At 58.2% G+C, this 60,561-nt stretch overlaps 2 protein-coding genes across 2 annotated transcripts; both read right to left on the reverse strand.

Annotated features, from left to right (window-relative positions):
• Positions 1 to 5,375: 5,375 nt before the first annotated feature.
• On the reverse strand, positions 5,376 to 11,855 carry SEMA4A (semaphorin 4A). The gene is given in 17 exon segments (XM_054001050.1): positions 5,376 to 6,011; positions 6,097 to 6,209; positions 6,283 to 6,446; positions 6,543 to 6,658; positions 6,746 to 6,935; positions 7,161 to 7,311; positions 7,394 to 7,563; positions 7,766 to 7,896; positions 7,986 to 8,102; positions 8,215 to 8,323; positions 8,820 to 8,918; positions 9,000 to 9,062; positions 9,175 to 9,335; positions 10,300 to 10,437; positions 10,996 to 11,137; positions 11,140 to 11,231; positions 11,789 to 11,855. Coding segments are annotated over 17 exon segments (2,604 nt in total). The 5' UTR covers positions 11,826 to 11,855; the 3' UTR covers positions 5,376 to 5,400.
• A 4,886-nt stretch (positions 11,856 to 16,741) lies between these two features.
• Positions 16,742 to 40,344, reverse strand: LMNA (lamin A/C). The gene is made up of 14 exons (XM_054001063.1): positions 40,269 to 40,344; positions 39,951 to 40,166; positions 38,781 to 39,302; positions 23,400 to 23,556; positions 23,104 to 23,229; positions 22,836 to 23,006; positions 22,609 to 22,734; positions 22,313 to 22,533; positions 22,017 to 22,221; positions 21,788 to 21,895; positions 21,493 to 21,612; positions 21,313 to 21,408; positions 18,894 to 19,145; positions 16,742 to 18,131 (listed from the first exon to the last, which is right to left on the reverse strand). The coding sequence occupies exons 3-14, from the start codon at positions 39,128 to 39,130 to the stop codon at positions 18,099 to 18,101; spliced, it is 1,965 nt and encodes a 654-aa protein (XP_053857038.1). The 5' UTR covers positions 39,131 to 39,302; positions 39,951 to 40,166; positions 40,269 to 40,344; the 3' UTR covers positions 16,742 to 18,098.
• Between the last annotated feature and the right edge of the window lie 20,217 nt (positions 40,345 to 60,561).

Genomic DNA, 60,561 nt, shown 5'->3' on the forward strand with positions numbered 1-60,561 from the left:
CACAGCTCAGAGAATCACCCAAACAAACATGGACCAGTTCACTGCTGGTAAGGACTTACTTTCACATCAAATTAAAAAAAAACCTGGGGTGTTTGGGTGGCTGAACTTTTGGGAAAGGCTTGACTGCAGCTGGATCATAACTTGTATTCCAGGCACTGGAAGTGTGTGCCAAGGCACGAGCTGGATTGCTGGAGAGCAGAGCTAGAGCAAGAAGCAGGAACAGGAACAAGGGAGCCAAAACCTTGATCTGAAAACAGATTCACCAAGTGAGAACTCAAAGGGATGGGCAGTCACCACCACACACTGATTTGGGGCACTTTACATTACCAAGCCATAACATCAGTGCCTAAAGGAGCTCCAAGGGAGAGGCACTTGGGACAAGAGCCTGGAGTGACAGGACAGATGGAATGGCTTCCCACTGACCAAGAGCAGGCTTAGATGGGATATTGGGAAGGAATTGCTCCCTGTGAGGGTGGGCAGGCCCTGGCACAGGGTGCCCAGAGAAGCTGTGGCTGCCTCTGGATCCCTGGCAGTGTCCAAGGTCAGGCTGGATGGGGCTTGGAGCAACCTGGGACAGTGGAAGGTGTCCCTGCCATGGCAGGGGGTGGGATGAGATGGGCTTTAAGGTCCCTCCAAGCCAAACCAGTCTGGGATTCTTAGGGAAATGTCTCAACACTTCAGAATTCATGAAGAACTCACACAGGCCAGAGACATTCTGTTAGAAACACAGTAACAAAACAACTGGAAGTTGTTTACCTCTGGCACAGAGAAGAAATTACAGTTATGAAATTAAGGCAGATCAGGGGTGGATGTCCCATTAAGTGACCATTTCATTGCCTGTTGACCAACAAAATATTTGCTGCACAGGAGCAAACAGCATTACAGGCTACCACAGCTCCTGCAGATGAACAGGGGAATTAAAAACACCCCAAAACCCACCTTTTTACCATTGTAAAGAGAGCTACAGCCAATTGCCTTGGCAGTTAAGGCACAACAAACACCAGAGCCTGGCTAAGCAAAGCCTGGACTGCTTTAGTTACAATTACAGCCTTACTGGGTTTGCTAATATTGACATGATTTGACACACAAAGCTTCCTGCACAGGAATTATCTGTGCATAGCACCTATGAAAACACAACTTGGCTCTTGTTAAGAGTCCCACTAGCTTAATATTTCATTTAAAAAATTAAAATAGAGTCTAGCCAATATGATTCCCTGGTGAAGCCTGAGGGTCCATACTCCAAATTCCTCTGCCACCCAGGGATGGAATCGAGCTCCCCACAAAGGAAGGGGAAGGGCTGCCTGCAAAAAACATTCTTATTACTGCAATACAGAAAACAAAACAACAACAACAATAATAATTCCTTGATCTTTATTTACTTTTATGTGCTCTAGTGCTTTGGGTTTAGAATTTCAGCCACAACTTCTCGAGGAACAGCTGTACTTCCTCTGGACTCTCACCAATAACTCTTCTCATTCAGGATCTGAATTAGACAAAGTCATTTTAACCTCACGGCTCTGAGGCACTCAAAGTCTCTCCTGTGTGGAAGAAGGAAGGGCAGCTCCAGGGATGACCAGCATGGCTGCAATTCTTACTCTGCCAGCATAAAGAGTTTTGCTCAGAGCATTTAATCTTGCAGAAATTTAGACCACGGCCTTGCTCAGGGCAGGGATCCCGTCACACTCATTAAGCAACTCTTTGATGATCTTTCAAGGAATTTTAGGGAGACTGATATAAAAGTAATCCAGCTACATCTCCTAAGAATTGACCTGCCCTCCAAAACAAGGTACAAGCACACCACAGCTCACACATCCTTAAACTCTGGAGCAGCTTCCTGCCAAAACCACCCCTCAGTGGCTCCTTCCCACCATGCACAAAACAGCATTTCTTGAACTTCTGCCTGGAAATCCAAGCAGGGGGTACCGAGCAGGGCCTGCTCCTGCTCTCTCATCTGGGCACAGCCTCAGTCTCCCACACACAGAGCTCAGTATAAACCCCCCAGTTCATGTCCTTTAATGCCACCCTGTCAGTCTGGTCCCCAAACCGCTCGTTGCTGCAGCTGGAGCTAAAGATGATTCTCTGGCAAGCACAGACAGGGCCTTTGTGTGCCCCGGGCAGGGATGTGCCCTGCCCAGCATGCTAATGCCTCAGCACCGGCCTGGGAACCAGCTGCAGTCAGCCCGAGGCTGCCTGGCACCTCCTCCAGCGTGGAATCACAGAACAGTGTGAGCTGGACAGGGCCCAGCGGGGCCGGCGGGTCCAGCTCTGGAGTGAACGGGAACGGCCCGTTCGGGGATGGAACCTTGACCTTGGTGTTACGGCACCGCGTCCATCCCAGAGAGCTGGGCTAACACCACATCCACCTCACTGAGCTGAGCTAGGGCACCAGATCCACCTCCCTGAGCTGAGCTAGGGCACCACATCCACCTCCCTGAGCTGGGCTAGGGCACCACATCCACCTCCCTGAGCTGGGCTAGGGCACCACATCCACCTCCCTGAGCTGAGCTGGGCTAGGGCACCAGATCCACCTCACTGAGCTGAGCTGAGCTAGGGCACCAGATCCACCTCACTGAGCTGAGCTGGGCTAGGGCACCACATCCACCTCACTGAGCTGAGCTAGGGCACCACATCCACCTCACCGAGCTGAGCTAGGGCACCACATCCACCTCCCTGAGCTGAGCTAGGGCACCACATCCACCTCACCGAGCTGAGCTAACGCCACATCCATCCCAGCGAGCTGGGCTAATGCCACATCCACCCCCCTGAGCTGAGCTAGGGCACCACATCCACCTCCCTGAGCTGAGCTAGGGCACCACATCCACCTCCCTGAGCTGGGCTGGGCTAGGGCACCACATCCACCTCACTGAGCTGGGCTAACGCCACATCCATCCCAGCGAGCTGGGCTAATGCCACATCCACCTCCCTGAGCTGGGCTAGGGCACCACATCCACCTCACTGAGCTGAGCTGGGCTAGGGCACCAGATCCACCTCCCTGAGCTGAGCTAGGGCACCAGATCCACCTCCCTGAGCTGAGCTAGGGCACCAGATCCACCTCCCTGAGCTGGGCTAGGGCACCACATCCACCTCCCTGAGCTGAGCTAGGGCACCACATCCACCTCCCTGAGCTGAGCTAGGGCACCACATCCACCTCCCTGAGCTGAGCTAGGGCACCACATCCACCTCCCTGAGCTGAGCTAGGGCACCACATCCATCCCAGCGAGCTGAGCTAATGCCACATCCACCTCACTGAGCTGAGCTAACGCCACATCCATCCCAGCGAGCTGAGCTAGGTGTTGCTTTTAGGGCACCACATCCACCTCACCGAGCTGAGCTAACGCCACATCCATCCCATTGAGCTGAGCTAACGCCACATCCATCCCATTGAGCTGAGCTAACGCCACATCCATCCCAGCGAGCTGAGCTAACGCCACATCCAGCTCACTGTCACTCTCACTGAGCTAACGCGCAGTTCGCTCCTTAACCTCAGCCCGCGCTGGGAGGGGATCCAAACCCGGCACAGAGAAGGAGTCCTGCTCGAAGCGCAGCCCCGCCGGCAGCCCGCAGCTCTGGGCACAGCTGGGGCTCCGCAAGCCGTGCGGCAGCGGCACTCCGAGGCCAGCACTTCCCCGCCCCGCGGGCAGGAGCCCCCCGCTGCCACCCCCGGGCCAATGCCAACCTGCCATGCCCGGCCACAGAAGCCCTGAGGCACAGAGCGGCGGGACAGCCCGCTCCGCGATCCGCTCAAGGTCACTGCCGGGCCAGAGCGTCCCCAGCCCCGCGGCCCCGCGGGCCGGGGGTGTCGCCGCTGTCCCCAAGGCAGCGTTAACCCCTGCAGCCCCGGGGGGCTCCGGCCGCGTCCCCATCCACCCCGGGGAGGGCTTCGGCCTCTGCCCTGAGGAGGGTCCCTGGACCCTCCAGCTCCTTTCCCCGCGGCCGTTCAAGCCCTGTCCCGCCTGCCCCGGCGGGCCTCGCCGAGGGGGGCTCCGGGCTCTGCGCCGGGACCCTCCGGCCCTTTCTCCCGGGGTCTTTCAATGCCAAGGGGGTCTCACACCAACCCCCTCCTCCACCCCGCCTTACGTGCACCCCTCGCCAGCCGCTCCCTCTCCCCCACCTGCCGCCCTCCCGTCCGGCCGCGCAGCCTCCACACCTGCCCGGGGACCCCGCTCAGCCGCCGCCGCCCGCACCGGCACCGCGCCGCGCCGGGCCGGGCCACCACCGTCAGGCCCTGCCGCACCGCTGCTGGCCCAGGCCAGGCCTCTCCCCGGCCCCGGCAGCCCCTCACCTGACGCCGGCGGGAGGGACCCCCGACGAGCCGCCGGCCGGGCCGGCCCCGCCGCGCCATGGCCGTTCCCCGCCGGAAGTGACCGGCGCCGTCAGCACCCGAGCGCCGCCGCCATCTTGGGACCGGGCAGAGGTCGCACCGGAAGTGCGCACGCGCTTCCGGCCCGCAGTAAAGAGGGCGGCGGGGAGGGGGGCGCCTTAAAGGGACCGCGCCGAATTACGGCTCTTAAAGGGCCAGTGACCCTCAGCGCTGCGCGCGGGTCCTGCGTGCTGGAGGGGCCGGGGCGAGGCCGGGAGGGCAAAACAGCACGGGTGCACCCACAGGAGGGGGTGATGGGCGGGCGTGAGAGGGCTGTCCCGCTCTCCGTGCCCCTCCCTGCGCGTGCACGCTGCACGGGAACGCGCGCGTCCCCGCACGCCCACGCGCGTCCCCGCACGCCCACGCGCGCACACGTGTTCCCCTGGCCCAGGCCTCGCACGTCGCCCAAAAGGCCCCCGGGGCTGCTCCACGGACGCAGCAATGTGAGGCATGGAGTTTTCCTTTTTTAATAAAAAAGCAAAGAGCAAAATGTACAGGTGGTTTGGCTTTAAAAAGGCGGACCAAAGACGCTGGAAGCGGGGTAGGGGGACAGCCAGGGGCAAGTGGGGGCTCTGCCACTCGGGGCACCCACGGGCTGGGGTCATGCAGCACTGGGGGGGTGGCAGTGCAGGGTGGGTGCCCCGCTGGCTGACGGAGCCCGTCGAGCCCAGCTTGCCCCACGTTGTGGTTTTTATGGAACCTGGGTTTCTTCCCTGGGGTAATACCGGTGTCAGCGTCCACCATTTCCAGCCATTCCCCCACCCCACGTCCTCGCCCCACGGGGACGTTTCTCCTCTGTGCCACATCTGTCCCCATGACCCTTCCTTCGCCCTCCACTCTCTCCCCATCCCACTCCCTTGCCCCATCCCATCCCTCTCGTCCCACCCCAGGGCCCATTCCACCCTCAGCCCCAGAACGTGAGCCTTAGGTTAAAACAGGTGTATTAAATAAAAACAAAACCGAAAACCCTTTCACATTCACAGCCCTCCCCACGCCCCCCCCCCCCTCCCCGGGGGTCTCCCCCTGACCCACTGCTGGTGTCACGCCCTGTCCCCTGCCGGCACGTGGAGCCGGTTGTTGTCAACGTCGATGTCCCCGTCAAGCTGGAGGCAGCAAGCGTGGGAGCCTTCATCCTCCTCCTCCTCCTCCGTGGCAGCTCCAGGAGCTGGGGGCTCTCTGGTGCCCCCATTGAGGGGCACCTTCTCCCGGGGGCGGGATGGGGGGCTGTGGGGCGTGCTGCAGCCCCGCACCTTGCTCCGAGCTCTGAGCTGGTCACGGTAGGCGAGGAGGGCCACGCAGGCAGCCACGGTCAGCGTCACCGCCAGCAGCACTGTCACCGTGACGAACTCCAACCAGTAGGACCGGGGCGTGCCAGGGCCCGAGGACCCCCGGGACAAGCCCTCCTTACCCAGCCCGTCCCCGCCGGAGTCCCTGAGCTGGTAGTGAGCCACGGTCCAGGTGTAGCCGTTCTCTGTGGCCTGGCACTTGTAGGTGCCCGCCATCCCCTGCTGCATGACGACCACCAGCGTGTGGTCTGGCTGCAGCACCGTGCGCCCCCGGGCACCGCTGGGCTGCTGCCAGCTGTAGGTGGCCAGTGCGGAGTGGCGGGGGCACGGCAGGGGGACCACGGCGTTGGGCCGGGGGCTGAGCCCTGTGGGTGCGGAGGACAGCGTGAGGCGGTGCGCCCCGCACGCCCCACGCCACGCGCCCCGTCCCGCTGCGCCCCCATACTCAACCCTGTGCAGCGGGATCCTCCGGTGCCCCCCAGGAGCGGGGCATGGCCGCGCTCCTCCCACGGTGGCACGTGGTGACCGGGCTCCCCGTCTCAACGTCCTGCAGCCACGCGCTCCTGCGGCCGGGAGAGCGGGGGTCAGCATCCCGGTGACCTCCACACCCCTTCCCGTTCCCAGCCCGCTGCTCACTCGTCCTCGGTGGCGAGGCGGGCGGGCCGGCAGGAGCCCTCGGGGCTGTGCCAGGCGCAGTAGGGGTCCCGTGCCAGCACGCACTCGGCGCAGCTCCGGTGCAGGCTGCAGTTGGCCAGCGGGACCTGCAGGACGCCTCTGGAGTAGCCCACGTAGAGGATGCCCTGGGGAGGGAGCGGTGCAGGGCTGAGCCTCCCCCCCCGGCCCCGGTGCCGGCGTTGGGTGGCTGTTGGGTGTCTGGGTGGTCACACCTGCCCTACCTTGCCTGGCGCCAGCAGCAGGTTCTTCACCGGCTCTGGCTTGGCGAAGAGCTGGATGCTCTCCACGATGTGGGCACCCCCAGGCAGCTCCACTGCCTTGTGCAGGAGACCCTCGGCTGTGGGGCACAGGGGACGTCGCTGAGGCTGTGGAGCCAAGGGGAGGGTCGGATGGGTGACCCTGCGCGCCCCCCATATCACCCCACCTGTGGCCAGGAACAGGACACGGTACGTGGTCCCTGACACGCCGCGAGTCTCGTGCACTGTGATGCGCGTGTAGGTGACATCCGACTTCACCAGGAGAGGCTGCCCCCGCATGGGTGACACCTTCCCGTCCATCAGGAAATGGTCCTTCATGAAGGAGAGGGCTTTGTCCGAGGAGGCACCCATGGAGCACTGTGGGGGGGAGAGAGGGGTCTGTGCTGGTGTGGGAAGGTGAGACGTGGGAAGGGAGGATGTGCTGCATCACCGCGCTGCCCTGGCCAGCGTCAGTGGGGTGCAGAGGGACCCTTCTCCTTTCTCACGCCGCCTGCAGTGCGAGCACACAGGGCAAACGGGGATAGACAGACCCCGTCTCTTGTCCCCTGGGAAGTGCAGTCCCCCTGAGTGGGCAGCACTCACACTGCCAGGCCGGGGACTTATGTCGGGGCCACTGTAGATGGTCCAGCGAGAGCTCTCCTTGTTCAGCTCCTTGTACTTGCCCTCGAAGACCTTCTCCAGGTCCTCCTGTCTGTAGGCACAGACGGCGGCGCTGCCCGCCCTGCCCGCCTGCCTGCAGGGAAGGACAAGGACAGCCAGGTGGGCAGCGGCAGGGCACAGGCCCCTGGACCTCCTCCACAGCCCTGGGCACTCACCACTGCGAGGTGAACACCGCGTAGAAGTCGGCGCGGCCGTCGTGGCGGAGCAGGGCAAAGGCGTGGTGGATGACGTTGAAGGGGAAGCGGCCGGCCTGGGAGCACACCAGCTGCGCCTTCAGGAAAGTTGTCCACTTCTTCTGCAGCACCTTGTCCCCCCCTACATCGCTCTGCGGGAGCCAGAGGGTGCTCATCACCAAGACCCCTTTGTCCCCTGCCATTGTCCCCTGTCATCGTTGCTGATCACAGTACAACCATCATGCCCATCGTTGTCTCCCATCATTGTCCCCATCCCGTCCCTGTCTCACCATCATCATCATCCCCCATCGCTGCACCCCCACCGTAGCCCACCATCATTCCCTGCTGTCACACCTTGCAGACACGGGCCACCCGTGGCACCAGGAGCCTCTCAAAGAAGTCGAACTCGTCCGCTGTCTCCTCGAAGAAGAAGTAGACCTTGTCGTCCTCGGGTGCGCTGAAGGAGGCCACGAAGGCGGCGTCGGCTACAGGCACAGGTGGGTGAGAAGCTGGAGCCGTGGGGGGCTGCAGGCACCTCCCCAGGAATCCTGCCCAGACGCTGCCCTCTGCTCACCCGAGAGCCAGCGGAAGAAGGCGTCTGTCTTGAGCAGGGTGCGGGTGCCCAGCGAGCGGGAGATGATGGGCTCGTTGCCCTGGAAGTTGTTCATGGTGCCAGCATAGAGCTCTCCATCTGCCCAGGGACACAGTGGGGGCTGAGCCGCGGCGAGGACCCCCCCACCCTCGCCCTCCACTCCATCCCAGGGATGGGAGCCCACCTGCGAGGCCACTGGCCCCATACTCACCCACCAGCAGGGCCGTGTAAGTGTGCTGGGGATCGAAGGGGCACTGGCCCTTCCCGTCCAGGAAGGGCTGTCCTCTGCCACTGGGCACCAGTGTGAAGTTTTCCAGGTGCTGTGGAAAAGGGGAGAAAAATCAGCCAAAGGACTGAAAACAACCCCAAATCCGTAGGGAATGACTGTGGAATACCTTGCAGACATAGGGTGGCCCATGTCTTCAAGGTGGGTGCAGGGATGATGACAGAGGATGCTGGGGGTACCCGGCTCCTGTCACCTTCCCTCATTTTCATTTTGGGGAGTGGCAGTCCCCACCACGTGCTCAGCATGGAGGAAACTGAGGCAGGGACAGAGAGCCTGGAGTCACCTGAGGGGACCCAAAACTGGGATTTCCCTGCCACAGGAAGAGTTGCTGGCAGCTGAGTGAGACTCACCAAGGGCTCCTTTAGCAGATGAGGACACAAAGATGTCCCTTGGCGGGGGGACACCCAGCACCCGCATCCTGGGGACCCCCATGATGCAACTCACTTCTGGGCCCGTATTTTGTGGGTCCTCACAGCAACACTACAGCCTGCCCAGAGACCCCAGTGCCCTGCCCTGGGGAGGACACTCACAATGTAGGTGCACGCGGGGCTGAAGGCGTAGGTCCCACAGACGTAGAGGTGGGTCTGGTTCAGGGCCACCAGGACTCGGATGAAGTTGAAGCACTCAGTCTGAGGGGGAAGGAGCAGGGTTGGGTGATGAGCACCCCAGCAGCTTTGTGGGATCCCTGAGCCCCCACAGGGCCATCTCACCTCTTGGCTCTTCTTCTTAAAAGCACATTCAGAGGTTTTCTCCTCTGTGGGTCCCCACATTATCTGCAAAGGGAATGAAGATGTGCCTGGGCTGTTGAGCCCAGCCCCACGGGGAAACTGAAACACAGCAGAGGCACCTCCCTCTCCCACCTCCCCAAAAGTGGTGGCTGCTCACCGAAGCTTTGGCACGGATGCTGCCAGGGGTGCCAACAGTGAGGGCCAGCACGGAGTCGCGTGCCCCCACGTACAGCTCCTCCTCGCTCTCATCCAGGAGGAAGATGTCGTAATGGGAGACGTTGTCCTGGCTGAAGCGCGTGAGGGTGCGCCGGGGGTCCCCTGGCAGGAGCAGAGGGGGTGAGGGGAGCCCAGGGGTCACACACACTCACCACCACCACCATCAGTCGCGTGCGGATGCGGCAGCCGCTGCCATTGTGGCTCATCCCACACAGGAAATGGGGTGCAGTTCTTCCCCTCCAGCTCCCACATCACTAGCACCCCTTCCACCCTCCAGGTGCCCACCTCCCACTGTCCCCTCCAGCTCCTCCTGCAAGAGCTGAACATCCCCAAGCTGCAGACCCCCAGAAATGGGGTGCGTTTTCCCCCCAAGCTGTGCCTGTGATGCTTTGGGGCCATGGCCAAGGGGCTCTGTTTGGGGGATGCACTGCCCCAGGGTGCCAGCCTGGAAGGATTACAAGTCCTCGAGGTCACCAGCCCCCAGGGTGCCCTTGGGCACAGCCAGGGACTGCAGATTCTCGTTCATCCCCAGCAGGCACCAAAACTGGGGGGGTTTTGCAATTTTGGGCATGGCTGCATGGGGAAAGGGAAGTGGCAGTGCAGTCAGGGCTGGAAAGGCCCGACCCTGCCATGGCACACAGACCCTCTTGCAGCCCGACTGCCACATCACAGCCCCTCCAATCTCCTGCTTCGCCACCTGCCTTCCAGCTGGACATGCCGTGCCCCGTCCCTCCCAGAGGCAGCTTTTCGTCCCCCCAGGGTGACCCTGAGCAGACCCCTGGGTGCCAGCTGGGCGACAAAACCGCTGTGGGATCTGGCCCATGGGGTGTTGGGGTGCCAAGCAGCCTCATCTACTCTCATCCCCCATCACATCACCTGCGGCCACTGGCGCTGTCTCCGACCCCACGGGAGGGTCAGTGATGGGGCAGGGAGGGGGGGGCTATGACGGGGGGCACCCCAAGGTTCCTGATGCTGGATGCTCAGCCCTGGGGACGGACAGTCTCCCACGCAGAGGCTGTGTACCCCCCTCCCCAGCTGTCCCAGCCCTTCCCGGGGCCGTACTCACCGCTGGGGAAGGCGAGGCGGGGCAGGGGCTCGGCGCAGAGCAGGGCAGCCGGCACCACCACCCCGCAGAGCAGGCGAAGGGCGGCGGGCATGGCGGGGGGCGGCGGGGATGCGCCCCAGGAGGGTCCCACCACCATCCCTGCGGAGAGGGTGAGGGTGAGGGCACACGCCGCTGGGCTGCGTGCCATTGCACCCGGCGGAAACGAGAGGGGGAAGCAGCACCCGGCAGAGGGGTGGGGGATGGGGGTGCCCTCAGCACCTCGAGCCCCACATGACCCCCCCCCCCCCCCCCCCTTCTCCCCAGTTTGGGCACGAGCTTCCCAGTGCCACACCGGCGCTCAGAGATGTCCCCTCGCCCTGCGGCGCTCCTGCACCAAAATCTCTGGCCCAGTCAGAGATTTCCCCTCACCCCTCTGGGCTCCTGCACGGGACCCTGGCACAGTGTCCAGAGGCTCCTGCCTTTGCCCCCAGAGCCTCAGAGCCCATCCCCATCAGGGATTCCTCTGGCTCCACCAGTTATCAGAGCGTCCACAAAATGGGCGGGGGGGGGGGGACGACACACACGGCAACCCCCTTCTTGCAGCTCTTTCTGCAGCTGATGCCAGAAGCACTGGGGAAAGAGCCACGTCTGCAGAACCTCACGGTCCCCCAGGACCCCTTTGCTGCTGGCCACCGTGTCCCCAGCGAGCGGCATTACCTCTCTGGCGGGCGAGGACACAGCCGCTCACCTCCCCCCCTGGAGCATGGGCACCGGGCAGGTGCCCGAGCCCCGGGGGCTGTGGCCACGAGTCTCCCGTGGGCCCATGCCCTGGATCCAGCCGCAGCGTGGCCCTGCTGCCAAGCTCCCAGCTCGGCTCGTGCTGGGCTCGCTGCAGCCCGGCCCAGCCCAGCCCTGCCTGGCTCCGCCGGGACTGCGGGAACCTGAAAGTCCTGCTGGAAGAGGACGAGCCCCGGCAGGTTGGGGCAGTGGGCGCCCGCCTTCCCTGCCTCTCACCCCCGCGGGGACAGCAGCGAAGCCTGGTGGAGGCAGCTGGGATGGGAACCAGGGAGCTCTGCTCCTCCGAGGGGTGATTTGGGGGAGAAAGATGTGCCCAGATGCCTGGCTTTGCTTGCTGGGGAAGTCTTTGGGGTGAGGAACACAATGGCATTTTCCTGTGCATTGTGCGGGCCAACAGCAGGCCTGAGTATCATCCCCAAAACCAGCCCCACGGGGACAGGCATCACCCAGAAAAGCAGCCCCCCAGGGCAGAGCGTGGCTCCCCACAAACAGCCCCGTGGGGCACCCCCACAAAGCTCCTGCAGCTGTTCCAGGAGCCCATTTCCCTGGAGATTCCATCCTTAACCCCAGGCTGCTCTGGGATGGCTGTAGGCAAGAAACCCCCCCAAAGCCAAAGCCGTGGAGTTCCTCAACATGAGAGCTATACCTGAGGTACCCCAATATCCTTCTGGACAAGGCTGAGGAGCATCCCACCCTGCTGGGGCCTCCTTACCTGCCTCTCCCATCCCCAGAGCAGCCCACCGGGACATGGAGCCCCGGGAGGGCAGCGCTGTGCTCACCACCTTGCTTGGCTGGGACAGAAGCTCCTTGTGAGCACAGAAAGTAGGTTACTCTGCCCCGGATTTCCCACTTGGCAAAGGGCTGGCTGGGGGACGGGGCCGCACGGAGCCTTGGACCGGCCGCATTGTTCTGCCCTGGGCCACAGCCACCGAGGCCACGGAGGGGGAGGCGGGATGGAAGAGGGAGCAGAGGCTCCTCGGCGAGGCTGAAGGCTTGACTGGGGCTGTGGTGGGGCTGAGGAAAACCGCCAGTGTTCCCCAGCGTGAGCCAGGGCTGACACAGGATGTGAGGTGACAGCAGCCTCGCCGCTGCTCCGGCAGCGTGGGAAGCCAGAATCCCTTCTCAGCCTTGTCTCTCCTCTTTTTTGGCTCCCCTGGTCACAGTGGTCTGGGGACATGGTGGGGGGGAATGTAATTTACAGCCTCCCTATATAGGATTTGGAACATGGGAGGGAGTCTCTCAACACTGGGGTGGGTCGGTTTCCCCTGCTGCTTTCGGGTTGACCACAGCTGTGGCTTCGTGGGTCTTGCTCCTGCTTGGATCTCCCCCTGGAGGATTCCCTCTAAGCCAGGGAATATTGTGCTGCCAATGAACACGCACACTCCCTGCACAGAGCACATCACCTGCCACAGGATGGAGCCAGGCCCAGCCCTTGCGCTCGGCAAGGTGAGCTGTGACGGCTGCAGGGCAGGTGTGGAGCTGGTGGCACTCATCTGCCAGCTGCTCAGGCATTCCCCGTGCCTCAGTTTCCCACAGCAGAGAAGAGTTTGGTCCTTCTCTGCAGCTGGACTCCAATCCCCTGCCCATGTCACATCCCAGGAGCATCCCTGTGGTGTGGGGGGTGCTCCCAACACCCAAGGGGGGCTGGGGCAGCTCGGCCTGGGGGACGCCCCGAGATCCAGAGCAGGGGGTGCATGTGGGACGTGGAAGGCGAGGGAGGAGGTGGGGGGTGGACTAAGGGCATGGGAGGATGAAGGGGAGGAATTTGGGGGGTGTACACAAGAGGAAATGGGAGACGATTGTGTCGATGGGGTTGTTCGATACAAAGGGTGGGGAGAGCTGGGGGGTGCAGGTAACAGAGAGGAGGATGCACAGGAGGGAGCTGAGGGGTGCAGGAGGTGTGGAGGGGTGCCCAGGAGATAGGGGAAAGGAGGTATTGGGAGGAATGTGAAGGCAGGGAGTGCGGGGGGTACCGGGGGGAACCGGGGGGTACCGGGGGTCTCCCCGGGGCCGGCACCTCAGCCTCTTTGTTGCTGGCTGGCAGCATCAGCGTTGGGGGTCCCCCAAGCCCAACCCCACTATGGCGACTTCCCCCTTCCCGCTCGACCTCCCGCCCCCTCGGAGCCTCCCCAGACCCCCTCGGGCCCCCCCCTCCCGGCCGCCCCCGGCCCCGGTCGCGGTGCGGCGGTACCGACCTGCGGCGGGCGGGCGGGCGGGAGCAGCATCCCCCGGCCCCGCATCCGGCTCACGTCGCCATGGCTACGGCTGTATCTCGGCCGTCCGCGGCCCCCCCCCCGCACCGACAGACCCTGACGGACGGACACGGGGCTGCGGACCCCGAGACCCCCCCCCCCCCCGCCCCGGGACACGGGCATGGCCCCGCGGCACACGAGCGGGCACTACCTCCCCTCACCCCACACACCACCGACCCCCCACACCCAGGAGGGGCAGGGACAACCCTCTGCCCCCACATGTGTTACGTCCAGCCCCTCTCCTGACACGTTCCCGTGCCCCCATAACCACATTGGGACCCTTCACCCCAGTTGTGCTCTCAGCTTTTGGCAACAAGTCCCTGCGCCTCCATCTCAACACCTCCAGATCCAGACCCCATCCCTGCATCCCATCCCTGCATCCCATCCCTACATCCCATCCCTACACCTCATCCCTGTATCCCATCCCTACACCCCATCCCTGCATCCCATCCCTGCATCCCATCCCCAAACCCCATCCCTGCGTCCCATCCCTGTATCCCATCCCTACACCCCATCCCTGCATCCCATCCCTACACCCCATCCCTGCATCCCATTCCCACACGCCATCCCTGCATCCCATCCCTGCATCCCATTCCCACACCCCATCCCTGTGTCCCATCCCTGCATCCCATCCCCACACCCAATCCCTGCATCCCATCCCTACATCCCATCCCTGCATCCCATCCCTGCATCCCATCCCTGCATCCCATCCCTGCATCCCATCCCTACATCCCATCCCCACACCCCATCCCTGTGTCCCCATCCCTGCGTCCCCATTCCTGTCTCAGCCCTCCCACTTGACCCATCCCAGATGAGTGCTCCTGGCTCTGGCTTCCCATGATGTGTGGATTTGGGGGGTCCCAGGAGGAGGCTTGGGGTGCAGCCGTGGTACCAGGCTGCACGTGTGTTCCTCTCCCCAACCCAGCTTCCACAAATGTTGGTTTATGGCATTTCCCCTTTGGAATTTCCCTTGCCAGAAAGCCTGGCCTAGCTGGTGCTCGCAGACCTCACTTCTCCTGTGGAACTTGCTCCCTTCCCCTTCCCAGCTGTGTGAGAGCCCCATGAACCCCAGAACAGGATCTCCAGCCACTACATCCTTCCCCCTCTGCAGCCACCTTCCCTGCATGACCTCAGCCTTGCTGGAGAGGTGCCAGCACTGCGCCAGCTGGGGTGCAGCCTCAGCACCCCCAAAAGCCTGCAGCAGGCCCTTTGCCTGGGGTACTGGCTCTGCCAGGGCTGGAGAGCAGAGCCAAGTGCCCCTGCAGCTCCCAGGGTTTGGGTTTACAGATCCCTTGTGCAGGGATCTGTAAAGAGATCTTGTGCCTCGTGCCCAGCTGAAGCTGAGCTGTGGAGACTCCTCGAGGCTGAGCTGCAGCCCCTCAGCCCTGCCTGGACACCCCCAGGGTGCCCTGTGGGGGTCCTACAACCTGCAGCACATCGGGGTGCAGCTTCGGGGGGTAGCAGTGGGCACAAGCTCACATCTTAACCCCCCCCTTGGGATTAGCGGGGTGGCTTGACCTTAATCTCCCTGGGCACGCAGGGGCCTGGAGGGGCTGGCGTGGGGCTGCCAGGGCCCCCAGCACCCACTGGGCCATGCCCTGGCTGGTAAACCCTGGTGGCTTGCCAGACACTGGAGTCAGTCCCAGCTCTACCCCATCCCAGTGATTGCTCCAAGGCTTCCCGTGCTAGACTTTCCCCCCAAAAAGCTGGTGGTGCCCAAACCCCGGTGCTCCAGCTACCCAGGGTGCCTCTGAAGAGACCCCAACATTCTTCAGTGTACAAGAGAGGGAGATCAGGCCATGGCCCCTGCTCTGGGATCCCATCTCCCTCCTGCCACACTCTGGGGGACCCAAAGCAGGGCTCAGATCCGTGGGACAACAGGAGGAGCGGGACAAACCTGACCTTGAGTCAGTGCTTTGGCTGGAGTAGGACTGGAGCTCTTCCAAAGGCTCTTTTGCAATGTCCCCATAGGGGTGTGTGAGGTCCCTGAGGGCCGTGGCTCCCCCAGGGCTGTGCAAGGTCCCCGTGGGCTGCACAGGGATGTGAAAGGTCCCTGGGGGGCTGTGCAAGGTCCACACCGGGGTCCCTGTGGGGAGTGCCTGGGCCCCCGTGGGGCTCTGTAAGGAGCCCACCATGTCTGTGTTGTCCTTACAGGGCTCTGCAGTGTCCCTGGGGGCTGTGCAGAGACCCCGTGGGGCTCCAGCTCAGCCTTTCCCCAGTGTGACCCAGCTCAGGAGTGCCAGGACACTGGGGCCTCGTGGGGCACATGGGGAGGATGCAGGGTGTTAGTTCCCTGTTGCATTTCCCCATGGCAGTTCCCCAGGGCAGTTCCCGTGTCCCCTGACCCGCCTCCTCCCACGAACACGTCCAGGCAGCAGCACCAGACACCAGCAGCATGGTTGGCTTCCCCTCATCACTCCAGAACCTGCTACTTTGGGCACAACCTCATGATTTTTGGGGGCTGGCAGTGCCAGGCCTGGAGTAGGGTTGAATGCCCATGGAAGGGGACAGGCTGCAGCGTTGTGGGGGTAGCTGCCCCAGCGTCGCAGCATGGGCATCCCTGAGCTGGCAGAAATGGGAGGCAAACGGCACAGAGAGGGGGTCAGTGTGTCCCCCCTCATGCTGCCTCTGACACCTCCCTGCGCTCCTCTCCTGGGAGGGGAGATGGCACCTTGCTGCTTCTTTGCAGCCTCACATGAAGCTGGGAGGTGGCAGCAATGCCCTGGACCCCCTGGCACCCCCTTGCCCCCCGAGCCTCAGCCCTGCTGCACCCAAACCTGGGGTGAAGCGGCCCCACACAGCACGGGGGGCCCAGGCATCCAAGTTCTGGGGCAGGGGTACCCCCAGACTGGGCATCCCGGGCACCTACCTGGCTGTGCCTGCGCCCCGGCCGCCCCGAGCCTGCGTGCCCTCACATCGCGGCTCCGCAGCGCTGTGCCTGGTAAAGCCGATTATGCCTCGGCTTTACAGCCCTCCTCCCCAGCGTCCCCTCCTGCCTGGCTGCAGTGCCTGGCACGGCCCGGGGGCACAGGGGGTCCCCTTGGCAGAGGGTGCGGGTCATCCCTGTGGTAGGAGCGAACCTTCGCTCAGGTTCCGCACCCCCAGCCCATCCCATCCTGGGGAGTGTTTGGTCCCCCAAACCCCCAAGAGGAATCTCTGAGTCCTTACCTCAAACTCCACCCCCTGGCCAGTCCCTCTCTGGGGGGCTCCTTGCCCAGCTGGCCCAGTTCTTAGCAACCCACCCTCGGGTGAGCCAGGGTGTAGGGGGCCACCCCGCTTTCCCCCCATCCACAGTGGGTGCTGAGCCCCAGCCCTGGCTGTGGGGTGGGAAGAGATCCCTGGGGGTCCCTTTGCTGTTGGGGGGCAGCACAGCACCCCCAAATCCCCCTGGACAGCAATGATGACAGCACACAGCATGGGAAGGGTTCAGCTGTATTTTGACTCTGGAAGAAAATACAGGCAGTAATACAGAAGCTTTGCAAGCATAGATACATACACGACCTCCCCAAAACCCACTGGAGTGGGGGGCTTGTCCTGGCACCTTCTCCAGCCCCACCCCTCTGCTGCACCTGAGGTCAGGCGGGGCTGCAGGCGTTTCCCAATCAAGGCAAAAAGGCAAGAGATCTGCCAATGGCTGGATGGACCCTTGCCAAGGGGGAAGCTGCACCTATCAGACCCCAAAATCCACCTCACTCGAACAAAAAGCCTCCCTAGGTGCTTTCCTGGCAAACCAACTCTGACCAGGACCGAGCAACTTTCTCTTAATCCCTGAAACAGCTCTGGCCACCAGAGACGAGCCCGAATAACTGAGGAAAAGTGGGGTGAACCCCTCTGGATGCAGTGGCTCTCCAAGAGGGGGCCTGGGGGGCCCCACTGGGGCTGAGCTTGTGGAACCGAGGTCCATCCCACCCCCCCCAGCTGTCAAATCCATCTGGTCCCAAAATGCAGCTCCGGTGTCTTCACCTCCCCTACTCCATCTCCACTCAGCTGGGGTCCAGTGGGGCTCCCAGCCCGGCCCCCGCCTCAGCTAAGGCACAACTCGGCTGATTAAGGAAAAGGGCAAGAGGTGCCTGGGATGGGGAATATGGGGAATACAGTACACAGAGCACGGGAGTGCAGCGGGCAGGGGGCTGGGGAGGGGGGCAATGGCCACAGAGAGACGTGGGCATCGCCCGCGAGCTGCCAGGAGCCCCCGCGCCAGCACCGCCAGGAATCACCATCCAAAAAAACAAAAAAAAAAAAGACAGAAAAAGGGGAATTTTGGCTTCAGATCCCAAGAAAAAGGGTTGTAAAGGCACTGTGCTCCACTTGAGACAGGAGAGCAGCCCCTGTGGCACGCAGTTCCAGTGGGTATGGCTGCGCTTCTCCCTGTCCTATGTAAAAAGCTTTGGCAAAAAAGGTACAATCTAAGGAGCATTTCAACTACAAACTCCTTCTGCAGGGCTGCTCTGTAAACACAGTTCTTTGCTGTCTTTGGCTGAAGTTCTAAAAAATATTTGAAGCTGAAAAGCTATTTTTGGTTTGGTTTTTTTTATATAGAAATAGATTTTTTTTCTTTACAAAAAAAAATCAAAGCATCTTTTAGCACTTTTAATATATATATATATATAAAATTCCTGCTATAGAAAACAACAAAAAAAAAAAAAAAAAAAACAACCTTGGTTTTTGATATCTTGTTTTTTTTTAAGGGAAAAAAAAATTCTGTTGCTTTGGGAAAAAAAAACAAACCTAGCTGGAGACGGGCAGGAACCACAGGAATGCGCCATGGAATTACATGATGCTGCAGTTCTGCACAGCCTGAGCCTGGGAGGGAGAAAGAAAAAGAAGAGAGTTAAGAAGACCCCAGTGTCACCATCCATTTGCTCTGACTGCAAAGTGTCCAGTGGGATCCTTTGGATCCTTTGGATGCCCACAGTGCCCCCTCCATCCTGGCCCTTGGGGTGTGATAAATAAATCCTCCCAAGCTGGGATGTTCATAGTTCCAAAATTTGAGAATTATTATATAATATCTATCTATCTATCTATCTATCTATCTATCTATCTATCTATCCATCTATCTATCTATCTATCTATCTATCTATCTATCTATCTATCTATTATATAATATAATACATTATATAATATATATATGAGGTGATATATGAGGATTATAATATCGACTAAGAGTATCAATATAGATGATATATGAGGATTATAATATCGACTAAGAGTATCAATATAGAATATACTATATATTAATCTAATATATAGATATAAAACATATATTCCAAGTGCTGAAATATTCACATTACCAGCATGAACACTTAGCTGCAGTGGAACGAGTGATGTGGAGGATGGGGAATGCTCTGGGGTGCCAAGGGGGCTGAGTGTAAGACAGAATGGGGTGGGAAGCTGCTAGGGCCACATCCCTTTCCAATCCCTCTCAGAACCCCTCACCCCTTATAAAGAGGCTCGTGCGAGGAAGAGGAAGAGCAGGGAGAAGGAGAGGTGGGAGGGGACAGGACCCCTGCAGCATTGCAGGGAAAGGACAGTGCCAGGGACTGGACACCCTGGGAATTCACTGACCTGCCTGCGGGGGCTGGAGTTCCCCAGGAGGTAGTTCCTGGACACCAGGCTGTCCCCCAGGCCGATGCCAGAGTCGCCCATGCTGCGGTAGCTGCGGGTGACGGTCACGCTGGAGGTGGACGAGCCCGAGGACATGGTGTTGATGCCGGCGTTCTGCGTGCCCGACTTGTCGGCCGGCTGGCCACACGTGCCACAGACCACGGTGCGGGAGCGCAGGTTGTATTCGCCGGGGTCCCCGGAGCCACTGCAGCCCTACACGTTGGGGGGGGACAGACAAAACGGCCTCAAGCCCCTGCCAGAGCATCCCCTGCCCTGAGGGTGGTGGCAGCAGCGGTGTGACCCAGGAGAGCTCTTCACATTAGGCCTTGAAGAGAGTCTGACTCACCTGTCCTCTCCATCACGTGGTTTAAAACGAATAAAATAGAACCCTTATTCTTGTGTTTCTAATCCCAAGTGACTGGGGCCAGCACGCTGCCAGGGGGTGACCTGCCCTGCTGCCCTGAGCTTGCACCCTGAGCTCTTGGCACATGGGAGACACCTGAACTGTGCTCCTGAAAACATCCTCTTCCTCACCACTTTGTGAGCTGGCAGCTTTCCAGTGGGAAGTTTGCTCTTGGAAAGGATTCAGCCTCCAGAGGAATGGGCAGCAGTGGCTGCAGGAGCTTGGCTCCTCCATCCAGGGATAGTCAATATAGAAGAGAATCACAGAATCGTGGAACGGTTTGGGTTGGAATGGACTTGAAAGCTCATCTCATTCCAGCTTCCTGCCATGGGCAGGACATCTTCCACTAAACCAGGTTGCTCTGGCCTTGAACACTTCTAGGATGGGGATGGGGCAGCCACAGCTTTCCTGGGTAACCCGTGCCAGGGCCTCACCTCCCTCACAGGGAACAATTTCCTTCCAGTATCCCATCTAACTCTGCCCTCTAACTGTCAGTGGGAAGCCATTCTCTCGTGTCCTGTCACTCCATGCCCTTGTCCAAAGTTCCTCTCCAGCTGTCTTGGAGTCCCTTTAGGCCTTGGAAAGAGTTCTAAGATCTCCCTGAAGTCTTCTTTTCTCCAGGCTGCTCCCAGCTCCTCCAGCCTGCTCCAGAGCAGAGAGACTCCAGACCTCAGAGCATCCTCATGGCTACTTCTGGACTTGCTCCAGCAGTTCTGGGTCCTTCTTGTGCTGGGGGCCCAAGAACTGGACCATGCACTGCAGGTGGGTCTCACAAAGGCAGAGTAGAGGAGGACAATCCACCAGCTCAACGTGCTGATATCAATCTCAGCACAATCTCTTCAGATCCAGAGAACTCAAAGGGCAATGGATGATGGATGCCCCATTTTGCTCCTGCAGAGCTGTGGAAGTGACATCCAGAAGAACTTCCACCCTCGCTGAGGCACGGCTTGGCCACGATGGCATCTCTCTGCAGCCTGGGCTGCAGCCAGGGATGCTTCTCTGGGAGAAGTGGCTGCAGCTCTGCTCCTGGCATGCTGCCTGCTCTCTGCCCACTGCCTGCTGCTCCTCCTGGTGCATATTTCAGCTCCATGTGGGGAAAGATGTGCTGAGAGGAAGGACAAAGCCACCTCTGGATTTGTTCCAGCACCCTCACGAAGCAGAGAGGACAGAGCAGCTGCTGACAAGAAGTGTCATCCATCAACTTCCCACCATCCTATCCTCCAAGCAATGCTCAGCCTCCCTCTGACTCTTCTGGCCCTTTTCATGGCACGTCAGGGTTCCTCAGGGTTGGAGACAACTTCCAGTAAGGTCTTCAGAGCTTTTTTAGTGAGCAGCCATCTCCTCCAGATGCCAGAGGTCTGTTGGCTTCTCTCACACTGTTGTTTCCACAGCAGCTTCCCCACTGCCTTCTCCTGTACGCCTGATCTTGTCTGATGCTGAGCTCCCTCCCACCCTGCCTGAAGGGTCCTCGGACCCCTGGGCATCCCCAGCGCTTGTCCAAGACTGAGCACCAAGATGTTTCCTATTACCATCCCAGTAGCAGTTGCATCTGGACAGTTTTCCTTATCTCCTGTTAATGGGCCCATCAATGTCAGAGATAACACTCCCCAAGAGCCAGTTCTGTGATTAAGAACACACCTTGTGACTCAAAATAACATCAGCCCCTTGTGAGATGCTCCGCCCAGGGGGAGAAGCTAGGCATTCCCACCTGGATAAATCCAGGGATTTCTAGACAGAAAGGCAGCCTTTCCACAGGTCTCCAAGAAGACACAGCAACCACACCTGCCACTCCAATTTGGACTGCTACCAGCACGCTGGCCAAAGGGGTGTCAGGTTGTATTCTGACTTTGCCAGTGGTCTTCCTTTTGTATCATTGTGTGTTTTTGTCTTTTGCTTTCCCTTTTCCCAATAAATTGTATTTCTGACTTGGAGTCTCTCACTGGCTTTGCTTTCAAACCAGAACAGCGCTCTACTCACATGGTGGTGGCGGTGGTGGATGCTCATTTCATCATCGTCCTCATCCTCATCATCATTGATGATCACAGTGCGGACCAGTTTCCGCATGGCCACCTCCTGCAGGGGACAGGGGGTGAGTTGGGGGGGTTCAGTGCCAGCCACCCCCCCCCTCCCCGTGCCAGAGCTGCCTTCGGCTCTCACCTCCCCGTTGGAGTTGATGAGGGCGGTGCGCAGGCTGTCCCCGGAGCCCCAGCTGCTCTGGGTTTTCCACACCAAATTACTGGGGGGGCTGTGGGTTGCTCCAGCTCCCGAGGCCCAGATCTAGGGAAAAAAAAAAAAAAAAAAAAAAAGCAGGAGAAAAGTGACTTCTCTGGTCTGCAGACTCCACAGCCCGGGGATGGGGGTCGATCACCACAAAAAAGCCACACACCAACCACGTGAGTGGCCTGGCAGGGTTTGGGATCTTGCCTGGATCCTCCACCAGGCAGGGACTCACCGTGACCACCTGGCCAGCCTTCAGGGTGAACTTTGGGGGGAAGCGGTAGGTAATGGGGGGCTCGTCCCCATTTTGCCTCTTGATCTGCCAGTTGCCCATCGCCTGGTCCTGTGAGAGAGCAGCAACCCTCAGAACCCTGCTTCCTCTCCAACTTGTCCCATTCACCTCCTGCCCGTAGGGTGAAGCAGGGCTCAACCTCACCCCAGGGACTCTCCAAAGGCAAACTCACCTCGTTGGACTTGTTCCTGAGACGGACGAACTTGCCCTCCAAGTCCACCTCCTCCACGCCAACGCGGCCACTGGTCCGGGCGTGGTGGGAGAAGCTGGTCCGGCTCTCACTGTCCTCCAGCTTCCGCTTCTTGGAGGAGCCTGGGGTGGACAGGTGGCTTCGGGATGCACCTTTGTGGGATGAAGGGCTGGGGGACAGCCTCAGCCTGGCAGGGGGAGAAGAGGAGATGAAGCCAGTGAGGACACAAGGGTTGGGACCCGCTCAGCCCAGAGCTGGGCACAGCACCCTGTGCTCACCGCTCCTCCTCGCCCTCCAGCAGCTTGCGGTAGGCGTTGATCTCCATATCCAGAGCCAGCTTGATGTCCAGCAGCTCCTGGTACTCATCCAGCTGCTGCTGCATGCGCGCCCGCATCTCGGCCATCTCCCGCTCCTTGTCGGACAGCAGGCGCCGGTTGGTCTCGCGTTCCCTGGCCAGAATATCCTCCAGATCGTGCAGCTTCGCCTCCTTGGCAGCCAGCTGTGGGGAGGGCAGGTGAGGGGTGGGCCACTCCACCCGGGAGCATCCCCAGGGCACCCTTTGGTCTCAACTCACCTGCTTCTGCAGCTGGCTGACTTCTGAGGAGAGGTTGTCAATGCGGATACGGGTCTGCTGCAGCTCCTCGTGGGCAGCACCCACCATGTTGCTGTTCCTCTCAGCTGACTGCTTGGCATTCTCCAGCTGGGGGACAGGACAAGGGGCATCAGCATCTCAGCACCCGCAGCCCACCCGTGCTCTTTGGGGCTGAAGGGAGAGGAGAGCGCCGTGGGGAAGCTGCTCACCTTCGCCCCGTAGGTTTTCTCCAGTTCCTCCTTGTACAGCCTGATCTGGGCTTCGTGCTGGCTCCGCAGCTCCTGCAGGGCCTCAGAGAGCTTGCTCTCAAACTCCCTCTGCCGCCCGTTGTCGATCTCCACCAGCCGGGTTTCGTGGCGCCGCTTGGTCTCCCGCAGCTCCTGAGGACAGCAGGGGACACTGTGTCACCTCAGGGAGGGGACACACCACACCTAGTGGGGGTGATGCCAGCCCCACGGCAGCACGTTCACAGCTCACCTCGCTGTAGATGTTCTTCTGGAATTCAAGCTCTTCCTTCAGGGTCTGCAGCCGGTTCTCAGCGTCCACGCGGCGCAGCATCTCATCCTGCAGCTGCTTCTTGGCTTCGCCCAAGGCACTTTCCAGCTGGCAGGGAATGGAGAAGGACCATCACAGTGGGCTCTGGGCACTGCACCTGGCATGGCTGGGGACCCACCACCCAGCTGCATCCACAGCCCCTGGACCAGGCAGCCCCAGGCAGGGGGGTCCAAAGGGATCCCTGGGTCAGTCTGGGAGACAGAGCTGCCACTGCTCACCTTGGCCACCTGTCCCCTCAGGTCCCGCACTTCATTTTCCAGATTCCTCTTCTCACCCAGGGCCGTGGAGAGAGCAGCCTCCTTGGAATTAAGCAGAGCCTCCACATCCTTAAGGCGTGCCTGGGCAGTCAGCAGGTCCCCTTCCTTCTTGGCATTCCTGCAGGGCAAAAGGGTGGCACAGGTGAGTGGCACAGCAGGAATAGTCATCAGGAAATTATGGAATTGTTTTGGTTCAAAGGGACTTTAAAGCTCATCTAGTTCCACACCCTGCCATGGGCAGGGACATCTTCCACTAGACCAGGTTGCTCCAAGCTCTGTCCAGCCTGGCCTGGAACACCACCAGGGATCCAGGGGCAGTCACAGCTTCTCTGGGCAACTTGTGCCAGGGCCTCACCACCCTCACAGAGAAGAATTTCTTCCCAATATCCCATCTAACCCTGCCCTCTGGCAGGGGGAGGACATTCTCCCTTGTCCTGTCACTCCAGACCCTTGTCTGAAGTCCCTCTCAAGATTTTCTAGTCCCTCTAAGTAGTGAAAGGGACTCTGAGGTCTTATCAAGTTTCTCATCCACCAAAACCTCCAAGTTTTTGGGCCACCAAAACCTCCAAGTTCTTCTCCTCAGGGCTGCTCTCAGAAAAGCCTGTGCGCCGTACCCCGAGCACAAAGAGTGTCACTGATCTCCCCGCAAAGGGCTGCACCCCTGTCCCCAACAACCACCCACCAAGGGGACCAGCACACCCCAGCCACCCAGCAGCACACCCAGCTGGGCTGTCTCATCCAGGAGGAGTCCCAGGGTGCAGCAGCCACGTGCAATCTGCACGGCATGGCCAGAGAGCAGGCTGGGGCACGGCTGGTAGGGCACGGCAGCGATCTGCACCACGAGGGGTGGCAGAGGCCACCATGCATGGGACAGTCAGACGTGCCAGCGTGGCTCAGCACGAGTGACGTGGGGCTGGATGGTGGAGCAGCAGCTGGGGAGGAGCTGAAGCTGCCCCACAGCCAGTGTTGCCCACGTGAGGTGGCCAGGCAGAGGAGTCTGTGGCACCCTGCCAGTGCCAAGAGTTCCGTGCCTCTCCTGGAGTGGCCAGGGAGCACCAGGGGCTGGGGCTGCACTGCTGTGGCTGTGCCTCGCCCTGAGCTCAGCTGGGGCTCCGTGGATGCAGAGCTGTGGCGCCTCAGCCCCCCCAGTCCGACCTCTGGCATCACCATCCACCATCCTGGCCCCCCCCTCTCTTCTTTTCCAGCCCTCTGCCAGCAGGTCAAAGCCGCTCCTCACAGACCCACCGTGTGACCGGGGAATCCGATCTGACTGCACCACCAAAACACAGCCTGAAGCTATTTTGGTAGGTCCTATAAAAAGAAAAGACCCAACGGCCCCCCCAGCAGCCGCCAAGCCCGCGGTTGGGATTGTCACTGTCACCCCACCTCCCCCAAAGCGGGGTGTGGGACTGGCGGGGGTGGAACGGCCCCGAGGAGCGGCTGGGAGCCCCTCGGAGCCCCTCGCCGCGGGCGAGCAGAGCCGGCAGCGAGGCGAGCCCGGGGCCAGGAGGGCACGCCCGAGCCGAGCCATCGCGGTGACAAACACAGGGAGCGGCTGCGGCACCCAGCCCATCCCCGGGCAGCCGGAACGGGACCCAGGAGCGGCAGGGACGGCGATTCCAGACTCGCAGATGCGGGAATTGGAAGCTCCTGGATTGGCCAGCAGCAGATTTTCCCGCATTTGTTTTTTTGTTTCCTGACCAGACCAGCATGGAGAAGTTACTCTGTTCTTTTGGAGATTTAAAGGAAAGGTTTCAAAATCCCAGGCTACTGTTTTTAAGTGCAAACCTCCCTTCAAATCCCGGGATATTCCATGTTAAAAGAGCAGGAATTCCACTTAAGGACAGTTAAAAAAAAAAAACAAACAAAAAAACAATTCCTACACGTACAGTAACAAAATTCAGAATCACTTAAAGTGCTGCTGTCAGGAAAAGCAGAGCCCAAGAGCCTCTGGGAATCCAGGAGCAGCTTGCAGACTTTTTCTTGGAAGTGAGCGAAGATCTGTCTTCTGCCTTTCTTTCAGTTTCTGAAAGCTCCTTTCCCAGCCCAGAACACTCTTTATTGTGGTGTAAAGGGCTCAGTGTAACATGTTGGATCTGTAATGAATTCTAGAATTCATGATCAGATTTTCATATTTTAATGTTTGGGGTTCTCAGGTAAGAGGGTCTCAATGATATGCACAGAGTATGATTTCATAGTCCATAAATTCCATAAAATAGCCTCTTTTATGTCTAAATAGCATTTGAGCAGTCTAGAGAATTTGGATTTTAGCCCACAGTGGAATAACTGAGCAAGAAATGCTGCTGGTCCCCTTTTCCTGGGGAACCACAGTCTCACTTGCCCGAGAGCTGCTGCTGGAGCTCTGCGCTGGGTCCTTCCTGTTCAACCCACTCCTTTCATGCCAGTGACTCACAGGACAAGAATGCCAACTGGGAGCGGGTCCCAGGCTCCAAGGCTCGCTGAGTTTTCCCATCTGGCCCTGGCTCAGCCCCGTGGCCAGCGTGGCCACCCCAGCACTGCCGGCGGGGTGCAGCCCTGTCCTTCCTGACCGAGTGAGGTGCCATGTGAGTCCTCCTCATCCCTGGGGTTTGCTGCTGCTCCGTGTGGGCTGTGGAGGTTTGGGTACAGCTGGAGGACACTGGCTCGTTGGGATGACTCTTTCAAGGGACAGCAGTTCCACTGACCAGTGACAAATGGAAGGAAAAACGCTGAGGGTTACACTTTTGTCTGCAGCAGATCCGCCCTCTCCAGGGACCAGAAGTATCCAGGGTTCTGGGCATCAACACCTGGAGAGCCCCTTAGTAAATCCCAAACGACTCAAGGACAAATCCCTTTTCCTTAGAAGCCTCCTGTGCTCAGCTCTGGATTCCACTGTGAGGAGGAGAGCCAGAAGCTTGGAGCTCACCAGCCACGGGACTGAGCTGGGAGTAGTTCTGCCAGGGGGAGAGGGGTGAGACAAATCCTCTCCTGTGTTCTCTTCTGGGGGGTCCAGCAGTTGGCAGAATTCAGCTCCCTGGGGCCTGAGCATTTCCCCCATGTTCCTTCCAGACACGCCCTGAGCCCGGATGTGGCAGCAGTGTCTGGATAAGGTACCAGCTCACAGGTGAGTCCTCTCTGGCCTTGGGGACCCCACTGCTTCACGCTGGCCCTGTTGATCCCTGCTCCAGCCCAGACAAGGTTTGTGTTCTCCCTTCTCCTGCCCTCAGGTCCTGCTTTTATTCCCGAGAAGCCTCACAGGCTCCAGCTGGCGCTGGGCTAAAAATAAAAATTTCCATGGCAGCTGTGTCACTCCCACTTCCCTGGAGAGGAGGACAGACAGACCTTCCTCCTCCTCCCCAGAAGGTTTCACTGGCCCATCCTGCCCGCTAGAGCCTACAAGATCCCAAATTCCCCAGTGAAAAGGGAAGCAGAGACTCATTCTGGAGGGCTGGGTGCCTCCAAATCCCACAGGATTTGATCCCCTGTGCTGAGAGAGCCACGGGTGAAAACAATCCAAGAGGAGAAAAAACAATACAGGCATCAAATCCTCAAGAAACAAATGTCTCAAGAGAAAAGATGGAGGGAAAGGGGGCCTCAAGACATTTTATTTTTAGCTTTTAAAAGCAGGAAGAAGGAAAAAAAAAAAAAAAAAGATTGAAAATTGCAGCTGAGCTGCCAGAAAATTCAAATGTTAATGGAAAGTTGGATCTGCTCTGGCTGTGCTCAGCACAGACAGACGCGAGGCTGCGAAGTCGACGCGATGGATTCAGAGAGGGCTCAGGGACAGCCCTGCAGAGCAGCATCTGCTACTGCTCCCCCCTCTCTGCCCCAAAATCCCAGCCAGGAAACCTGGCAGGTCTGGGCACTCCCTCTCTGGAAAAGTCAAGACAGGACAGAGTCGTCAGAGCTTGTTGGAGCAGCTCCAGGAATGAGCCCACCAGGCTGCTGGAAAGATGCCAACCCTCTCCAAGATGCCAGAGCCCACTCAATGCATTTTTAGGAACCACTCTTTGGTTTCCCTCTCCACTATTAATCCCCACAAGTGTTCCTGAAGCATGGGCAGCACTGGACGAGGACCAATGAGTGGGATGGAGCTCGTAGAGGTGCAGGCGTTCCCCCTCCTTCCCTGCCTCCAAATTGCAGCTGCCCCACCCTGGAAAAGGTGCCAACTCAGGGAATTCGCCGCCTCCTGCCCCATCCATAAAACTTTATGGATGTCTGCAAATCCCCCCAGACTGCAGGTCTCAGTCCCACCTGGCTGCCAGGGGCCACAGCTCCTGGCTATCCCAGAAAAGGCTTTGACACGTTTACAGCTTGGGAACCCGAGGCAGGAGTGGCAGCGTGTGCCCATGGAAGTCTCGGATTGCTGGGAGGACCCAGGAAATTTTGCCTTGCTCCACCTTGGGCAGGTAAATCCCCCCAGACTGCAGGTCTCAGTCCCACCTGGCTGCCAGGGGCCACAGCTCCTGGCTATCCCAGAAAAGGCTTTGACACTTTTACAGCTTGGGAACCCGAGGCAGGAGTGGAACGTGTGCCCATGGAAGTCTCGGATTGCTGGGAGGACCCAGGAAATCTGCTTTGCTCCACCTTGGGCAGGCTGCTGTCCACAGCACTGCCTCCAGTGCCAGGGATCTGTCCCAGGATCACCAGGGATCACTCCCCCATCCCAGGGATCAGCACCCCATTGCAGGGATGCTTCCCCAGTCCCAGGGGTTGTTTCTCCATCAAGGATTGTTCCCCCACCCCAGGGAGCCGGGCCCCACAGGACAAGCAGCAGGAACAGCACGAGGAGAGGCGGACCTGGAAAACCTCTGCAGTGGGGCAATGGGAATGTGGCAAAGCAGCTTCTCCCAGCTTCTGACTCATCTGTGCCGCAGCACCTCTGCCAAATCACCAGGATAAACACGGGCTGGTCTCCTAGCAGGGGAGCTGGAAATAGCCAGCATGATGTATAGCAAGGACAGTGTCTGCACAGAGCCAGCATCCTGTGGGGCACCAGAGGCAGCTGGGGATGCCAGCACATGCACGGAAACAGCTTCCACATCTGGCATCAGTGGTGCCAAAGACCCTTGCTGGTGCCAGGGTCACTTCTAGCCCTGCCACACGCTCCTGATACACTCATGACACGCTCAGCCATGGGGCTGAGGGGCTTGTCCAGCTCCACGTGGCCCCAGTGGGGCAAAACCAGCTCACTGGCATCTCCCAAGAGGTGGGCTTCCCCTCCTGGAATTGGGATCTGGCCTCTCCTTGCACCCTTAAAATGAACCCAAGCTGCTGCTTCACTGGGAACCAGGAAAAAGCCATTTAGGAGGAGGCAAACAGACCCCCCCTGTGTGGGATTCCCCAAATCCAAGATGTTGCTGTCCCTCCACAGCTCCCATCACCAGGAGCACTGCTGGGAGCTGTGGGTGCACACACACTGGAGTGTGATGGAACCTGACCATACTGATACCGCCAGGAATCATAACCACACACATCCCCCTGGAGGTTTGAGAAGCTTTTCTCCTCCTGGATGCACCAGAGCTGTCACCCTTCAGCCTCCCCTCTCGCCACAGGAGAAACACTTCAGCTGCAGCAGCGTCACAAGAGCCACGCGCTGCTTAAGAGCTCAAAGCACATTTCTGAGAACAGATAGTGCATTAATTGTTCAGAATTAACAATGTTGCAGCTCGGGGCTGGCCGGGCAGCCCCAGGGTCCTCACTGCCTGTCCAGGCTGTCACGCCAGCTGGTGACTCACCCCAGCCTCCACCAGCAGCTCGGAATGGAAATCCCAAGTCACCAACTGACGCCGCTGTTTGGGCTCAGTCCCCCCTAGTAACAGGCCAGTCCGTGGTTTTGGAGGGTGGGTGGCTTTACCAGAGGGCTTTCAGAGCTAGAAAAGGGGGTTTTGCCCTTTTGCCATGTGAGAGTCATGAGGGAATGGGAAGGATTTGATTTTCCACGGCCCACGTTGTGTTTTTGGGGGAGGTTTGTGTCAGGCATCAATCTGTGCGTCTGCACAGACAAAGGGCAGGACTTATCCTCCATGGACAAGTGTCCCAGCTTGAAGGATGCATCACAACACCCCAGAGCTGTGCCTGCCAGTGCCTGGCTGCCTGGGAGACCCCCTGTCACCTGTGGGACCCCATCTGCTGCCTGTAGGACCCCCTGTTACTCACGGATCTCCTTTTCCCAGCTGCCTGGGAAAAGCTTTTCCAGGGTGCAGCAAGCCCCAGATGCAGAGACAGATGCAAAGAGGATGCAAAGTGCAAGGAGGATCAGCCACTGGAGTCCCTCCCCAGTGCTGGGAGCACGGGGAGCCCAGCAAAATGAGGGCAGGATTTCCCTGTGGGGAATGTCTGCCACCAAACCCTGGGTTACCTGGAAGGAGCCTCCAGCCTGGGGTGACATGCAAAGTGCTACCAGCTGAAACTTGATTTAGCAAACCTGGCCCAGTCCCAGGTCTGTTACCAGAGCTGGTCCTGAAGAGCTTGGGAATTACATGGCACTGGGAAAACCTGGCCAGTGTCTGTGCAGGTCCTGAGGGGATGGGCTGAGCCCGGGGTTTCCAGAGGGAGGCCAGTTCCTTGCTTGAAAAAACTGCATTTTCCACTGAAAAAAAAGTCACCAATGCTTGAACAGGCTTGCCCAGGGCAGTGGTGGAGTTTCTCCCTTCCTGGAGAGATTTAGCAGACAGGTAGATGTGGCATTTGGGGACATGGCTTAGTGGTGGCCTTGGCAGGGCTGGGGGAACTCGATGATCTTGGAGGGCTTTTGCAACCTAAACTATTATGTGAGTCTATCTTTTTATAAACCTGAACATCTCAACTTCTCAGAACACCAAGGTCAAACATTGGTCAACCCCACTCACAGCCCAGGCTCAGCACAACCCAAAACCATCCATTCCAAACACGCCAGCCTGCCTTTTCCTAGCTTCCCATGAAATCTTGAATTGGCTTATCAAAAAGGCATTTGATGGCCTGGAATTGAATCATCCTAAATATAGATTAAAGCAATAATACCCTTTTATCAAGAAAAAGAAACTTGCTAATTAAAGATTGAAATTGAGCTGGAAAGAGAATTTTTTGAGACACAACTCAAATATGTCAATACACCACCTTGCATACTGCTCAATTCCACCTTCTGAGGGCAAGATTTCTGTAGAAGAGACACGAGAAAAAAGCTCTGGGATCATGGAATATCCTGAGTTGGAAGGGACCCACAAGGATCATCGATTTCAACTCCTGCACAGGACAGCCCCAAAAATCCCACCATGTCTTTGAGGGTGTTGTCAGCTTGGTTTTCCCAATCCAGAACTTGCTAACAGTTTGCAGTGCTGTCTATTGCTGACTAAAGCCAAAGCCTTTGGGAAGAGGAGGGAAGAAGGAAATTCCAAGTCTTCATGCCACTACTCTGAACACTCACCATTTTAACAAGTCAGATTTGTACCATTAATACAGTTAAATTACATGTAAAGTAATGACAAATTAACAATTAAGCTTTGGACTGGATGAAATTGAAGGAGTTTTGCCCAGTCTTGACTATCTTACTCCAACACAACAAAAGCCAGCTTTTGAATAATTGGGCTAAAACTTAATGGGAAAGTTGTGGTTTGTTTGTTTGGTTTTTTTCCCACTTTTTGCTGTTTTCTTCCAGCTCTGAGTGCTGCCCCTCCATGGAAGCCCCAGAACATTCTGTTCACTTCAACACATCCTTGTCCGGATGAAGGAGAAACGCTGAGCCCATTAAACCACCATTTCCAAGGATGAAGACAAAGCAGAGATTCCCGGTGTTTCCCTGGGAGATTGGGCATGGTGGGAGCCTTCCAAAGGAAGTTAAAAACAGGGAGCTGAGTCACTTGTGTTAGTCATGTCTTCGGGACCAGGAGCACTGGGGGAAAACAGCCCTAAGCTCCTGTTTAGCTAGGAACTGGCAGCGCAGCCAGGATGTGGAGCAGGGATGCAATTCCAGCCCCAGGAGCAAGGAAACATGCTGCCACTGTGCAGATGTGGCTGCAAGTCTCTCTCCTCTGCTCACACGTGCAGCTCCTGAGCCCAAAAGGGGGTGGGAAGGGATGAGGAGGTCGCTCTGTACCTGCTGCATCCTGATCCACAATGGAAACCAGGGCCCTGTGCAAGGTGGGACAAGGCAGAAAGGAGCCAAGAGAGGCAAAACAGGGGATGAGTTCAAGGCCCCCTTTTTTCTCTTCAGAAGCAGCAGTAGCTCACCCCATTTTTCATAAATTTGGTACACAAAGCTCCTTGCCAGCAACATTTGCTTAAGAAACAAAGCAGGGGATTGTTGGGTCCAGATGCCACACATAGTCCTGGGAACAAAAGGGTTTGCTATCCCGGCTCCAGCAGCAGATAAAGGCAGGCAAGGTGTTTACATTGCCACAAGGTCTGTTTGCATGTGGCGGGTGGCAGCGGGGCTGGGGCAGGCTGCGGTGTTGAGTCACGGGCAGCTCCAGCTGGAGTGGCTGTGGGGATGGATACGGATGGGATTCCAGCAGGAAAACGCAGCTCAGCACAGGGATGAGCAGCGACCAAGGTGACTGCCTATGTTTTGCTTCACTCGTGCCATGTGCAGAGCTGCCAGCACACCTCTGCCCGCTTCCCCTGGCAGCCTGCGCTGCGCCGGGATGGAGCCCAGACCTGCTTGGCACGTGGGCAGGAAATCAGCACTTCCCCAGAGCGAGGACTGCAGATGTGGCATCCCTAGAAAGCACAGTTTAGCCCCAGTTGCCGCTTGCACAGAGCTGCCTGTGAGCAGAGCCACCGTGAGATGCTCCAGACTTCCCACCGCATCCCTCCTGCCCAGCCTCACCACCAGGCAAGCCCCAGTCCGGTGCCTTTTTTTGCCCTGGAACCGCAGAGCTGAGGCTGGATGGCACAAAGCAGCATCTCTGCCCTGAAAGTGGGGCCCGGTAGCCACCCAAACAGCAAAGCACGATGCCCAGGGCTGAGGCTGCCTCAGTGCTCCCCTTCCCCTCTAAAGCCCACCACACGGAGGCTCAACTTAGAAAACCCCCCCAGTTTCTCCCGGAGCAGCCCGGCGTCCCGCGGGGGAGCATCTCGCACCGCACGGCTGCTGCCGGGCTATCTGCCATCGTGCCAGGAAGGAAGGGGCAGAGCGGCACTGCCGGACCGGGGGGGCCCCCCCAAAACACGGCCCCGCGGAGCCGCGCCCTGCTCCAGCCCAGAGACGCGCGGCTGAGCCTGACTCATCTCCCGGCCCCGCCAGCGCTGATCCAGAGCCCCGCCACAGCCACGCTCTTCCAGGGGGGACTGCGAGCTCAGGGGGGGCGACTGGCCACCCCTCAGTGCCCACGGGCACCGGGGCCAGGTTTCCTTTGGGCTCCCACCCCTTTTGAAGCCCGCATTACGCATCCACAGCAGCAGCTTGGATGTTTCTTTTTGGGCTCACGTGACTCAGAGGGGGTTTTTAGGGAGAAACTGTGTCCGTAAATTGTTAATAAATTACCCCAACAAACTGAGAGTTCTTGGCTCCAGTTGAGCACTGCAGCGTGGTGACCCCAAGCTCTGCCTGACCAGGATGGTGGCACTGGACTGGATTGGCAGGAGGACGTGTGTGTGCCAAGCAGCAGCCGGAGCAAGTGGCAGGAAATGGCTTTGGTGCAAGAGGGTGGAGAGACCTCGGCTATCAGAACCTTGCTCCTACAGAGGTGCTTCTGAGCCACTCACAGCCCCGACACAAAAATTCAACAGCTTCAGGCGAGCCCATGTTTGTTTCTACCCTGGCTCTGCCACCTCTCCGCAGGGACACGGCCCCATCGCCTGCAAGGTGATTAAGGAAGGTACAGTACAGGCAGGGTAGCACCCACCCTGTGTGCTGGGGAACTCTGTCCCTGCTGTTGCTGCAATTCCCAGCTCTACTAACCATGGAAGGCAGAAATAGAGCATTGGCTGCAGCTTGGGGGACACCCCAAGCCAAGGGCACTTTCACCTTCACTGGAAAAAGGTAACTGGTTTATGACAGAGAACGTGAAATGTTGACTCAGCCTCGCCAGGAACAGAGGTGTCCCAGCCCCAGCTGGGTTTTGTGGTATCTGTGGGCTGAGTTCAATGCACCTTATTAACCAACTTCCACACCCTTTGGCTTTGCCCAGCATCCACAGCCCTGGATCACGCCATGGCTCATGGACGTGCTGCGACATCCTTCAGGTACAGGAACAAGGAAAAAATGTGGGGATTTTATTATATTCTTATCAAGGACGTGGATTGACTGGGCAAAGCAGAATGGTTTTAAAGTGAGAGGGCAGATTTAGACGAGGCATTAAAGAAACTCTTCCCTGTGAGGGTGGTGAGGCCCTGGCATTGCTCAGAGAAGCTGTGGCTGCCCCATTCCCTGGAAGGATTTGGCTTCTCCTGGGTAGCAGAGTGTCTGGCTGTCACACAGATGTCTCTGCAGTCAGGGCTGCAGCTGCCACTGCACCAGGCAGGGCTGGGGGACCATGCCAGCCCCCACAGTTGTTCAGCTTCACACTGGGGATATTCAACCCTGGGCAGGGAGGGGAAGGGAGCAGAGGCAGGTGGGCACCCAGCCCTGACACCATGCTGTGTGATGGCAGCTGTCAGCAGAGACAGGTTTTACATGGCACCGGCCTCAGCTGTTTGGGAACGTGCTGAACTGGTCACAAAGGAACAGGCTCAGCAAACAACCTCACAAAGAGCAGGATGGTGAAACAGGTAATGCAGCCAGTGGTGGGACAGTGGGAGGTGATTCCCAGCTCACCCTGACACTTCCTGGGGAATCCTCCATGACAGCTCTAATTTTGGCCAGGATCAGAGGGAGAACTCTGGTGACTTCCTCCTTTCCTGGTTGCCAGCAGCACAAAAGGAAACTACCCCTCCCAAAGGGCACGAATTCAGCAGAATATGGAGCTGGCAGCCACCCCACATGTCCCACCCTGGCTGTGTCACCTTCTCTGTCTGCATCCCTGAGCACCACACAGGGGAACTCCCTGTTCTCTGGGCTCCAGAGTTTGAGTGTTGATGGGACTCAGACAAGTGAAGTGACACGTGCAAGGCTGGAAAACACTTGTGGCAGCATGTGAGACTGGGGCAGGCTGGGACGGGCTGTCAGGGAGCCAGGATCCCTTCCCACACCAAACTCAGCCCTGATTCTCTTTGCAATCTCTTCTCCTTAATCCCCAGCTCCAAAGATGAAGTCCTTAATTTACCAGAGTGGATCCTATCATCCTAAATATATATAAGGCAACAGGATTTCCTCTGACTCCCCTCAGCCCTGGGAAAAGTGAGGGGGTGAGCCAGGGCTGGAAGACACTGGCAAACACAGCAGTGGGAGCGAGCTCACAAACCAAAAGTGCTGGAGCACGTTTCTCTGCCACGATTTTTCTTGGAAAAAGAGGGGCTGGATGTTTGCACAGGCGAGAATTCCTCTCCACTGGGAACAGCTAATGAAAACCTTTGCCTGGAAGACACGTTTTGCCACGGAACCCTCCAGCCCTGCAGCGTGCCAGGAGGGCCAGCGTGCCCAGCCACCCTGAGCTGCCAGCTGCAGATGTCAGGAGACAACCAATGTGTCCACAGGGCTGGAGATTCAGGGTGGCTGGCGTGTTTAAGAGGGTCCCAGAGGGCCACGGAGGTCTGGATCAGCCCAGCTCTGTGTTGGTGACTCCCCCCAAAGTATCCCCAGCTGCACAAGCTGCTCTTTGTTTGCTCCGAAAGGGCAAAGCCTCCTCCCAGCCAAAGCATTCCCTCCCTGGCAGGGATTCCAGGGAGAAACCCAGGAGCCTGAGGTTTCACCCCACGCAAAATGTTCCAGCACAAGCTCATTGCTGCTGAAGGAAGTGCATGCCCCCCCTCCCCCCCACCAGCAGCGCTGAGCCTTAATTCTTTTTCCTCCCTTTTTTCAACTAAACAGGTTTCGTTTACCTGCTCCTGCCTGGAGGGTCACTGCTGAACAAAGCATGGGGGCAAAACCCCCTTGGGCTGGGGAAGGCTTTACCTCCTGGCACCCCTCTGCTGCCTCCCTTGCTCTGCCCCTGGATGAGCTTCCCCCTCCACAACAACGTTTGGGAAACAGGAGATTTGTCCTCATTAGGGCCAGGGATGAGATCTGGGCCCCGGGAGGAAGAGGCGCTGCCAAGGCACTGCCTTAATCAGGTTAAGGGCTGCAAGTCAGGAAGGCATTGCTCATCAGCCTGGTACTAACGAGGGCTGGTTCCTGCCTTGGAGAGGGGAGCTGGTCACTGTGTGGCCACCACATGGCCACTCCTTGCCCATGGGGTGCGCACTGAATTCCTCAGGGGTCTCTCCTGGGACTGAAGGTGCCCAAGGGCTGTATTCTACAACCCCTGCGTCCCCTTGCACTGCGGGATGTCTCCCACTTGTGGGATGGGATGAACTCTCATGGAGCAAGGCAAGGGCTGTGGCTCTGTTCACCCTGTGAGTCAGAAGCCAGCTTAAGGAGAGGGGGCAGTGGGCAGGAGCAAGCACAGAGCATCTCTCCAACCTCCATGGAGGTGCCATGCTGGAATCCAGGTCCTCCAAGGAGAGGGGACAGAAGCTTGAGGACACCAGGGACAGGGGCAATTCAGGCTACTCCTATGCCTGAGAACAGATGATGCTGCTGTTCCCAGCACCCCTGAGTCACCAGGCACCCTCCCCACACCCTCTGCCTCGCCTGAAGCGTGGCTACAGCACAGCCAGAGCTGGGGACACATGTGGCACCAGGACAGGCAGGATGGCCCAGAGGAGTCCCTTGTCCTGGGGCACAACCAGTGTCAGGCTGCACAGGGCTCCGTGCCAAGAGCCAGGTGGGCACTTTGGGAATCCCCTCCTGGATCACCTCTGGAAGCAGCCAAACAGGCAGTGGGAAAATCCCACTGGAAACTTTCCCAAGAGAAGAGCAGCTGGCCAGGAGCAGAGGGGTGGCAGGAGGCAGAGGGGTGGCAGCCCAGCTCTTCTCAGACCCTCCTCCACCCATGCAGCTCTTGCACTCATGCACCGGTACTGGTTAGACTGGTCTCCTGTTTTCACAGCTTGTCCCCCTCCAGCCAGCAGCTCTTTCCCCACCCCAGACAGAGCACCCAGCACCCGGGGCCGTGTCACATCATGCCCTGGCATCCCGGCCCCCCACCCTCCCTCTGTGCTGGCGAGACAACCCCTGCATCAGGCAGCGGCGATGCTGTGGCTGCTGATAACGCGGCCCCGGGCGCCTGCCCTGCGGGAGATACCCGGCGCTTCTCCGGGGCTGACGGGCACAGCGAGAGGTGCAGAGGGCTGCCAGTTACTTATTAGCCAAAGTCTCACCGTGTCAAGGACAGTGAAGCGGCCCCAGGGCTGCTCAAGGGCTCAGGGTGGGCGGGGAGAGCCGGCAGAGCGGGCACATCCCTGCCCAAGCGGGTGGCAGGGAGCAGAGCAGTGTCAGAACGGGGCCCTCCTGATCCCGCCAGCAGCTCTGAGCCCTCCGCAGGGCTGGGCTCGTGGTTGCCCCATTCCCTCATGCCCTAAAGACTCGGGATAGCCCAGTGAAAGTGAGCCCAGGGAGCAGCATCGCAGCTCAGCAGCCGATTGCGCTGCTCTCTGAGCAGCCCTGGCACATCGAGCAGGTCCCCAGGGACACAAGATGAGCTGCAGCCTCCTTGCAAGGGTTTAGGGGTTGGAGAGCAGCCCTCATACCGCGCCCTAGGAAGACAAACCAGAGGCAGGAATGAAGAGCAGCGGCTTCCCCCGCATCTCGGCTCTTCCATCTCAGCGCCCGTGACTCAGAGATGACTCAACACGGAAACACCCCTGTCCCCCCCGAGCCCCTGCTGCTCTCCAAAACGCACCGAAACCCGTCTCTCAAGCACAAGCTGCTCTCTGGGAACCCCCGCGAGTCACAGCACTCTTTCAGGGGATTTGTCAGCGCCCGGGAACAAGCGCAGCAGCTCCCGGAGCGCAGCCCGTCGCAGGGAAAAATTCCACATCCGTTTTCCACACGGCCGGCTCCACAGCGCAGCCAGCTCCCCCTCCAGCCACGGCTGCGGGCCGGGCATTTTTTCCAGCCCTCGAAAGATCGTGGCCAAGATAGTTCTGGGTTTGCATAAGGGAGAAAAAAAGCCTTTAGACAGCTCAGCTCCTCCTCTCCCCAGCATCCGGATCCTTGGGATCCGGGAGCAGGGATCTGGCGAGCAGCAAACCGCCTTATCCGAGGACGAAGCTGCAGCAGCGCACGGGAAATAGAAAGCTAAATATAACCCCACACGGCTTTCGGATTCGGCTCTAACAGGCAGCACAGTCCCTCCCTCCCAGGTAGAATATTTATGGCATCTGCTAAGGAAGTTAATTTTAGCCTCATTTGGTACAGGCTCAAAACGAGGAGTCCAGAATAAGAGGCAAAAGATCAAATGGAATAAGAGGGGGCTGTCCCGCCACTGCCCAGCCCGAACACGGCTGCGAGCCAAAGCCGATGACGGAAAGGGATCCGCTCGCTCCTTCCTTGGAGCGGCATTCGGGGAACTGAGCGCCACAGGGACACGTCCCGCCGCTGCACGGGCTGGCAGAGCCCGGGGGAAGCCCAGTGCCAGCCCCTGCTTGGCCAGCAGTGACATTGGCCAGGGAGCCCCGTGTCCTCAGGGGACCTGCGCTGGTAACCGGTGACAGCCCTGAGGAGGGCAGAGGTACCCGGTGGCAGCAGGGAGGGGTCCACGAGGGGGGCATTTCTGATGGCAGGGAGGGAAAGAAACGAAGCCGATGGGAAGCGGCTGGAGGAATTCGTGCCTCAGTGGGAGCACATCACCCAGTGACAGCCGGTGGGAGGGGGGCACGAGTGCTACCTGCACACTTCTTCCCCCAAAGCCAGGGACACCACAGAGTGGGAGCAGCTTGGCACAGGGAGGGTTAAGGCAAACAAAACCTGGGGCAGGTTCTTTAACCGGTGCCAAAGACAGCAACGGAAAATAGGACGAGCAGGCGAAATCCGTAGGCAGGACAGAGCCAGCTGGCTGGCACCGCTTCCCGGGCTGTGCCGGAGCGTGTTTAGGAATAGCTCCAGCATGACGAAGGCACAGGGGCCGCCAGCCCGGCGCTTGCGGCCCGCATAACACGGACCCTGCCGGGGGCCCAGGGCATGTCTGCTCAGCCCCTGCCCCAAGCGTCCCCAGCTCTGCTCCCAAATCCCCTCTCCAAGGGCATCCCGGCCAAAGATGGCGCTTGGAAGGAGAGCAGGGATGACGAGAGAGCTTCTCTCCTCTTTTGGTCCCTACCACAGACACTCCAGCCCCGGCCAGGCCACGGATTTTTCCTCTCTCTCCCTGCCTCCTCCAGGTCGCTCCTTCTTCCCTCCCGGCTCCCTGCCAAGCATGACGACAGCACCCGTCCCGCTGCAGTCCCCGCCATCCCCAGGGCACTCACCGGGCTTTCAGCTCCTTGTGCTCCTCCCGCACTTTACTGAGCTCCAGCTGCAGCCGAGCTCTCTCCTTGGCCACCGAATCCAAGGTCTTGCGGGCATCCGCCAGCTCCGACTCGTAGGCAGCCTTGATGCCCGAGACCTCGCGGCTCACCACCTCCTCGGACTCGGTGATGCGGAGCCGCAGGCCGGCGTTCTCCAGCTCCAGCGAGCGCACCTTGTCGATGTACACGGCCAAGCGGTCATTGAGCTCCTGCAGGTCCTCCTTCTCCTGCAGCCGGGTGATGCGTGTGGGGGACAAGGGGGTCCCCGAAGCCCCGCTGCGGGTGCTCCTCTTCTGCGAAGGCGTCGCCATGGGGTCCGGCGTCGAGGCGAAGGGCACGGCTCAGGTCACGGCGCGATGTCCCACGCCACCCGCCCAGCTGTCGCGGCAGCTCCCGGTGTCTGAGTGACTTGCTTATATCCCAGCTGGGCTGTTCACTGGGAGGAGGAGCTGAGAGGCGGCGGCGGGTGGAGTTATCCAAAACCTGGGTGGAGACAAATCGCATCAGTCCCAGCCCTTCCTTAGGAAAGGCTGGGAAAATATCCCTGGGTAAAGGGGCCTTGGGAGGGCGTCTGTGGGGACGCAGTCCGGGGAAAACCCTTTCCACACGCTTTTCTAGGGCGATTCCCCCGACAGAGGCTGCACTGCAGACTGGGAGTGCCAGGGAAAAGGGCACCTTGAGGGGGGCTGCAGTGAGGGGGTGCAGCCAGGCACCCCCAGGACCTTTGGGCCGAGCACCTCCAGGACATTGCTGTCCCACAGGGCAGGCAGCATCTCAGCAGGGCATGGGGGGTCCTGGCACACCCTGAATGCAGGAGCCACAGGCTGCACAGGGCCCTGACCCAAATACAGTCCCCAAACACCCTGCTCTGGGTTCCCCTGAATCCTGAGGCATCCCACACAAAGGGCTCTGGGGCACTAAAGAATGCCCCCACCCACCTTCCCACTTCCCTGCACTGGTTTTGCCCAGTTCTCTCAGCACTGGTATTCCCCATTTCCCAGCTCTCCTCAGTGCCAGCTGTGCCAGTTTGTAGCTCCCCAAATTCTGAGCACCAGTTGAGCTCCCACCCCAATTCCCTGCCCTGTTTCCTGTTCTCCTGCCTCCCAGTCCTCTCCAGTCCCACTCAACCACCCTTCCAGTATGGCCAGCTCCCAGCAGAGGTGATTCCCAGTCCTCCCAGCAGGTGCGGGGTGCTCTGTCTCCCTCGAAGCGCTGCCGAGACTCGGGCAGCTCGTGATTTCCAGATCTGCCAAATGCTTCCAGGCGCTCCCAGTGCTAGCAGAGAGAGGATGTCCCCTCCTTGGACTTCATCCCCCTCCCTGCGTTGTGCTCTGGAGCCAAACCCTCCTGTGTGTGAGAAATGGGAATAAAATGACAATGGGAATGGAAAAGCAACCCTTTTGCACCCTAGAAATGAGGGGTGGGCGGGGGTCCTGGGGTGAGATCCACCTTCCTCCGTGTGAGCTCCTCCTTGGGAAGTTGGGCTCTGCGGCAAGGAAAGCTGGGAAGGAAAGCTGCACCTCGAAGCTGGGGACGCTGGCGAGAACCGGAGCGCCCTAAAGCACAACCTCCCCCAACCATTCCCTGCGAGCAGAGGGGTCCAAGGTCAAGGGCACAGCCAAGCCGAGCCGCCTCCGGAGCCACGGCCGCCCGGCTCCTCCTGTCCGCGCTGCAATCCAAGCTCCATTTGCGGCTCCGCTCGGGGAGCGCGGCGGAGCCCCAGGCGGGCTGGGGATGACTCACACAGCAACGGAGCAACACACGCAAACACGCAGAGCACACACAGGACACACGTGTGTGCGCTCCCCGGCAATGATTAACCCGCTGGCAGCCGGCGCGCGGGTTGGGGAAAGGACCACGCCGGCAACGAGCCAGGGTCAAACTTTCAAAAAAAGCAACAGTTCTATGCCGGGAATTTGCCCCAGCGCCACGTCAAAGACGGGAGGGGAAAGGGGAGAAATGGGGGGTTGTCAGCTGGGCACAGCCATCCTGGCACTGCCACGGGGAGGGGTTGGGGGGTGGGATTTCCCCCTCCTTCCCCACCCCCTCCGCCTCTGCTCTACCCCGTTCCCCACCGTGGCTCGCAGGGTAACCCTCTCTGCTCGGAGAAGCCCCCGGAGTGCTGCAGGCATTACTGTGCCACCACCCGCTCAGCACTGGTCTCCCTGCGTCTCCGGGGGGGGGGGGGGGGGGGAATCTGCGCTCCCTCACGCCATTCCTTTGTTCAGTTCCACACAAATTCCTCCTTTCCTGCCTCCTTGCCTGTCCCGGGCTGCCTTTCCTTCCCCCGCACCTTTCCTCCCTCCTCCCACGCGCATTGCCCCTTCCCTGGTGGGGGGGACACCCGTGCGTGTCACACACCCCGAGGCAGGCGAGAGCAGGCAGGAAGGACGCCGTGGCCGGGCCATGAGGCACGGAGGAGCCAGGCACGGTGGCCACGGCCCCCGAGGGCCAGCGGGCAGAGCGGAGGGCGGGCCCGGAGCGCTCGGAGGCTGCCGGGACGCGCGGACCGCCCGCCCTGCGCTCCTCCGCGCTGTTTTGTTTCAAACCCCGAGCCCTTGGGTGGGAGGGAAAGCCAAAGGCCGTTTCGCCCGAGGGTGCTCTCTCAGGAGGAGGTGCCTGCCTGCGTCCAGGGCATCCGCGGGCGCACAGAGCTTGGAGCGTTTTCCTTGGAGCGTCACGAACCGCAGGGCTAAAGCTGACTTGCCTGAATGTGGGAAATGGCATCCAGGGTAAAGGCAGGGAGGGACCAGCTTGGGCAACAGCTGGAAATCACAGCTAAGGGTCAGCCTGTCGCTGATCTGGCACTCCTGGCTCCTCATGCTCCCCCCAAAGCTCCTGCTGTGAACGGGAGCCCGGCTCAGTATCCCACCCTTCACTGCCCGGGCGACCAAACCTGAGGGCTCCCCGCGGGCTGGGCATCGAGGGGGGACCTGGGGGAGCCTGCTTGCTCTGGAGCCCGCAGGGGTTGTTGGCAGCCCGGAGTGAAAAGCCCCCGGGGAGGGTCAGACTTCATCTCCTTTGCAGCAGTTGCTCCTCTCGCAGCTCCCCCGGGAGCTGTCCCCACACTGCTCCTCTGCAGACCCCTTCTGGACACGGACAGCCCCATGCTCCCCATGCTGCTGCCCTTCCCCACCAACCCCCAGGGGCAGGGACATCCCAACCCCACAGGGGGACGGGGAGCTAGCACAGCCCCGGGCTGGGTCTGGCAAAGATGCACTTGGCACCTAAGCAAGGCAGGAGGGCTTAACTCAAACCAGATGAGCCAGAGGACTGGCTGTGCTCCACGGCTCTGGTACAGGCACGGCAACCCACCAACGTGGATTTCTCCGGGATCCACCACCGTGGATTTCTCTGGGATCCACTAACTGGGATTTCTCCGGGTTCTCTGGGCACCGAGGGAACTCGGGGTGCAGAACGCTGCAGCAGAGTAATGGACAAGGCACGGACAGGAGGCTGGGGCTTGAGGAGAGGCTCTCAGCAGAGGCTGCATCCGACTCACATGACTCAGAAGGCAAAAAGCAGCCACATCCCTGGAATTTCAACGCACTTCCGGCTCTTTAGCCTCCAAAACCAGCCCAGTTTGGGGCCTGTAATTGATACAATTTCGTGACACAAACAACGTGCGGGCAGTGATGAAGCTGGGTTTGGGAGTGACAAGAGGAGCTGCAACTCCAGGGACCCCCACTCCCTGGCTGCTGCACGTGGAGGGGCACAGGAAGGGATGAGCCATGGGGTCAGGCTGGGTTCCTGGGGGCACCCCTGTGGGCTGCTTTGCTGATGGCTTTTCAGGTCTTTTAGGCTCTTCACAAGGACCCTGGGGTTCACTTCCTGGACTGCACACCTTTTGGCACCTGCTTTTTGCACAGCAACCCAGGGCTGAGCCACCCCTGTCTCCCAGGCACCTTCCAAGTTCTTCCAATGCACTCCCCTCAATCCTGCTCCCAGCACAGGGCCTTTTCTCTTTTCCAGGGCAGACACGCTCCATCTCCAAGTGGGGCTTTTCCCCTTTAAACCCATTCTTCTGGCCAAGGGCCCATCCTTAGCCCTACACCCCCATCCACCTCACTACCAGGAGGAGAAGATCCCAGCCTCAACATTTTTTCCCATCTGATCCCAGAAAGCAGAAAATTTCTGGGCTGGATGCACACAGCAATCCTGATCCCTTACAGCCCTGGCTAAGTGACACACCCAAGTATGAAGAGACAGATGGTGGAACAGGCAGGAATGGGACGTGGAGAAGGGTTCATGCCTTTAAACTGAAAAAGAGAAGGTTTGGAGATGTTGGGAAGAAATTGTTCCCTGTGAGTGTGGTGAGGCATCAGCACAGGGTGCCCAGAGCAGCTGTGGCTGGATCCCTGGAAGTGTCCAAGGCCAGGTTGGACAGGGCTTGGAGCAACCTGGGGTAGTGGAAGGTGTCCCTGCCATGGCAGGGGGTGGAATGAAATGAGCTTTAAGGTCCCTTTAAATCCAAACAAGCCTGTGATTCCATGATCTCCCCATCCAGCATCCTGACCCATCACATCACACTGTGCATCACGCTGCCCTCAGGACCCAGCTGCAATGGGCTTCCAGTTCCCCCCATCCAACAATCTGTGCACATAAGGGGGTTGGGGTGTGTGCATAGAGGAGTTTTAATTAGCTAATAATCTTTAATAGGGTTTAATTGCCTTGTTATAAAAGGTAATTACAGCAATACATCAATTAGAGCTGTAAAATTAATAGATTTACCAGTTGTATTTATTGAGGAGCTGCTGCTGGCAGCGTGCAGCAGGCAGGGCAGCGCTGGTGGTTCTGCTCTGATGCCCAACAGTGGGGAGGAGAGCAGCCACCAAGCTCTGGCATGGACCCTGCCCCTCCACCCAGGACAATCTGAGAACCACCAGCAGCAGCAAACTGCCCCACGAGCAGCAGCCAGGCAGAGCAGATGGACAGACAGGCCAAACGGGAACATGAGGTGCAGGCTCAGGCTCACGGTGTCCCTGCCATGTCTCCTGGGGACACTGGAACACGTCACCTCTGCTCTGCTGGAGATGCTGAGATGGAAACAGCTCTGGCTGCGTGTGCTGGGGCAGATGCCTGCCCACAGCAATGGCTATGGAGACGGCCGTGTCCCCCCTCATCCCCACGCTTCACTTTCAGGAGAAAAGCCATCCCCAAAACCCAGCGTCTGAATCTCTCTTAAAAGGTAGCAGGGACCCATGGGTGCAAGGATGGAAGCCCACCCACACTGCCAGGCAGAGGGGAGTGTCCCCTGGGCTGTGCAGCTTGCTCCAAGCTCTCCCAGACCCTCCCAAAGCCCGAGCACGGGTGCTGCGGTCACACGGCCAAGTGGCGAGTGGTGACCCAATGGAAAATGCATCTCATGGCTTCCCATGAGCCCGCCCCTTGGGAGGGCTTTAAAGGAAAAGCTGCTCTCGTGCTGTGTTGTGGCTTCGTTATTCAGTTCATGGGGGATCAGGGATGAGGTGCTGAGCCCCCCTAGCCCCTTTCCAGCTTTGCTGATCCTTCTATCCAGCAGGATCAGCCTATTTTCCATAAAGTCAGTAGACCACACAAACATCTGCTCAAAATACCCCATTTCACGGAAAGTGTTTCTGAAGATTAAGGTCCCAAACAAGCCAGTTTCCTGCTCCCCGTAGCCCCCAGCCCTGCGGGGTTGGGGTCACGCTCACGTTCTCGTGACCACTTTTCCCAAAGCAGTGAGCTTGGTGCCTGCAGGAAAAGCCAAAAGACAATGGGCTGGCACGAGACCAGGCCAGCTTGGGGCAGAGGGATGGAGGCTCGCACACGCAGACACCAGCCTGGGATGTGCCCCGTTAAATGCCACTTTTGGAACAGCCCCCAAACCTGCAGTGACTGGCGGGACCCTGGCTCACCCCCGTTAATCCTGAGGGGGGACTCAAAGGAGTTAAAAAATCCCTTTGAGCTTTGCCCAGACACCTGGGGCAAATTAGAGGACCCTCAGCACAGCTGGAAATTAATCTTTGCTTCCCACTCTGCAGCAGCAGAGTCATCTCAGCCTTGGAGAGAGCCGGGGATCTGCAGCAGTTGGAGCTCTGTGGGCACACGGTGCCTTGAGGCAAATAAATAACACAAATAACCCAGCAGAGCTGCCTGTGGTGATTCCTGCCCACTCCCACAGATTGTGCTAGAAAAGCTCTAAAGCAGGGATGTCCCTCAGGAGATTGCCAGGCAGGGGTGGGATGTCCCTTGGGATACTCCCAGGTCAGGATGAGCTAGTCAATGGCAGGGCTGGGAGCCCCCTGGAGCCCCCCAGGCAGTCCCGTGGCACTGCCTCTCCAGCCTGGGGCACGGCCGGGGATGCCAGGACTGGGATGTGATTTGTGGAGGTTTCCTCCCGTGCTCTGTGCCAGCTCACCCTGGCACGCAGAGCCCCAGCAGGGCTGGCAGTGCCATGGACAGGACGTGTATTGTAAAATGCAGGTGAACCCAGTGGGAAGAAATGATGATGTTTAACTCTAGTTCAGAAGGCTGAATGATTTCTTTATTATAACTATGTTATAACACACTAATATACTATATAAAAGAAGATACTAAAACTACATACTTACTTTTTCTAACTCCTATGTCTAACTAACTCACAACTTGTGCCTTTCTCTGGAGAGTCCAGACACTGGTGGATTGGATTGGCCATCAGGCTCAAACAATTCTCACCAGAATCTAATTAAACAATCACCCCAGGTAAACAATTCTCTAAACACATTCTACATAAGAAAAAACAAGGAGCAGAAATAAAAATTGTTTTCTCTTTCTTTCTCTCTGTGCACCTCAATGAAAAATCCTGAGAGAGAAATGTGCTTGGCACAGATGTGGATGTGCCTGCCCTCACCCCGGGCCAGAGGAAGCCCTGGCCCACAGCAGGGCTGCAGCTCTCCTGTTCCCTCGCAGGGCAGCGGAGGTGCCGAGGGGATGTTTGTGCAGAACAGAGCTGGAGAGGGTCCAGGGCAGGCCTTAGCCCTCCCCAGTGCCACACTGAAGGTGGATAAAAGCCATCCTGCCTCCAGGGCTCACCATGGCCCTGCTGAACTTGCCCAGCATCCTCCAGGATGCCAGCCTAGCCACAAATCTGGCCTGAGGGCCCAAATCCCTGGGTTGGCAGAGCTCCTGGCACCTTCACTCTCTCCCGGGGAAGCCCCAGGATGGGCGTCTTCTGGTGTAAGAAACAGCCCAGGGCTGTTTCTGTTCTGTTGCTCCTGCAGCAAAACATCCTCTGCTCAAGGGTCTCCACTGCTTGGGGCTTTAAGGATCCCACAAGAAAAATAATCTCCAGGAGCAGCTTCAGGATGAGCTATTCCCACCTTCAGAGTGACCTTTTCCTCTTCTACACTTTGCCCACGTGCACAATGTCCAGCTCTGCCCCTCTGCTCCAGCTGCAGGGATTAAAGCTCACCTTCAACTGGAGGCTGTGGTGGAGAGCAGCCCCCAGGCCTGGCTCCCTCATTCCTGCTGCCCTGGGGAAGGGATGGGGACAGGGACAAGGCACGTGAGACACGTGGTGCCCCACACTGCCTGTGCAGATACTCAGATCCCTTTTCGCTGCCTTTAAAAGGCAGAAAGGGGGAGAGGCCTTGGCATAGCCCTCCTGGGATCCTTGGTGCAGAGGGGACAGAGCAGACACACTCCCTGTTTCCAAAGAGCATCCCACCTCCCCTGCAGCCTCCGTGCTGTTCCAGTTCCTCAGGTGGTGCCACCTCCTCTGTCCTCGCTGCTCCTCAGGAAAGGGGCCACGTCTGCAGACGTCCGTGACCAGCTGGGAGCAGAGCACGTGGACCATTCCACGCTGGCAGAAGGAAATCAAGCCCCAGAAAATCCAGCTATCAGCATCTTGAGGTTTTCTTATGCCAGAGATGTTTTATAAACTCACTGCTCCCTCAAACCCGGCATCTTGTCCCTGTTTGTCCTTTGACCACCCTGGATCCGACAGCAATGAACACCTCAGTGTCAGCACATCCTGCCAGAAACATCCCAGACATTTTCTCATATAAAAGATGGTGTTAGCTCATTTCAGCTCAGAATGACAGGGACATGGAAGTCTCCACTCTTCCATTTTTTTTTTCCTTCCAAATCTGCCACCTTTGCTGCTGCAGAAGCAACTCTGAGCAATAAGCTCAGAGCAATAAGCTCAGAGAGCAGGATTCCATGGGAAAAACGGTAAAATTATGGAATATCCTGAGTTGGAAGGGACCCACAAGGATCACGAGTCCAACTCCTGGCCCCCAACAATCCCACCCTGTGCCTGGGAGCATTGCTCCTTCAGCTCTGGCAGCTTTGGAGCTGTTACATTCCCTGGGGAGCCTGGGCAGTGCCTGATCACCCTCCGGGGGAAGAACCTTTTCCTGATATCCAGCCTGACCCTCCCCTGGCACAGCTCCAGCTGTTCCCTCGGGGAAGTTGAGCATCCCCTGGCTCCTCAGCAGAGCTGCTGAGAGCAGCCAGATCTCAATGCTGGGGCTGCAGCCTCTGGGGAAGGAACCCTGCACTGCCAGGCCCTGATGGGCACCAGCCCAGGGTGGCACCAGGACATGGGCCTGGGGCTGCTGAGCCCCTTTCCCCCTCCCCACACTCTGGATTTCCTGGAGATGAACCACTGCTGCCCATATTCCATCAGCAGGAAAAAAGCTGCACGGGGCAAGCCCTGCTCAGGTGTGTCCACAGCCATTTCCCTTCCTTTCCATCCCCAGTGCTTTCTGCATCAGGGCTGTTTTCTGCTGTTCACTGCACTTCTCCCTCCTGGCCCGCTCAGTGCTGCCACTGGGGTGGAGGGCAGCATGATGTGGCTGCTTGGCTTTACCACATTTAGTGATCCAAAAAGCCAAATTTAAAAAAAAAAAAAAAAAATTGCACTGAAAATAGCACTAAACCTAAGTGCTGGGAGAGTCCCTCAGATTAAAGGAGAAAACGAAACTGGGTTCAGTTGTAGAAGTTAGAGCAGGATGTTGCACAAAGCTGGAGTGAGAGCATGGTGCAGGGGGGGGTGTGGGACTCACCCTCACCCCTGCACAGGTAGAACAGCCCTGAGGCTGCTCTCATCCAAGCTGGGAGGTAGAAATCTTTCCCCAAAGCAGGGTGAACAAATCTGCCCCGTGGAGAAAGCTCTGTATGTTGCAAAGCCCTGGAGCCCCAAAATGTCCCCAGGGAGACCCCGAGCTGTGGTTTGCAGGGGAAATCCGGGGCTCCAGCACGGGACAAAGGCAGAGCAGCTCTGTGGCTCACCTGTGCTGCCCTCTGGAGCTGCTCCTGCAGCATCCCCAGGCCAGTGGGCGGAGGAGCAGAGCGAGTTCCCTTAATGGGCTTTGGACGTAAAAGGCAGCAGAGGCTGGAGGTGAGCAGATTAACATCAAAGGAAAAAATATGATAAAAAAGTGCTTCGTCCCAGTTTGTCCCAGGCAGGAGAGGCCAAACAGGCTCCCAGCCTCACCATGAATCACGCTGGTGATGAAGCCAGCAACGGGCTGTTTGTTTGCCTGTTGCCAAGGGCCCCGTGGCTGTGGGTTGGGATCTCTGAGCCCTGTGGTTCAGCCACTCTTTCAAGAGGGTTTGGGATGGGGAAGCTGGGGGATCTCTGCTGTGATTTGAGGGCAGAGCTGAGACCACAGGGTGGGGTTGGACTGGGCAGGATGGAGCTTGTGGTACCAGGAAAGGGAGCTGTGCTGGCTGGAGACCCCAGCTGCTGCAGAGAGCAGTAGGATGGAGGCTGTGGGGGCCAGTGGCAGCAGAAGCAGAGGGTGCTGTGACGCACAGCAGCCCCAAGAACCACTGGGCAAGGGGGGCTGGAGGACAGGTCCCACTGGGAATGACTCATGGATAATCAGAAGACACCCTTGGCTCCAATGACAAAGGCAGAGAGCACCAAACCACCCTCCTGTTCCACGCTGGAGGTGAGTTTCTCCTTCCACTGCCTCCACTTCTACCTTCTGCCCTTCTCTGTGCAAAGCCTGGCTGCACTCACTGGATGTTCAGATCTGCCTGGTCTGCAGTGCTCAGCCCAAGTGCTAAAACATCTCCTCCACCCTCCAGTGAGGTATGGGGTCTTCAGAGCTCATCTGTCAATGGTGTAGAAGTCCATGCCTCCGTTTGCCACTCTGGGTTCAGCATATTCTGCCTTTTTTCCATTCTTCCATGACTGTCTTAACACCTGGGGCTTTGTCTGAATAGAGATGGTCTCTTCAAGCACACAGAATCTCAGAATCACAGATGGAACCTTGAAGCCCATCTCCTTCCACCCTCATGCCATGGTCAGCAGCACCTTCCACTGGACCAAGCTGCTCCAAGCCCTGTCCAACCCTGAGCACTTCCAGGGATGGGACAGCCACAGCTTCTCTGGGCAACCTGTACTGGTGCCTCACCACTCTCACAGGGAAGAATTTCTTCCTAATATCTAAACTAAACCTACTCTTTTAAAGTTTAAATCTGTTGCTATTTGTCCTCTTTCCATGACCCCTGCTCCCACTGCCTGTCCATTTCCTTCTTGCACTTCCAGGTGACCAGCAGGTCTCCCCCCAGCCATGCCAGTCTCTTGTCTTCCTTTCCTGATTTCTTTCTCATGTGGATTGAGAGTTTTTGCACTCTATGGAAAGAGTCCTTAGCTCTGTTCTGCCCCCTTGTCCCTCAGGGCAGTTTCTTAGGGGTCCCACTGAACAGTTTGCAGTTTGCTTTCCTACAATTCAGGGTCTACTCCTAACTTGAATCTTTGCCTGTCCCACATCCCCCAGGGCTGTGAACTCCACTGGTGCGTGGTCACTGCAGCCCAGGCTGCCTCCAATCTTGATGCTGCTGATGTGCTCACTTGTGTTGCTGATCAGCAGGTCCCATGGTATATCTATCCTCTCTGTAGGACTTCCATACATGGCCCCTTGCAAAGCCAAGACCTGCTCTCCGATGAGGATGCTGGAAATTACCATAATGCAAATAAAGCAATGTGTTATTAATGATAATTCAGCATCATCCACACTGCAAGCTCTGCACAAGCCTCTGCTCTGTCAAAGGATAAAAGGAGGAGGGTGGGGAGGCCCTGGAGAGGCTGCCCAGAGAATCCGTGGCTGCCCCATCCCTGAAATTGTTCAAGGATGTGGCTTGGAGTAACCTGGGACAGTGGAAGGTGTCCTTGCCCACGGCAGCATGGTGGAAGGAGATGGGCTTCAAAGTCCCTTCCAGCCCAAGCCACGCAGTGATTCTGTGACCCCCGGGCTCTGACCAGTCCCGTGGTTTTGCTGTGACACACAGCTGGGCCCATCCTGGCTCCCCTCCCCTGGGCACTGAGGGCCAGCAGACCCTCTGTCACCGTGGGCTCGCACCCCCAGACCCTGCCCGCACCCCCAGACCCTGCCCGCACCCCCAGACGCGCGGCCAAGGGGAGCCTCCAGCCCCCGGAGGTGATGCCAAGGGCACTGCGTGGCCCGGCAGGCCGGGGGCCAAGGCTCAGCCGAGCACGGCCCGAGCCCAGGCAGGGCACAGGAGGGATCGGCAGCTCCATCTCGTGTCTGCCGGCCGCAGTACAGAGCGGGGAGGCATCCCCGGGACAGCGCCGGCCACCGCGGCTCCTCGCCCCGCGTCCCGGCGGGCGGAGCCCCCGGCCAGCCTCACCCTGTGCCTCCTGAAGGAGCCTGGGACTCGGGACAGAGGTGGCACTCGGCTCTGCCAAGTCCCAGCCTGGAGACTCGGAGCGGCGTGGGGATCGTCCGGCTGCCACGCAGAGCCCGCCGGCTCCCAGCAGCTCGGGGGTGCTCGCCCGCGGGGATGCCACCCCCTCGCTGCCCCGTGCCACCCCCTCGCTGTCCCGTGCCACCCCCTCGCTGCCCCGTGCCACCCCTCAGCACAGAGCCCCTGCTCTGGCCGCAGAGCGAGCACGTGGCACCGAAAAGCACAAGCGTAGATTCATTTTTTCAGGCACGGGGCCAAGCCTGAGAGACTGCTTCTCATTAGGGAAGCAGAGCGGGGAGTAGATGCTCCAATTCTAGGCTGGCGTCTTCCCAAGGGGATGGGGAGAGAATCCATCCCTCGGCGGGGTCTCCACTGCCGGCAGCACTTGTCCCCGAGGCACTGGACACCCCGTGTGGGGGAACATCCCCTCGAGCTGGCGTGGGGAGGAACAACCACGTCTTGACCCAGCAGTGGAAGAGCAGTGGCAGCACAGCCTGTGCCTCCCTCAACCACCCCACACCGAGCCGGTTCTCCCTCCAGGCTTTTTGCCAACAGCAAAGAGAGGGGGAAAAGGTTCCCGGACAGCAGATAGTCCCGGTGAGCCGGCCAGGAGACGGACGTGCTGCCAACAGCATTGCTGGGTGGAAACAGGAATCAGAAACCAGCTGGTGGTGGTGCCAGCACAGAGCTGTGGGACAGGGATGGAGATGAGCACAGCACCCCTGAGCAGGACACACAGGCCATGGGAGATGAACACAGCACCCCTGAGCAGGACACACAGGCCATGGGAGATGAGCACAGCACCCCTGAGCAGGACACACAGGCCATGGGAGATGAGCACAGCACCCCTGAGCAGGACACAGGCCATGGGAGATGAGCACAGTGCTCCTGAGCAGGACACACAGGCCATGGGAGATGAGCACAGCACCCCTGAGCAGGACACACAGGCCATGGGAGATGAGCACAGCACCCCTGAGCAGGACACACAGGCCATGGGAGATGTGGGGTGCAAGTGACAGCTCCTGCATCCCGGCCTCTCTGCACAGAACGTGCCGGACACACAGTCAGGCTCTTGGCTCCCTGCTTCTGGGATGGACCCACAGTTCTTCCTGCCTCCCGGTGCCCTTCCAGCCCAGCTGCACAGCCCTGCCATCCTCCCCGAGCAGAAAACACCCCTCTTGCCCTTGCTGGCACATCGCTGGCGCCGGGATCTCGTTGCTGCCACGGCAGAGCGCCAGGCGGCCCGGATGGGAGCAGTGTCAGGCTGAGCTGCAGGTGTTGGGCTGGCGGCAGCACCTCCCACTGCTTGGGGAGCTGGCGGGGCAGCACCGGGGCTGCTCCGGTTTCCAGAAACAAGATCTCCAGGGAGGCTGCTGGCCCGAGCACCAACTGGCAGACGTGGCGAGCAGGGCGATGGGGATGGCCCGGCAGCGAGGTGCTGCTCTGCTGCACCACAACCCTGCCAGTCACAGGACTGTCACCTTTGGAGCATCCCAAAGGACCAGGGGAGACAGCAATGAATACGGGGATTTTGGTGTTGCTTCAGCCAGATGGTGCCCAGCACCTGCCTGCTGGCACTGGCTCTGTGGCTGCTCCAAGGAAGGGAACAGCCCAAAGTGCTCACTGCATCTCCTGACAACGGGGTCAGGAACAGGGCCCCATGTTCCTGGAAGGGCAGGAGGGGGCCTCAGACAGCTGTGGGGGGGTCTTTGCCCAAATGCTGAATTCTTGCCGTGTGCAGGAAACTCCTCACTGCACTCACCCACCCTCTCCGAGGCAAACCCAAGGAGGAATTTGAGGCAGGAGCAGGGTAACACCTGGGATCAGCATTGCTGCCCTGGGTGCTATCCCCTCTCCTAACCCACAGCCTCCTCCTTTGGCATGGCACAGGGGCAGGGTGACACTGTCCTGAGCCACCTCCCTGCCTCCAAGATGCTGAAACTAAGGAGTGGGAGGCTTCAGCCACTGTGGGGTGCAGTGGGGGTCTCCTGGATTTGCCAAAGCAGGACCAACAGCTGCTCTGTGCTCCATAAAGGGGGTCTGAGCCCACGGCAGCCCTGAGTGGTGAGACACCACAGCTGGGGCTGTGGAAGCCTCAGGAATTGCCTCCCAATCCCCTTTCCCTGCTGGCTGGGTGACAAACGCAGAGCCCCCGTGCCTTTGGCGCTGCCCTGTGCCCCACGCGTGGCCGGGACTCAGGAGCTGCCGAGAAGCTGAAGATGTCCCCAGAGCCGAGGCAATCCCGGCATTTTGGGAAGCATGCAAGCAGTCTGCAGCTCACGCTCGGATTTACACCGCTGGGATGGCCCTTTGCTGCTTGCCGAGGATCCGGCCCTTCGGGCAGGCTCCGAAATGATCCCAAGCCCCCCCCTTGCTTTGTTATTAAATCAAATCCATCTGGCCTCGACCACGGACGGTTGTTATTCGAGATCCCTCTCCTAGAGGAGCTGGGATTAGCTCCGGGCATGGGGGATTCTCCCTCCCTCCCTCCCCCTCTCCCACCGCTCCCAGCCCTCCTGCCTCTCTCTTTTGTGTTTCTTCACTTCTCGAGGAGCAGGGGGAGGCGCGGGCGCGCTCGGCAGCTTTTGTGCAGCGCGGAGCTGGCTGCGGGGCTGTCCCCGCAGTGCCACCGCGCTCCCGGTGCGTCCCACCTGGACACACCTGCACCCCCCCCACCCACATCAGGGCAGCCAGAACCCCCCGAACCCTGGGAATGCCACAGCTGGCACGAGGGGTGACAGTGACACGAGGATTTGTCCCAGCCACCTGCCACCCCCATTTTTGAGACCCCAAGCAGCAGAAACGCTGCCGGGAGCTGCTCTCCCCGGGGACATGCAGGGCTGAGCAGGGTAATCCCCTCTCCCAGCCCCACAGAATCCACTGCCCCAGGAGGGCAGGGTGAACTGGAATGGTGTGGGATGTGCTACTGTGGAGCAAATGCTTTTAGCTTTACAGCAAGTGCCTTGAGTGCTGCTGCTTGCCCGGGTGTCACTGCTGGTGTTCCTTAAGGCTGCAGCTCCCAAACCCCCTTTGAGGAGCTGCTGGATCGAGGATTTGGCTTTTGGAACCTTCATGAAGACGATGGGTTTCCACCGCTCTGACAACACAGAAAGCAGTGGGCAAATGAATTGGTGATGACCTGCCAGCAGGAGGCAGAGGCAGGGCACCCAGCCAGTGTGGGGATGTGTGTCTGCTCCTGGTGCAACCCTTGGGGCCACCTGGACCGGCAAGGATAAGGTGACAGCATGTCTGGCTCCAGCCCTCCAGGGACTCCTTTAGGTTGGGCAGATGGAGCCGTGGTCCCCATGGGCTCCCCAGTGCTGGGCTTTGTGTTGTGGCTGGCAGCAATTAGTGTTCCAGCTTGTTTTGGAGTGGTTCTCCCTGAGCAGTGCTGGGGCTCAGAATATGCCCTGGCTCAGCTTGACCTTGGCCTCTTGCACCTCCTCTGCTGTAAACTTCTCTTGCAAGGACACAGCCCGACACGCAGGCACCTCCACCACGGACAGGGTACACGGTCCCCAGCAAATGGCCCCCCCAGAAGCTGTGTATGAGGCACATCCCCCCCGGGAGGAGTGGCTGTGGCAGTGTGGGGTGAAGGCCAGCAGGGCACAGTGTCAGAGGGACGTGATGGGTCAGAGGCCAACTTTGAACATGGGTTCAGTGTTTAAACCCCTTTAGAGTGTGAATCTACAAAGCAGCGTGCACCTTCCCAGCCTTGGCAAAGCCTTCAGCACACCCCAGGAGAACCAGGAGCAACCCCCGTGTTTCCCTCTCACCACAGGGATACCTGGACAGAGCCTGCAGACAGCCTGGACTGGGAAGTGGCACCTGATGGTCCTTCCATCACTCCTGGAACCACTGCAGCACCTGCCGAGGCTCAGAGCTCCCCTGCACGCCAGCAGCAGCCCCCAGCTCACTGCAGACATCCTGCAGCCAGGTCTGCTGGATTTCAGCCTGGCTTCCAAGAACTGGCCCTTCTGCAGCTGACTGGAAAACATAAAAGGAGACAAGGCACGTTCTGAGGGAGCGCTGGAGTCCAGGGAATCAGCAGTGTGGGAATTGACAGTTTCACTCCTGGGTCACACCGAGGTACAAACATTACCACACCTGCTCTGCTCTCTTGGGGCACCTGCAGCATTTAGGCACGAAGCCTGCATCCCACAGGAACTTTATAATGGCACAAGGGACTCTCCAGTGGCAGAGATGGTGCTCTCATCTTTCCTGGATGGCTCTGCTGGTACCATCTCCTTGGGGACCAAAGCACAGCCCCCTCCATCACCCAGCCCTGTGGTAGGCTGCCAGCCCGTTGGGGAAGAGATGGGAAAGTGTCCACTTGATGTGCCTGAAAAGCAGCACACATCTCCCTGTTGCTATGGAAACACTGCTTTTAAAGCAAATTAATAATAATAATTAACACGATCTATTAAATAATGGTAATAAAAGCATTAGTAATGACTTGTAATTGGTAAAGCACTCGGAATAATATACACTCACCCTGGGACCTGCTCCCAGCTCAGGAACTGGAGCTGGGGGCGACATCTCCCACCCGCAGGGGAGTCCTGGGTGAGGGCGCGTGCCCTCTGCCTTCAGCACTGTACAGGAAGGAGCTTAGTGGGATTCAGGGAGGGATCAGACTTTTATCTGGATAATGAGGATGTCTAGACTGATAAGAAGAAGGGGTAAATTGGCTCAGGGCCTGATTCTGCCTTGCCGTGTGCTTGGCACAGCAGTGGTGGTGGGTGGTGGTGCCTGGGCAAAACTGAGGTGGGTTGAGACCAGGAGTCTACGCCAGGCTAGACAAAGGCCTTGTTCCTCCCAGTTTTTAACTTAGAAATCAGAGTTCTTCCAGGACTGTTAACCCCTGGGAGGCAGAGGTGAAGAGAACTCTAAGAAATTTTTCATGTGCTTGAATTCAGCCTGGATAAGAGAAGGCTCCAGGGAGACTTTAGAGCTGCTTCCAGTGCCTAAAGGGGCTCCAACAGAGCTGGAGAGGGACTTTGGACAAGGGAATGAAGGGACAAGACAAGGGGGAATGGCTCCCACTGCCAGAGGGCAGGGTTAGATGGGATATTGGCAGGAAACTGTTCCTTGTGAGGGAGGTGAGGCCCTGGCACAAGATGCCCAGAGAAGCTGTGGCTGCCCCTAAATCCCTGGAGGTGTTAAAGGCCAGGTTGGACAGGGCTTGGAGCAACCTGGGAGAGTCCCTGCCCATGGCAGGGGCTGGGACAAGATGAGTTTTAAATTCCCTTAGAACTTGGCTGCAGCCAAGGGGATGGAGCAGCCACAGCTTCTCTGGGTCCCTCTGCTCTGTCTCTCACACATCGGGTCCTTGTGCCTCCCACTCATCCACCTACACCAGCAGAAGCAGTGTCCAGAGCAGAGCAGTGCAAGGCTGAGCCCAGAGCCATGACAAAACACCTCTTTTCAAGCTGTGAGATGCTTCCAAAAGGATCTGGAACTGCAGAGAGAAAATCAATGCAAAGACCTGACAGCCTCACCTGCTTGTTTGTGCCCAAAGTCCCTGTGCTGACAAGGTCTTCTCTGCACAGCAGAGCAAGGGCCTGCTCTCTCAGAATCACTCAGCATTCCCGCAGGAGCCTGCCCAGACAGGCAGAGCCAGGATGTGAACACCTGGGAAAACCTGGCCCTTGGTTTGGGTGCTGGCATGAGACTGAACCATTTGGAAAAGCAGGTCCCCACTGTCCCTGCTGTGCTTCTGGAGAGGCATCAGCCATCCCTGGACTGGCATAAGCAAGTGCAAACCAGCTGAAAAAGCGCCGGGATGTGTTCCTTAGACTTTTCCCAACGAGGTCTGATATCCAGACTGCCGGGCCGTGCAGGATGCAGGAGCAGCATTAGGATTGCAACACACCTGCGTGGCTCAGGCTCCATCCCAGCCCGAGCACCCGGCAGCAACTTCCACCACGAGACTAAAATTAGCACCGACAGGAAGAGCTCTGGAGCACGACAGGATGATTAGAGCCTCCCTGGAAAGGAGGCATCACCTGCAACGTAATGACTTTCCTCATCTCTGTCAAAGTGTGCAACAACCGTTGTGGAATATGATGGGGAAAAGTGAGGCAGAGAGACAGGGGAAGGTGCTTCTGCACAAAATTGGAGTGATAGCACCTGTCCAGAGGAGAAAAAACAGGATGCTGGCTCTCTGGACCACGCCCTGGACCTGCTGCATGACTTCGCTCAAATTGCTTAGAAAGACACAAAAGACTTAAGGACCGTGCATTCCAACTCCACCCGAGATTTACAAACAGCAAGAAAACACCCAGATAAAAGGTAAAAAAAATCTCTTTCACATGTATTTAACTGTATATGTTGTGTGAATTATCAGTGTCACTCTTCTCCAGCACCAAATCCATGCTTCAAAACTCTTTGTTGGCCTTCCTTGGCTAAAAATAGCCAACACCACCCACATCCATGTTCCTGAAAGAATGGGATGTCATTGGGCATCACCCCTCCTATAAACTTGCCCTGTTTTCATTTAAAATAACTCATAACTAGAAAGAGCATTAAAAGTGGGTGCACTGAGCCTCCAAGTGGGAAGATGTGACTGTGCTGAGGGAGCTCGTGTGTAGCTCACAGAAATGCCAGTGCCACTCTTGTTGCACCTAGTACAAGTTGGTTTGACTCCATGACTCACATTCCTGTCTTGAATTTGGAAATCACAGAATCATAGAATCATGGGCTGATTGGTGTTGGACACAACCTTAAAGCTCATCAAGTTCCATCCCCCTGCCATGGGCAGGGACACCTCCCACTATCCCAGCTTGCTCCAAACCCCACCCAACCTGGCCTTGAGCACTTCCAGGGATCCAGCCACAGCTTCTCCAAGCAACTTGTGCCAGTGCTTCACCTCCCTCACAGGGAAGAATTTCCTCCTAATACCTAACGTAAATCTCCCCTCTTTTTGGTTTGAAGACATTTCCCTTTGTCCTCAGAACACGGCCCATCCCTGTCTCTCAGGTGGCCCCTTACAGAGAGGGCTCATTTGTCAGGATAACAGGAGAGAGGCAAGTCCCTTGGATGAAGAAGTGTTTCCCTTCAAGATCTCCTGGACAGAAATATGTGCACATGCGCTGCGCAGCTTGACAATGAACGTGCAGCGAATCCAACACATCCAACAAATCCTATGGATTTGCTGGGCACACATGGACCATCTGGCCAACACATGGGCCTCGGGTTTGACACGTCCAGGAAGCATCTGACTGATGGTGGATGCACCAGGCAGGCAGAGGGAGCACGTGCAGGAACTCAGCCCCACTGGCACCACGGTGGAGGTGGGTGTGATGCTCACAGAGCCGATCCGCAGCTGTGCCGGCATTCCTGGGCTGATTTCTGGAGATTCAGACACAGGTTAAGTGCCAAAACCTCAACGTGCCCCTGGACAAAATTCAAAAGAGGATATACCCAAGGAAACACACGGTGGTTCTGATGTTCTAGGAATTGAAATCGGGAATTGTCTGCTCGCAGAAGATGGGATTCCAACGGGGGGAAAACGTGTTCCTTGGAAAATGAGCAACATGTATAAGCAGCAGGATTAAGGGGAGAGCGTGACCTTGAAATTGAACACCCCCTTTTGATCCCGGACCTAAAATTATGCAGATTTCAGCAGAAGTTTCTTCAGCAACCTTAGTGCAGTTGTTAAAAACAAACCCCTCGTGACTACAAGTCCAAACCCTCCACGTTACGAACACAACCAAGTCTGCCAAGGGTGCGGCACCCGCGATCCCAGCGCCAGATTGTCCCTGTAGCTTAGCACCCATCTGCAGCCAATATGCTGAGCTCTTAACAAAATTGAGGGGTTTTAAAATCTGGTCTCCTGGGCCTGATCCCTTGGACCTGGGCTCACCAAAACCAATGGACTTCAAGGAGCTTTGGATCAGGCTTTGCGCTAATTTACTTATCTCATAGAACAGCTTAATTAACAAATGTTTGCAAAGCACTTCAGGATCCTTCCACGGACAGTGAGACTCCTCTTGCTGCCAGTCCCATTGACAAAGCAAAGAGGTTTAATGTCAACAGGCAGCAGATGAATTGTATGGACACAGTCGGGGATGGGGGGACATCCCGGGTGGATCGGCCAGCACGGAGTCCCCCCTGAACCATGTCCTGCTGGGAATGGCCAGCACGTGGGCTCAGAGTGGAAGGGAGCCCTGCCAGCTTCCCAGCATTTGGGACACTTCTGTTTCATGTGCAGCTGAGCAGTTCTTGAAATGATCTGTCCGGGGACAGGGAGATAATGTCTCAAAGCACACGTGGCAATGGTATCCCAGCTTGAGCTTTCTACCTCGGGATATTCTATGATTCTATGCAAGATGAAAATGAAGAAAAGCCTAAAAAAGGTGTCCTGGTTCCAAGCAGGTGTTTGCTCCCCCTGTCCTCCCCACCATCAGCTCATCACCTCAGTCTATGGGATGTGGGATGCTTCCACAGCATTAAACCTTTCCTAGCAGCTGCCACCTTTCCCCCAGACTTGGGTCATGTCGGTGGCAGAGGGATGCAGCACTGGGAAGCGCCAAATTCGGCTTCACATTGATGACACAAATTCATCCAGAAAGTTTCTCTCTGCGTTAGCTCTTGATGGTGACTCTTAAGTCGCTGTTTTGCCTAAGGACAGGCTGCTGGCACCTCCTCAGTCAATGTCAGCTTTATTCCTGCCTCCCACAGAACTTTCTGTCACCAGCCGTGGTGCCCGGCCACCCCTCCCCGCTGGCCCTGGCACCGGCAGCAGCTGCAGTTTGCAGTTTCTCCCTTTTCTTTGATCGTTCTGCAGCCTCCTGCCTCGGGAAGGGGCACGTGATGCCGCTGCCTGATCCCGACCTCTCCGCTCCAAGGACTCCGCCGCCGTCCCAGGCTTTAATTAATACTTCCCCCCCCCCACCCCCGACAGTAATTCGGGGATGTGGATTTTAAAACATTTGGAAATACCCGCTTTTTAACTAGAAACGCTGCGTTTCTGCCAAAACCTCGGCAGGGGTGCTCGCTGAGTGGATAGAGCTGTGCAGAGACTACACCCATGGTGAAATCCTCACTCGCAATCCAGCACTACCTGCCCCCCAAAAATAACCTTTTACCTCTCTAGCCAGGGAGTTGGGAATGATCCAGCCCCCAACAGCTCCGCGATGTGAGCCCCTCTGACCTACTCCAGCTCATGGAGCTGGCTCAAGCCACCTGGCAGAGCTAACTTTAACCTGAATTACTCCTGAAATCCAGCTTCCCCAGAGGCAGCGATGCCAGACGGGAGGTAAGATCATTCCCAAGCAGCTGCTATCACTGGGAAGAGCATCAAAGTCTTGGTCGTAGCCCAGCTACGCCCCCAAAATATTGTATGAACTGAGAGATGCTGCTATCAGGGACCCATCAGGATTAGTCACTGCCCATGTTGCCAGTTCCTGTGATTTTTCTAGGAGCATTTCTGGTTGCTTTAAATTCCCAGCTCTGTGAGTCATGTGAATCTGTGCGAGTATGAATTTTTGGTTTTTTTTTAAGTAAGTTTCTAGACCTTGTGGCTGTGCAGAATAGCAAGGTGATGTAACCAGAGTGAAATCTGACAGCCTCAGGAGAAGGCAAATGAAAAGGAACTCAATTTTCAATTTTTTTTTTTTTTTTTTTTTGAGTCACACAAACTTTTTAGTCAGTTTGGTGATTTCTGGGACTGGCTCATGCTGCTGGAATGCTCAGAGCTGGAGGTCCACAGTTTTTCCCTTTTTTTCCTTTCACTTTCTGATTTCCAGGGGCACTTTCTTCTCCTGAGACCTCCGTGACAGAACTTAAAATGGAGGTGGAAGCAAAACCACGTCCCTAAAATGACGTGCTGCCTCCAGAGCAGGCATTGCTACCAGCCTCACTGAGATCCAACCTGGACAAGTGAAAAGTCCATAATTTACAGGGCAGAACACCATAGCTCCCACCACCAGCACATGGGCACGCACACGATCCTTGTCCACACTGGGAGCATCCCTGCATGGAGACGTGCGTGCACACAAATGCCTCGTACACAAACACGTGTGGTTTGTGGGCATATTTCAATGTACATAACCCTGTGTGTTTGCACCTGTAGCAC

The sequence above is a fragment of the Vidua macroura genome, chromosome 29 (assembly GCF_024509145.1).
Source record: "Vidua macroura isolate BioBank_ID:100142 chromosome 29, ASM2450914v1, whole genome shotgun sequence".
NCBI lineage: Eukaryota > Metazoa > Chordata > Aves > Passeriformes > Viduidae > Vidua > Vidua macroura.

Excerpts from the sequence above, each read along its gene's own strand:
- LMNA (XM_054001063.1), bottom strand. The coding sequence starts at position 39,130 with ATGGCGACGCCTTCGCAGAAGAGGAGCACCCGCAGCGGGGCTTCGGGG. Across the intron at positions 23,230-23,399 it reads TGAGGGGACAGGTGGCCAAG|CTGGAAAGTGCCTTGGGCGA; the intron begins GTGAGCAGTGGC and ends ATTCCCTGCCAG. Across the intron at positions 18,132-18,893 it reads ACTCCAGCCCCCGCAGGCAG|GCTCAGGCTGTGCAGAACTG; the intron begins GTCAGTGAATTC and ends TCTCCCTCCCAG.